This window comes from Pinus tabuliformis, chromosome 9, assembly GCF_031772625.1.
Source record: "Pinus tabuliformis cultivar Carrire ecotype Pingquan chromosome 9, CPIR1, whole genome shotgun sequence".
NCBI classification, from domain to species: Eukaryota; Viridiplantae; Streptophyta; class Pinopsida; order Pinales; family Pinaceae; genus Pinus; species Pinus tabuliformis.
This window is the reverse complement of record NC_142307.1, coordinates 626,336,878-626,408,966: the sequence shown is the minus strand read 5'-3', so window position 1 is coordinate 626,408,966 and position 72,089 is coordinate 626,336,878. Positions and strand designations below refer to the sequence as shown.

The window sequence follows — 72,089 nt, the reverse complement described above, 5'->3', positions numbered from 1 at the left end:
ACATCCATGGCCCCTGGAAAGGTTCCCTCCATGTAGCATAAGCAAGTTGATAAGGTCATCAAAGAATACAATGACATCTTCTCCTCACCCATAGGAGTATCCTTGCACTGTCAGGTCAAGCACTCAACCGATTTGACCGTAGAAGCTCCTTTACCCATTGGGACAATATACCATGTTATATTCTATAAAATGAGGAAATCAAGCGGCATATCTAAGAGTTTCTACAAAAAGGTGACATTTGAACAAGCTCCTCACATTGTGGGAGCACAATTGTACTCATACAGAAGAAGGATGGGACCTGGAGACTCTCCATTAATTATTAGGCACTAAATAAAATCACTCTCAGGAAAAGGTACCTTATCCCATGGATTGATAACCTTCTTGACCATATCAAGGGGACCAAGTACGTCAACAAGATTGATTCGAAGTTCGTCTATCAAAAATTTCAATAGAACCCATAGATGAATGGAAGACCACCTTCAAATCCAAGGAGGGCCTTTTTGAGTAGCTAGTTATGCCCTTCGGGTTGAAAATTCCCCTACAAATTTTATGAGGTTGATGGATGACATCTTGTGACCTTTCACCAACTACTTCATGGTTTTATATTTGGATAACATCCTCATCTTCAATAGGAATTGGGAATAGAACTTGCAACATATTCAGCAGGTCCTTCAAACCCTGCGACAACACAAGCTATGTACCAACCTAGATAAGTGCTATTTGGCATGGACTAGGTGTAATATTTGGTCTACATAATTGACTAGCAAGGGATGCATGTGGATCCAAATAAGAACCAAGTCATTCAGGATCACCCAGCCTCGACGACTATGATAGAGCTTCTTAGCTTCTTGGACCTTGCTAATTTATAAGGGAGATTCATGTTGGAGTTATCTCATATTGCTTGGCCCTTGAGTCAAGTTACCAAGGGCAGAGAAAAAGTGAATTTATTTTGGTCTGAGGCACAACAGAAGGAATTTTTTTAACTGAAACATTGCCTTTTCTCTACACCAGTCCTCATCTTTCCATAACTACAACAACCATTTGAGATTGAGACAGATGCCTTAGATTATGCTATTGGTGCAGTCCTTACTCAACACGGGTGTTCGGTGGCATATTACCATGAGACACTCTCTGATATTGTTCATAGGTACCCCACCTATGATAAGGAGATATACTCTATCATGTAGTCTTTCTAGCAATGGAAGCATTATATTCTAGGGAAGGAGATGATTATCCACACATATCACCGACTTCTTCAATTTATGTAGACACGGGGGAAGTTTCATAATGATTGACATCATAAATGGTCTACATACTTGAAACAATTCCATCTGAACATGAAGTATAAAAATGGAAGAACCAATCATGTGTAGACTACCTCAGTCGATCCCTGATTGTGGCACTGAGTACACTTCTAAACTCTTGCAGGCATGATACCTTTAGATGGCCACAACTATATGAAATTGACTCAGTTTTCACTGCCACCTACAATATGTTAATTGATGGAAAGAAAATTCCAGACTTCTACCTTCAATATGGACTGTTGTGCTATCTAGGACATATTTATGTTACTTCAAGCGAGCATGCCAGGCTGATTTTGGAGGTGCGTTACAACAGGGTCACAGGACACTTTGATGTCGAGAAGATAGTGGCATTACTACAGAAGTATTTTTATTGGCCAAAATTCAAACAGGATGTTGAAAAATATATTAGATCTTGCACTTCCTATGCCATCACCAAGCCAACCATTAAGAACCAAGGCCTCTGCATTCCTCTACCTACTCCTCGTTGACCTTGGGAATACATCTCCATGGACTATATATCTGGCCTACCTCCTACCAAGCATGTTAATGACTATTTATTTTTGGTCATCAATATATTTTCTAAGATGGCTATATTGATGACCTTCAACTAAGGACATCACAATAGAAGACATTGCCAAACTATTCTTCAAATGAGTGTGGGTTCATTTTGGGATTCCATACCCCATTATATCATATTGGGATAGAATGATCCTAATCAAATTCTAGTCGAGCCTCTTGTCTTTATTGGACACTAAGCTCACCAAGTCCAATGCATTCCATCTACAAAATGATGGCCAGATAAAGGTTGTCAACATGATGATAGTGCACATACTACGCATGTACAAATCCAAGAAGCCATGGACATGGGATGAGAGTCTTCCCTATGTGCAACATAGATATTAAAAATCTGTCCATAGATTTACTAGCCACAACCCGTTTCAAGTGGGCATGGATTTCAACCATTGTGTCCCCTCGATGTCACAATGCCTCTTGCAACTACACAAGAAAATTATGCACATGTTTAGTTCAAAGTTGATAAAGCCAGCAGACTTATTGAACAAATCCAACACATCTGCCAATAGGTCCATGATATCCTAGTTAAATCCAATGGAAAGTATAAAAAATGTCATGATCAACATCGAGTGCCACATAAGTTTCAAGTTGGTGACAAAGTTTGGTTACATTTGCTGAAGGAATTCCTTATTGGAGCTAATTAGGAGCTTTGACCACTCTGATATGTTCCTTACACCATCACCAAGGATATGGGTGATAATCCTTTCGAGCTCAACATTCCCCCATTACTTGGCATGTACCCAATGTTCATTGTGGACTGCCTTCAGCCATACTTTCCACCATTGTTGGACAGATCATAAATTGTTGAGCATTTGATACCAATAGAGCTCAAATCAAATTGCATTGAATAGGCCATGATTAATTGAATCATGGACACACCAATTAAGCATAATCACTAATAGAGGATCAAATGGTATCAGGTTGTCAAAGCCAGCCTACTCCTACACCAAGGCAAGTGGCTCACTAGGGACCAAGTTCAATAGAAGTTTCCCCATCTCATGGAGGTACTAAACACAATGGGGACCATTGCTTATTAAGTGGGGAGGACTAATCCATGTGGATATTTGTGGCCACCCACCTATTCCACTTTGACCCCCAACACTATTTCCTTTGGGATTCCTTAATTCTAGCACAAATTTCTATTTTTGGCAGTTCTTCGTGTCTAAATTTCCAGATTCCTTTTTAGGTCATAAAATATGTTTTATGGGAAAAAGGAGAGAGAAAAAAAGTAAAAAAAATATATTTAACATGTTATTTTTTTCCTCTTCATGGATATCTTTGAAACGAGTTATTATGATAGCCAAACAAAGATTGTATGCCAAAGTTACGATGTCGGGAAGTTGGCGGTCCAACTTATCCCCAATGAAGCCCAAAACAGTTGGTGCTTCATCTCTTAGGGTTAGGGTTTCACACTTCTTCTTTATGACAAAAAGGCCTCTAAGCCTCACTGTAACACAGTTCAGAAAGCATTTCATCGTCACATCTCTTCTTATAGATAAGCTACCATTTGCACTAGCTAGTTAGTTCCATTCTATATGTAAACAATTTTTAGTACTTGTTATTAATCAATTGAAGTTTGTTTCTTTCACTATATATCTATGTTGTGTTTAAATTTGTATTTAATTTATTGCATTCATAAACATGGATCATCTTGCATTTCTATCTCTTGACAGAGGGAAGGTTGGGCTTCAAATTTCGGAGATTCTAAGGTCATGTCCTCACATTCATCTCATTCTTCTACCCCCTTTTTGGTAAGGAAATATGCCAGTGAATTGGCCTTGTGCTAGACATGGGAGAATATTATTGCTTCTTGATACTTAAGAATGTGAACCAAGTGTTTCATGTTGCGATCCAGTCTCTAGCTTGTGGAGTATTTTGAGGGTGATGATCCATTGAGGAGCTTTTTGGTAGCTTAAATTATAAGCTGGGAATCGTCCTCGACTATGATCGGGTGGAGATAAGTATTTATTACAATGAGGATACCTTGAATTAAGGCTTCAATTTCAGAAGAATTGTTTCTTTCTTGTTTGATGTATCCCATGTATATTATGATGGTTTCTTCTTTGTGATTTTTGGTGACTCCACCTATTCCCGCTTCCATTTGATTTCCTTTGGAGGCTCCATTAAAATTTATCTTATAATGCATCTCCAATGGGGGAGTCCAGGTGTCTTGAATTGGATAGTTCCCTTGGGGCTGGGGGGAATTAAGTTGCCACTAAGCTAGGATATAATTTTCATTAGGTGGGACCCTGAAAATCCTTATCCTCCCATCTGGAGAGGAATATAGTTTCCTATCGATGTTTTTGAAGGAGAAACTGGATTTTATTTGGGGTTTTGTATTTTTCATTGAAAATTATTTGATTTATTTCCTTCCAAATTTCCCAATAAAGGAAGCTTGGAGCCATAGTCTAGAGTTGATTAAGGATTGAATTTTGGAAGGGATTTTTTCCCAAGTTTTGATTGTTTGGAAAAATTTTCCTTCAACCCCTTATGTATGTTAGAAGCCTTGAGCTAGCTTGTTTTAGAGAATATTAGACATATCACGGGAATCTAGCAGATGATTAATGGATTCTTGTTGATTTTTATGCATGAAACACCAGGAGGGTCCATAAAATCCCCTTTTCTGCAAGTTCTCCCATGTGAGAATGCAACTCTTGGAAATAATCCAAGTGAAGGTTGATGAGCCTCATCATTGGATACTTATATGGGCCTTAATTCACATCCTAGCTTAGTCAAACCAACTTTTCTCACAACTTATTACATGTTTTTGATTATATTTTTCTTATGATATGAGTTAGAGTTGGATATTATGCCTAGTGGACTAATATGCATTGAATGTAGGATTGAAGGAGAAAATCAAGGAATTATGGCAGATACTAAGGTTAAAACTTGAATGGGACAAGGGAGAGGGATTGTAGGTGGTAAATCCTCCTCATTTACTTCTTCCCCATTCGAATATTCTTCCATCCATCACACTAGCTCATACTGCAAGTAGCCAAGCCATGAGGATTAGAAGGGAGTCGAGCAAGTGGTAGACAAAGAGCTAGTTTATCTCGAGTTTGGGAGCCAAGCCTCCCTAATTTTAAGGAAGTCATTGGGGACTTCAGTTGTATAAGTAGAGAGGCCTAGATCCTCATTAGGATTTGAACTTTTGTTGTAAAACTCTAAGTTATTTTCGAGCTCCAGACTTGTGGAAGTTTTATTGATGTAATTTTCTGCTTTGGTAATAAGAATGAGTTTTGTTTTAGCCAGAACTGAGTTAAATCAGAGGGCTGAAGCTCTTGGGTTAGGGCCCAACCCTAGAAGCCATGGATCCTCTTTCTTGTATCTGTATGTTTATATTAGTCTCATAGCCTCATTGTTAATTTTCCTTTAGATGTGTTTTCATTGCAAGTAGTGTAGATTGGATTGATTGTTTATTAGTTTGCTTCCATTTGTGCCTTACTTCAGTAGCAGGTTAGCAGGGATAAAATGAGTACCACAAGGCTATTAGTAGGTGCCTTGGCCTCATTTCCTCCCTTTGGGATCATGAGTTGAGGAGGGGACCCTTATGCAGCCCCAAAGACACAAAATTCTATTTCTTATATGAGCTTTAGAGTAAACTATATTTAAGTTAGCATTTGATCAATTTTTCAAAGTAGGATTTCATTTCCATATATTCTATCTTCATTCTTGCAATATATCTCATCCATGCTTTCATTCCTTTCAACAACTTTCCTCATACATAATGTAGGCAGTTAGTTCATTAATTATGCTTTTCTATCTTACGCCAATGCTTCTTGTTTACATAGATTTTTCGAAATTATACATGTTTTATGTAGAGCAGGTGATTTAGGAGAGACAAAGACTTCATAGATAGAAACCACCTTCCACTTCATCCACCATAGTCATTCCTTGGTTTCACCATTGCCTTCACTAGTTTTCATCATTTTACATAGAAATTCTTCCAAGCTCATTGAGCGAATCCAACCATCTTCTATCCTTGTTGTTGACCTTTCCTCACTTCATTCCACCCATATACCTTGTGGGCTCCAGTATTGTAGCAATAATGCTACAACTCCTAGAACTCCCTTCTTTAATTTTATCAACCCGGTAGTTTGTAACAAACTTGGAAGCGACAATGTTGTATGCACAAGTACTAGCTCTTGCCGCAGCTGTCACTTGGTCAGCTGGCACAAGTCCGCTAGGGGATTAAGCCAACCTCTATGAGCTCTTAGAAGAATCTTTTTAATTGATGGATGAAAGCTAACTAAAAGGAAGCTAATCTACTTCCGGAAAGAAACTGAAAGCCAAAAAGAAACGCAAACCCTAGCAAACCCTAATTCTACCAGCTAGTCCTACTGACGCAAAGGAGAGCATGCAAACTACTGACAGATATTCCATTACTTCTATGAAGGTAAAATACATGTGTCTAGACTACCTCTATATGAAGAAAAAATCTTTTTGTATTTTTGAATAAGTTGTTAGAATTATCATGCATGTGCTTTTAACTATTTTTTTTTTACTGTGCAGAGGTGGATTGGCGAGAGGAAATGCTTGGAGGAGGTCGGGAAGGTTTAGAGAGGGTCTAAGGGGTCCCTAGCACCCTTCCAAAGAGTTCCACAGAGTTTGGCTATCAAGAAACCTCATTCGTGAGCTTCTACAGGAAGTCTGCAGGGGTTCTACAGGATGTTCTGGGATTTCTATAGGATGTTCTGTAATTTTTCTACAGGATGTTTGGAAATGGAATTTGGAGCATGGATGGAGGGAAAAAGGTGGAGGAATGAGTATGGAGGTGAAATAGGGGTGCAGGGGAGTTCAAGACTTGGGGAATGGAGCTGAGGAGTGGCAAGGATGGTGGGGTTTGTTCAAGGAAGACTGAAGCAATGTTGCACAAAAATTAGGGTTTTGGGAGCAAATGGAAAACGTGAGGCAAGGATTCTAAGTAGAGGGTGGAGTGGATGGTGCTGATGGAGAATAAGCAAATGAAGAAGTGGTACAAGTGCTCTGCAAGTCGTTTTTCCAATCTGAACCAAGAAAGACTTGTAAATTCAAAGACCTAGTTACGTTGACCTAATTTGCTAGCTGTCAGTGAACAGAAGTGTGACCTGCAATGAAACCATGTATTTTAACTCATGCAACTAAGTAAACGAAAGTCTAAACTTGTAACCAACTTCTACACATGAAGATCAAACACTAGTGATTGCATGGCAAAGCAAAATCAGTGTTTTTGTGGGCAGCAAAGTCATCCTAGTCACAGCTCCTGATCCCACTGAGGGAGAGGTGAAACCACAGATTTTTGTTGGCCCTTTTCTTGAAGCTTTTTCTGTTAACAACCTATCAACTAAATCTGAGCATGAAAAGCTATTTTACTCATCAAAAACAACCTAAATAATAAAACGAGGTTTAAATCTAAATAACAGATTTTATTCTAAGAATGCAGCAAAGACACATGAAAGTAAACAAAGGAGGTACTGGGCACTTGAGATGGGCCCAACCCCAAGAGCTACAGCCTCCTAAGAGAGATTTAGAGCTGGTGAAAAGCTGGATTCATCTTTATTGAGCAAAGAATGTTACATTCCAAAAACTGTCCACAAGGAGAACTTGAAAATGTGCTGAAAGCAAAGCTAATCTACTGCCTACAAAGTGACTAACTACTGGCTACAAAATGACTATAAAGTGACTACAAAATGACTAACCATTGGCTAACCAAAATGACTAACTACTAGCTAACCAAAATGAGGCCCTAAGCCTTCTTATTTATACAAATTGAGGACCCCAACAGTCCTCCTAAACTTTAGGGACTCGGCTGCCCAAAACTTGTAGTTAACAGCAGTCCTACTTGACTTGCTTGGCTGCCCTTGTGTTAATTGATTTGGTGGCCCTTGAACTCCGAGCTGATGGTGGAGAATTCGAGGTAAGGGCCCATAAATGAAGGGGACACCTTCCTACAAATCCTCTCCCTTGTTCTCCCACGAATTTGGCTGCCAAGTGCTCATTTAAACCTTTGATTTTGTCTCCAAATTGACCGAAAAGGCTACACAAAGCACACATTAGACTTTTTGGCATAATGACTAACCCAATTCACTCTATTAGCATAAATATAATCAAAAACATGCAATAAACTAATGAGAATGGTGGATTAAGTCGAATTAGGAGGTTGAATGAGCCCAAATAATTATCCATTTTTGGGGCTCATCAATAGCACTTTCCCTAAGCCTTCCATCACCTCCAACACCTCCCATTTTTCTCTCGACTGTATCCTGTAGGTTTACAGGGAATCTTGTAGGTTTCTAGTACATCGTATAGGTTTTCTTGTAATGGCCTGTTTTGAGGCTGAATGGAGGGAAAACCTCTAGGAAGCCACCAAAGATCACCCAAGGGTCTCCCACACCATCCAACCATCTCCTAACCCTTCCAACCATCCTCCAACATCCTTAATTCACCTGCCACATCACCAAAAGAAATTAGTTTGCATACTTGATTTTCCATAAAAAGACAAAAGGGAAAAAACATATTTATTTTAGTCCCATTACTTGCACATTAGTGATGTTGATGCTTTTTACTTCCATGCTTAGATAGTAGAATTTGGTTCATGTTAATTTAGCATTATTGAAATCATAGTTTCTTGGCAGTTAATTAGGAAATGGTGTGATTTAGCATTGCATTTTGGTCTTTTTCATTATTGCAGTAGAGTAGCTCCCCCTTAGAGTAGATTTCCCTTTCTTCCATCAAGAAACCAAGCTTCTTTTGACTCCATAGAAGTCTGGCTTGAAAACCCCAGTGGTCTCTTGCTAGCTAATAGTCACAAAAGGTAGAACCATCACTTTTACTTTTGTATACAACACTATCACCTCCAAGTTTGTACGAACCGAGGGTTGATAAAGTAAAGCTGGTAGCCGAGGAGTTGGATAATTCTTGCTACAATATTGGTTCTCATCACTTTTTGGCACCATTTTCGGGGAGGTGTATGAGTAATATGTGATTATTGCTTTCTTTATTTTATTTCTTGTCTCTAATATACTACCATTAGTTTATTTCTACAAAATTAATTTAGTTGCTTCCTTTTTCATTCTACATTTTCTGCTCTCCTTTCCATTTTGCAAGCATGATTTCAATTCAGCAAGTAGTTTTTTTCATTCAGTCAGTAGTTTTCATTTAATCAACAATTTCAATTCTGCAAAGTACTTTCCAAGTTTGAAGAAAACAAAAAAACAAACCAAAAACATTTCCTTTCATGCCTCGTAGGAATATGGATAACTTAGGGAATTTTTTTGCTAAATACCCCCACTGCATCAAACAACCAACCTTCCCTCTTCGTCGGTGCCTGTCAACTATAGGAACCCTTAGGTGAGAAACCTGACATATTTGATGAACCTACAGGGGAAGAAGAAGAAGAAGAACCCATTCCTACTGAACCAATGGCTGAAAACAGAAATGACAGAGGGAATAGAGAGAGAGTTGAGGGTGCCTTACCCAACAGGGAAACCAATGGGGACACTAAGATGAAAAATATAAGACCCTTTGCCCTACCTCATTTCCATGGCTTGACCACAGAAGATCCCGACACTTTCCTATTTGAGTTTTTTGTTATATGTCGAATCTATGACTATACAAATGATGAGCAGAAGTTAAAACTATTTCCATCTACCCTCAAGGATGAAACATTGTGCTGGTTCATGGGTTTACCTGGGAATAACATCACAACTTGGGTTCAAATGCAGCAAGCCTTTAAAGACAAGTATCGAGAGTATTGTAGGTCAAAGGATACTAAAGAGGAAATTTTTAGGATGACCATAGGCAATGATGAATTCCTAGAGGATTATGAAGAAAGAATCCAGCTTAGTTACAAAAGGGCCAGGTTCACACTTGACCCTGAGTCACTAAAGTTGGTCCTATTTAGGGGAGAAAAGGAATATCTTCTAGATACCCTACACTTGTTAGCAGGAGGAGATATACACCAATTACCCTATGAGGATATCAATATTGTCTTTAGAAACCATTCTAGGGTGGCTACGAAAAAGGGTAGGGGTTGTCAACCTATGGTCAATACATCCTCTTCCAACTCATCCATCAAGGGTGAAATTGGAAACATGTTGGAAGATTTCAAGAGTGAGATGCTGCAAACCCTTTCCTTACAAATGGACACTATACACATTAAGAGAAAGAGAGAGGAAGCAGAGAGAGCCTTGGCCATTTTCTATCCTAGATGCACCAAGAAGAACCCTAGGAATGAATGTCCATTGAATTCTATTGAAATTTGCTCAGTCTATGAAGAAAACCATTCCACAAACAAGTTCCCTTCTTTGCATGGACTCAAAGCTTTATATCATGGAGCTTAAGGGGTCATTAAGAAGCTCTACTACATAATCCAAAGGACACCTCATGGGTCTAGACCATACCAGCAGGGCATGCAAGGGTCATCCCATGCATATTACAACCCCAACCATACCACATCCATACTTTATTGGGGACCCCTTTCTCATCCTACCTGGTCTACACCTCCTCCTTGGTCCTTTACATCTTAGTATCACTCCTAGCCAGCCATCCAATCATTTCAACCATATGCTCCACCACAACCTCTGTGGAATGCACCACCCCAGGGGTGGAGGCCCAAATACAACAATGTTCTAGCTTTATTGCCTCTACCACCTGCCCAACCATAGTTGTTACATTTGTCTCCACCCAAGAAACCCCAGATGTCTGCCTAGCCAAATCCGAACTCGAGCAATAGACAGGCTCAACAAGTATACAGTGGAGAGACATCATATCCAGCTTATGCTGTGGAAATCCAATAGATTTTTTGAGATCTAGGAGAGTTCTTCTAGATAAACAACCTTCACCTCCACCTAAGGAGGTTGAGGAAGAAAGAGAGGAAAGAATTCTTAAAGTAAATCCACCCTTTCTTGAGAGATTAACCCAACCACTCCAGCCTATCCTAGAAGAGACTAAACTTTTGGGAGAATTGAAAAATCTATGTGTAAAGATTCCACTTCTCCAAGCAATAAAAGATGTGCCTATTTAAAATAATTTGATTAAGGAGAAGTGCTTCAAGCATCTAGGGAGGCAAAGAAGAGATTCCCCTACCATTAATTTCATTTGACAGTTGTTCGACTTAATGCTGGGGCAGGTAATCTATCCAAAGTATTTGGACCCTGGAAGCCCTGTAGTATATGTGCACATCAATGGCACCATTGTCTTACACACTTTGACTGATCTCGGGGATGCCATTAATGTGATGACCAAGGAAATCATTCTCAAGCTTAATATCCAAGGTTCATTGAGGAACATCACAACAGTTCTGCAACTGGAAGACCGCTCCACAGTGACCCCTGAAGGGATTGTGGAGGTTGTGATGGCCTCCACTGACTCTTGGGAGTACCCTACAGATTTCCTAGTTCTCCAGCCTAAGGCTAAGCTTACTGGTTACTCTCTCATCCTTGGGAGACCCTCGTTGGCCATTGTAGATGCTTACATAATCTGCAAAGCTGGGAACATGACCATCAAGAATGGGAATATTTCCAGGCACTTAGTCCTATACCCTCCTACTCAGCCATCTCTAGAGCATGATTTACTTTTATGGCTAGAGGAGGAGGAAGATGATGAAGTTTATTCCACCCAAATTTATACTATGGAAGCAACCATGGGAGGAGGACAACACGATGAGGATGATTTGATTGAAAGCCTACTCATAAGTCGAACTCCCAGTACATTGTCCTTAGAAGATGTAGTAAAGGAAACCCAGAAAAATCATCCAATTGACCTATGCTTGGCCGATTCCAACCCTCTTCATGTCAAAAACATAGAATTTGGCCGTGAAAGAACCTTGAAAATCAATCCATCTCTTTTTCCTCTCCAAGAAGAGAAGTTATGCAACATTGATGAGCAACATTATTGCAGCAAGAATGTTACAACTCCTGGGCTACTAGCTTTACTTTATCAACCCGAGGTTCGTACAAACTTGGAGGTGATAGTGCTGTATACACAAGTAAAAGTGATGGTTCTGCTTGTTGTCACTCAGAAGTCAACAACAAAGATAGGAGATGGTTGGATTCGCTCAATATGCTTGGAAGAATTTCTATGAAAAGTGATGAAAACTAGTGAAGGTGATGGTGAAAACAAGGGATGGCTACGATGGATGGAGTGGAAGGTGGTTGCTGGCTATGAAGTCTTTGTCTCCTCCTGAAGCACCTACTCTGCATAAAACATATATCTTTCAAAAAGCTATGTAAACAAGAAACATTCTCATAAACTAGAAAAGCAAAATTAATGATCTAACTGCCTACATTATACATGAGGAAAGTTGTTGAAAGGAATGAAAGCATGGATCAGATCTACTGCAAAAATGAATATGAAAAATATGAAAATGGAGTCTTACTTTGCAAAATGGCCCAAATACTAATTTAAAGACAACAAACTCCAAAGCTTATAAAAGAAATAGAAATCTGTGTTTTGGGGCTGCATAAGGATCCCTTCCTCAAGTCATGATCCTAGAGGGAGGAAGTGAGGATAAGACACCTGCTGACAACCTTGTGGTGCTCGTTTTATCCCTGCTAACCTGCTACTGAAGTAAGGCATAAATGGAAGCAAACTAATAAACAACCAATCCAATATACACTACTTGAAATGAAATGCATCTAAAAGCAAATTAACAATGAAGCTATGAAATTACACTAAACATACATATACAAGAAAGAGGAGTCTTGGCTACTAGGGTTGGGCCCTAACCCAAGATCTTCAGCCCTTTGAGTTAACTTAGTGCTGGCTCAAAACAAAACTCATTCTTATTACCAAAATAGAAAATTACATCAATAAAATTTTCACAAGTCTGGAGCTCGAAAATAGCTTAGAGTTTTACAACCTAATGAGGCTCTAGGCCTCTCTACTTATACAACTACATTCCCCAATGAATTCCTTAAAATCAGGGAGGCTCGGCTCTTGAACTTGAGATAAACTAGTTCTTTGTCTCTCACTTGCTTGACTGCCTTCTAATCCTCATGGATTGGTTGCTTGCACTCCGAGATGGTCTAATGGATGGAGGAATATTCAAATGGGGGATAAGTAAATGAGGTGGATTTACCTATCCCTTGTCCCATTCGAGTTTTAACCTTAGTATTTGCAAAAATTCCTTGATTTTCTCCTTCAATCCTGCATTCAATACATATTATTCCACTAGGCAGAATATCCAACTCTAACTCATCTCATAAAAAAAATATAATAAAAAACATGTAATAAGTTGTGAGAAAAGTTGGTTTGACTAAGCTAGGAGGTGAATTAAGGCCCATATAATTACCCAACAATGAGGCTCATCATCACCCCCATACTAAAAGTGTTGCTCATCCTTTGAGCAACTCAATCAATATCCTTATCCTTCATAGCTCTAGTGGTCTCCCTAACATCCCATGTCTTTGTTGTGGTTTCCTCTTCTTGTTCATAGAATCTTGTTTTCCTTTCTACCTCCTCCCACTGCCTCTTTTCTACTTCTTCCTTCCTTCCTTCTAGCATTCCTAAGAGTAGTGGTGGACTGAGTTTTAGGCCAATCCAATTGACTTTCAACCTTTGCATAGATTGCTTGTACATGGGTGTCCTATTTAGTGCTTCTCTCAATCTTTGAGGAGAGTGGTACTCTCTTATCTTTAACCTGTATGGCAATGTGTTCCATCTCCTTATGCAAGCATGTATGCTATCATCCCCTAACAGCTTGAACATGTCATCAAAATGCGAAACTGCTTGCTCTTGGGCAACAATATATCTAAGTGCAAGTTGAGGATCATTTGCAATCAAATTATGGGTACTGATGAGGGCCATGGGATTTGATTGTTCAGCTCTAATCATAAGAGGTTCAGTTTGCTCTCTTGCCAATATCTTCTTCATCTTTGCAACCCTTGATTCCTCATTGTTCATCCATGATGCCAAAGCCATCAAATGTAAATCTCTTAGCTTGGCATTAGGGTCCCATACATCCATGTCTGTTAAGGCCATGTTGTGCAAATAAAACTCAGACATCTTGGCCCTATCTTCTAGTGTGATATGATCACAAAGATCAATGAACTGCCTGTAGTCCTAAAATGGCATGGTGCCTCTCTGTGATAGGGTCTTGATTTGGAACTGCAGCCACTATTTCTTGAGGTATAGGGCATAATTTTTAGTTGGTATCCTACACTGGATTGCTTCCAAAGAGAGACTGGCCAGACATGCTAATTGATTCTCTCTTTCTTGCAGTTGTCCTCTCAACCATGCATTTTTTGTCTCTAGTTGATTTTTCATTATGGCCTCTCTATCTCTCAAGCTATTTAGCTCTTTTCCCATCTCATTGATCTTCTCCTCCATGTGACCAATGTCTTCCACCCCCTTGGATTTGGTGATCTGCATCCATTGGTCAGTTCTTGCTCTCTCCTTCTCAATCTCAAAGAAAAGTGGAATAGAAAATGTTATGATCCTGCCTCCTTCAATAAACCTATAGTAGGAGTCAAGGTTAGATTGGGGGTTAGGTTCTTTTGAGTCTAGGTCCTCTTCTTTAGTTTCTTGCTGTTTTCCTACCCCCCTTCCAATTTTTGTGTCTCCTATAGGTTCAGTCGAGTATCCTGTAGGACTGCTTCTGCTTCATGTAGATTCTGTGGTGTATCTTGTAGGATGTCTTTTCCCTTGGAGGAGGTTGATCTAGTCATAGGCCTTCTCAAATAGGTGACAGGAGACTTAGGGGAAGGAATTTTCTCCTTTTATTTAGGTGAGTCTTCAATAAAAATGGGAATTTTGGTTGGTGTTTGGGGTTTCCCCTACCTTATTCTTGTGATTTTCCTTGTCCTTAAATATAAGGGGGTTTGCTTCTATCCTTTTCCTTTTCGCTTGATGGGGGTGCTAAGAGCAGTGAGGGAAGCTGTTGCCTCTCTCTCAGTGGGTTATGGAGACACCCTATGTGACTCCTCCTTGTTTTCTTCCCCCTATTTTCCATTTCTTTCTTCACCTATGTCTTTCCTTTCCTCTTCCTCTTGTATATCCTCATCATCTTTATCATTTTCCTCATTAACATCCTCCTCTATTTCTTCATCTTTCTCCTCTTCTTCTTCATTTTCCTCATTTTCTTCTGTTTCATCTTGGTCTTCATCCATCTCATCTCCATCTCCTTCCATTTCTTATTCTTCCTACTCTAATTTTTCCTCTGCTTCAGTCTCTTCCTCTTCCTCTTCACTGGCAGTAAGATTAACATCATATGTGAGAGATTTGATGTATTCCTTTGCCTACATGTCTCTGAAAACTGACCATTGTATAGGAATTCTGAGGTTTTTGAGGGCATCTTCTATAAGGATTCTAATTAACCCATGGTGAGCTAACTGTTGGGAATTTCCCTCTTGCACTTTGATGCTTGAGTCTATTAGTGATTGCAGCAGGAAGTATGGTATGTTGATCCTGTGGTGAGGGGGTGTTTTTGTGCCAAAGCTCAATTCTTCAAGAAGCCTAAAATGATAGCCATAGACTACACTATACCTACACTCACATGAAATGTATTTGATCAATTGGTATCTTACCTCGTTCCAGGGATATGGCGGACTTGCTCTCCTTACTCTATTTTTGTCCTCAGTGGGTTGCTCACCTTCTAAAAAGAATTTCCTTTTGGCAACCTATCTATCTCCTTTGTCTTCCTTCCTCCATGGTACTCCTAAGGGAAGTGTGGTAACTCTATCAAAGAGTTTAGGGGTAAGTTCTATGGAGAGGCCTCTTAACACAACAATGGCATGGACTCTGGTGAGTGGAATGAGAGAGAGAGCAAAATATCAAGCTACCACATCATCATACCCCCTGAATTTTTTGAAACACCCCATCCAATTATGCCTTGTGAAGATTTCTACTACCTAAGGTGTTGTTGGATTATCACAGTGTTTGTGGTCTCCCTCTTATTAAACCGTCCTGTCATTTTGGTTGGTGAGGTTTTGAGGAGATGAGATGTTTGATAAAATTTTCAAATGCAAAAGTAAAAAATTGAGATGATTGTGTCGATAATTCTCTTGCACAACTGCCAAATTCACTAAACTAGAGGATTTTTTGATCAATTTACTTGGAAATAGGAATTTAATTACAGAGCCTACCTCTTCATAATGTTTTTTGTGGTCAACCCCCAAGATTTCCCCTCTAAAAATCCTCTCGGCCTATCCTTTATACTATCTCTTATCCTATAGGAATTCCTATGCAATCCTGTAGGAATTCCTATGCAATAAAATGATAGAGTTTTTCTTTCGGTAGGTTGCCTGGGTATGACAGCGACCTGTGAGAGTGAGCCTCGAGGAATTGAATGCATGAATTCATGGGGGCAATGATTATTTCCTCTTATGGTCATTTAGGGTGAGGTGGTGTGCTGGCAGCAGAGGTACATTTCCATTTTTGGACCGTTGGTCCCCACTACCACCTCATCACTCCCCACTTCTCGTAATCAATTCCCACCTTATGCGTCAGTAGCTTTAACTACTTTTGTCCTTCTCCTTCTCTATTTTTGAGTTGATTATTGCCACGTGTGAGAGGACACCCTGTGTTGTCTTTGTTGACTAAGCGAAGGTGGCGAAGTTAATTGGCCACCTTTTCACTTATAAACCAACTTACTCGTAACCTTTACATTTTTTGACTACATGATGCATATGAGAGAGCGAGCGAGATACTTACCTATTGTGCCAATACCTTGCTGCAGTTTTTGAAGACTAGAGGTGCTTACTGTGTGTATTGGTTGCATGTTATTCTTCTTCCCTTTCTTGTTGTTTTCTGATGATCCCTTTGTTTGTGCAGGTTCTTGTTGTTGAAGATGGTGGTGGTGGTGCTGCTTTGGATCTCCTTTTGCCCTTGGATCATCATGATGGAGGCTTGCTGCTATTATGATTTGTATTCCGTGGGATAGGGTGCTACAGGATTTCCTACAATTGCTTTTCCCTCAGAACTCTTAATCATACACTTTTCTTAGGTTGTGGGGATGGTGACATGGATGGAGAGAGAGACTAGGAGTGTGGAGAATGAGGAATAATCAGGTGATGCTCTCTATTTCTCCCTATTTCACTTCTTTTCAAAGATTGTCAATTTTTTTTTGAAAGTGATTTTGTTTTTAAGGGTGAATGCAAGGGTGATGGAATGATGATGAGTAAGGTATGGTGATGGAATGATGATGAAGGGGGTATTATTTCATTGACATGGCAGATCATTTTTTCCTTTAGGGTTGCTTCCTGTAGGATTTCTGGGTCACTATGATTCCTACAGGATCATCCTGTACGTTTTTAGGGGATCCTATAGAAAACACAATCCCCTTGTAAACTGAAGGAAAGGAGTGGAAAAAATGAGAGAAATGGTAGAGTGATGAATGAAAATTAGTGGAAAAATAAAATGTGAGTGAAATAGGTATTTTGGTGATCCTCCTTTGCTCTCTAATCGTCCTTCTTGCTGACCTGCAAAGATAGAAATTTTCATGATTTTTCTCTTTTCATTTTTTGTTTTCCTTTTTTCTTTAAAACAACTAGGCTTCCTCTGAGAGGTTTTCATCCTAGCTATTTGCCTTGGGCACCTCAAGAGAGGTTTTCACCTAGGGATCTTTTTATTCTCATTTTTATTCTCTCCCTCTCTCTCTTTATTTTTATTGACACTATTGGATAGCCCTAAGAGGTTTTCAACCCGATAGTGGGACTTAGGCACCTCATGGAGGTTTTTACTTGAGTCCTTATTTTTTCTCTTTTTTTTCTCAGTGATTTGATGAGGCAAGAGTTGAAACTTGCTCCACTATTTTCACTATTTTATTTATATCATCAATGAACTCTTATCTTGACAAAGGTCTCTTGTAGATTTTGAATCAGTGTCCATTAACAAGTAAAGGAATGTCCTTCTCATCTATGGTTCTGATCTACATTGAACCATTATCATGGCATATTTCTACAACATAAGGTCCTAGCCATCTTGTTCTTAACTTGCCCTTGAAGTCTTTATACCTAGAATCATATAACAAAGCCCAATCACCTTCTTGAAATTGATTTTCCTTGTTGTTCTTACCATGCCAGATCTTCCTCTAAAGTTGAATCACCTCTGTATGTAGGAGGGCCTACATTCTAAACTCATCCAAACCATTCACTTGGAACAACTCTCTTTTTGTGCACTGCTAAGATCTAGATCTAATTGGGCTACCATCCTTAATGTGTTATACTCAAATTCAATGGATATCAAGGTCTTTTTCTCATAGACCAGCTCATAGGGTGTGAATCTAGTGGTGGTTTTCCAGGTGGTATTATAGGCCTAGGTGGCCTCAAGTAGTCCATTTGCCTAATCCTCCCTACTGCTGCTTACCACTTTGGTCAAGATGCCCTCCAACGCTCTGTTGGTCACCTCCACTTTTCCATTAGCTTGTGGATGATAGGGAGTGGAGGTTCTATGCTTGATCTTGTGTTGGCTGAGAAAGTCTTCAATAATGTTGGAGGTAAATTGGTTGCCTTGGTCTATGACCAACTCTCTAGGGTACCCAAATTTGTAGAATACATTCTCCCTTAGGAACCCAGCTACCTTCTCCTCTATTGCTGCCTTAACTTCCTTGGTTTCATCCCACTTAGTCAAATAGTTAGTGCACACAATGATGTACTATTTTTTCTTGGAAGGAAGGTCAATAGGCCTAATGAAGTCCATGCCCCACTTGTCAAATGGCTTGAAAGTCACTTAAGGCTGCAGAGGAATTTCATATCTTGGAGTAGGCCTTCCCCTCCTCTGGCACCGATCACACTGACTAGTATATATTTTCACATCCCGATGAAGAGTGGGCCAATAAGAACCTGCTTGTAACACTTTGAATGCTGTCCTCTTTGCTACAAAGTGATCTCCACAAGGCCCATCATGACATGTCAGAAGGGTGTCAAATATTTCCTCCTCCCTAACACACCACCTCAAGATTTGATTTGGGCCAAGTTTGAAGAGATTTCCCCCAATCCAAGTGAACGGGGTGCTCTTCCTCACTATATTTTTCTTTTCTTTGGAGGACAAGTTTGGTGGGAACTGTGCCGATACCAAATAGTTTGCTATATCAACAAACCATGGAGAGAGAACTGAAATAGAAAATAAATGCTCATTTGGTAATTGGTCATCAACTATTCCTTCTTCACCTGCAAGCAAATTTAATCATGACAAAAAGTTTGCAACAACATTTTCCTTATCGAGCTTATCAACAATAGTTAGATCAAACTGTTGTAGTAAAAGTAACCATCTTATAATCCGCGCATTCACATCTGGTTTATTCATTAAATATTTGATTGCAACATGGTCAGTATGCACAAATGTTTGGTAGCCTGTAATATAATGCCTAAATTTGTTCAATGAATTCACAACAACTAGGAGTTCCTTTCCGGTCATTGTGTAATTTAGTTTAGTCTTTTATAGATTCTTACTAATAAAGTAAATAACATCAAGCAATTTTTCATCTATCTTACCTAGGGCTGCTCCTAGGGCTTTGTGTGAGGCATCAACATGAATATGAAAGGGGAGGGCTGAGTTTTGGGCCTTGGAGAATCGGTGCAATGGTTAACTTGTCCTTTAGGTTGTCTAAGGCCTCTTGACATCTTTTTGACTATATAAACATAGAGTCCTTGGCCAACAAACCAAATAAAGGAGAGGCCAACTTGCTGAAGTCCTTTATGAACCTTTGGTAGTATCTAGCTAACCCTAGGAAACTTATGGCATCTCCCTACTTTTGAGGAGGTGGGACCCTTTGGATGATAGCTATTTTGTTTGGGTGCACCTGCAGTCCTTACTGAGATATTGAATGACCTAGCACAGTCCCTGCAGTCATCAAGAATTCATATTTTTTAGGACTAACAGGTAGGTTCATTTCAATGCATATGTGCAGTAATTTGCCTAGGTTGGACAGAGCCTCTTGAAAATCACAGCCATAAGGTGTAAAATCATCCATATAAATTTCCACCACATCATGTACTAACTCGGCAAAAATACTCAGGATTGCACTCTTGAAAGTGGCAGGAACATTGCATAGGCTAAAAGGAAGGACCCTATAGGAAAACATCCACAAGGACAAGTGAAGGTGGTTTTATCTTGGTCTTCCAAGCTGATCTGGATTTGGTTGTACCCACTGAATCCATCTAGGAAAGAGAAAAACTTTTTCCTTGCCAGGCTATCTAGCACTTGGTCAATGAAGGGTAGTGGGAAATGGTCCTTCTTTATGGATTTGTTCAACTCCCTTTAATCGACACAAATTCTCCACCTACCATTTTTCTTTGGCACTAACACCAAAGGAGAGAGCCACTCACTGTCGAAGATAGGGTAAATGAATCCTGCATCTAGCAGTTTTCGCATTTCTTCTTTGACTATATCTTTAACAACTAGATTTATCCTCCTTTGGGGTTGTCGGACTGGCTTGCAACCCTCTTTGATGTATATGTGGTGAGTACACACTGAGGGGTGTTCATTTCTTTGAAACTCCAAGCGAAGGCTTCTAGATTTTCCTTTAGCATATTGCATAAGTTCTCTTCTTGGAGAGCCAAAAGAGATGGATTGATTTTCAAGGTTCTCTCAGGGCTGAATTCTATGGTTTTGACATAGAGAGGTTTGGAATCGGCCAAGCATAGGTCAATTGGATGATTTTTTGGGGTTTCATTTACTACATCTTCTAAGGACAATGTACTGGGAGTTGGACTTATGAGTAGGTTTTCAATCAAATCATCTTCATCTTGTTGTCCTCCTCCCATGGTTGTTTCTAAAGTATAAAGTTGGGTAGAATAAACTTCATCTTCTTCCACCTCCTACAACCATAAAGGTAAATCATGCTCTAGAGAAATTTGAGAAGGAGGGTATAGGACTAACTGCTTGGACGTATGCCCATTCTTAATGGTCATATTCCTAGCGCTGCAACTAATGAAAGCATTAACAATGGCCAACCATGGTCTCCCAAGGATGAGAGGGTAACCAGTAAGCTTATCCTTAGGCTCGAGAACTAGAAAATCTGCAAGCTACTCCCAAGAGACAATGGAGACCATCAAATCCTCCATAATCCCCTTAGGGGTTACTGTGGAGTGGTCTCCAAGTTGCATAACTATTGTGGTCTTGCTCAATGAACCTTGGAGGTTGAGCTTGAACATGGTGTCCTTGGTCATCACATTAATGGCAGCCCCAATATCGATAAAAGTGTGTGGGACAATGGTGCCATTGATGTGCACATCTATTATAGGGCTTCCAGGGTCCAAATACCTTAGACAGATTACCTGCCCCAAAATTAAGTCAGACAATTGTCCAATAACATTAATGGTACTAGCATACCTTCTTCGTATCCCTAGATTCTTGAAGCACTTCTCCTTAATCAACTTATTGTAAATAGGAACATCTTTTATTGCTTGGAGAAGTGAAATATTTACACATAGATTTTTCAATTCTCCCACAAGTTCAGTCTCTTTTGGGGTAGGTTGGAGTGGTTGGGTTAATCTCTTAGGAAAGGGTGGATTCAATTTAAGAATGCTTTCCTCTCTTTCTTCCTCAACCTCCCTAGGTGGAGGTGGAGGTTGGTTATCCAAGAGAACTCTCCCAGATCTCAGGTTAATCTCCTGGATTTCCACAACATAAGTTGGATATGGTGTCTCTCCACTGTATACTTATTGAGCCTGTCTATTGTTTGGGTTCGGATTTGGCTAGGTAGACATTTGGGGTTGCTTGGGTGGAGCAGAGTGTAGCAGATGTGGTTCGGCAGGTGGTGGAGGCAATAAATATGGGTCATTGTTGTATTGGTGCCTCCACCCATGGGGTGGTGCATTCCACTGAGGTTGTGGCAGAGCATATGGTTGAAATGACTGGCTGGTTGGCTGGGAGTGATACTAAGATGCAAAGGACCAAGGAGGGGGTGTAGACCAGGAATGATGAGCAGGGGTTCCCCAAGAAGGTATGGTTGTGGTTTGGCTGGGGTTGTAGTATGCATGGGATGACCCTTGCATGCCCTTTTGGTATGGTCTAGGTCCATGAGGTCCCCTTTGGTTTATGTAGCAGAGCTGTTGAGTCACCCCTTCAACTCCTTGATATACATATTTGAGTCCAAGCAAATAAGGGTACTTGTTTATAGAGTGGTTTTCTTCATAAACTAAGTAAATTTCAATATAATTCAATGGACATTCATTCTTAGGATGCCTCCTGGTGCATCTAGGATGAAAAATGGCCAAGGCTCTCTCTACTTCCTCCTTCTTTCTCTTAATGTGCATAACGTCCATTTGCAAAGCAATGGTTTGCGGACTATCACTTTTGAAATCTTTCAGTATGTTTCCAATTTCACCCTTCATGGATGAGGTGGAAGAGGATGTATTGACCATAGGTTGACTACCCCTACCCTTTTTCGTAGCTGCCCTAGAATGGTTTCTAAAGACAGCCTTAATATCCTCATAGGGTAATTGGTAGATATCTCCTACTGCTAAGAAGTGTAGAGTATCCAAAAGATCTTCCCTTACTCCCCTAAGCAGGACCAGCTTTAGTGACTCAGGGTCAAGTGCGCAGCTGGCCCTTTTGTAACTGAGCTGGAATCTTTCTTCATAATCCTCTAGGGATTCATCATTTCCTATGGTCATCTTGGAAATTTCCTCTTTAGTATCCTTTGACTGATAGTGGTCTCGATATTTGTTGTTAAAGGCTTGTTGCATCTGAGCCCAATTTATGATGCTATCCCTAGGTAAACCAATGAACCTGTGCAATGCTACATCCTTGAGGGTAGATGGAAATAGTTTTATCTTCTGCTCATCATCTGTATAGTTATAGGTTTGGCATATAACAACAAACTCAAATAGGAAAGTGTCAGGGTATTCTATGGTCAAGCCCATGGAAATAAGGTACAGAAAAGGAGCTTATATTTTTCATCTTAGTGTTCCCATTGGTTTCCCTGATGGGGAAGGCACCCTCAACTCTCTCTCTATTCCCTCAGTCATTTCTATTTTCAGTTGTTGGTTCAGTAGGAATGGGTTCTTCTTCTTCTTCTTCCCTTGTAGGTCTTTCAAATATGTCAGGTTGCTCACCTAACGGTTCCTCTAGTTCACAGCCATCGAAGAAGAGGGAATGTTGGATGTTTGATGTAGTGGGGGCATTTGTCAAAAGTTTCCCTAAGTTATCCCTATTCCTACGAGGCATGAAAGGAAATGTTTTTGGTTTGTTTGTTTTTTTTTTTCAAACTTGGAAAGTACTTTGCAAAATTGAAATTGCTGATTGAATAAAAACGACTAACTGAATGAAAAAACTACTTGCTAAATTGAAATCTTGCTTGCAAAATGGAAAGGAAAGTAGAAAATGCAGAATGAAAAAAAGGAAACAACTAAATTACTTTTGCAGAAATAAACTAATGGCAGAATATTGGAGACAAGAAATAGAAGAAAAGAAAGTAGTAATCACATTTTACTTAGACACCTCCCTAACAATGACGCCAAAAAGTGATGAGCACTAGTATTGCAGCAAGAATGCTGCAACTCCTAGGCTACCAACTTTACTTTATCAACTCGGGGTTCGTACAAACTTGGAGGTGAGAGTGTTGTATGCACAAGTAAAAGTGATGGTTCTGCTTGTTGTCACTGTTCAGCTGGTGAGGGACCACTGGGGTTTTCAAGCTAGACTTCTATGGAGTTAGAAGAAGCTTGATTTCTTGATGGAAGAAAGGTAAATCTACTCTAAGACAGAGATACTGTACTGCAATAATGGAGAAGACCGAAATTTAATGCTAAATCACACCATTTCCTAAGTAACTGCTAAGAAAATATGCTTTGCAAAAATTCTAAATTAACATGAACCAAATTCTACTATCTAAGTATAGAAGTAAGAAGCCTCAAACATCACTAATGTGCAAGTAAAGAGACTGAAATAAATCTGTTTTTGTATTTTTGTCTTTTCATGCAAGATCAGGTATGCAAACTAATTTCTTCTGGTTATGTGGCAGGTGAATTAAGGATGTTTGAGGATGGCTGGAAGGGTTAGGATATGGTTGGATGGTGTGGAAGACCCTTGGGAGGATTTTTGTTACTTCCTAGATGTTTTCCCTCAATTCGGCCTCAAAATAGGCCATTTCAGGAAAACCTACAGGATGTGCTAGAAACCCATAGGATTACCTATAAACCTATATGATACAACCGAGAGAAAAATGTGAGGTGTTGGAGGTGATGGAAGGCTTAGGGAAGGTGGTTGATGGGTGGAATGGAGTGGGAGAAGGTCTAGGATCACTCATAAGTCAACAACAAAGATAGGATATGGTTGGATTCTCTCAATGTGCTTGGAAGAATTTCTATGAAAAATGATGAAAACTAGTGAAGGTGATGGTGAAACCAAGGGATGGCTATGATGGATGGAGTTGAAGGTGGTTGCTGCCTATGAAGTATTTGTCTCCTCCTGAAGCACCTGCTCTACATAAAACATGTATATTTTCCAAAAATCTTTGTAAACAAGAAACATTCTCATAAACTAGAAAAGCAGAATTAATGAACTAATTGCCTACATTATGCATGGGGAAAGTTGTTGAAAGGAATGAGAGCATGAATGAGATATACTACAAAAATGAATATGAAAAAGATGACAATGGAGTCCTACCTTGCAAAACTAACCAAATACTAATTTAAAGACAACAAACTCCCAAGCTTATAAAAGAAATAGAAATCTATGTTTTGGGGGTTGCATAAGGGTCCCTTCGCCAAGTCATGATCCTAGAGGGATGAAGTGAGGTCGAGACACCTGCTAACAACCTTGTGGTTCTCCTTTTGTCCCTGCTAACTTGCTACTGAAGTAAGGCACAAATGGAAGAAAACTAATAAACAACCAATCCAATCTACACTCCTTGCAGTGGAAATGCATCTAAAAGAAAATTAACAATGAAGCTATGAAACTACACTAAACATACATATACAAGAAAGAGGAGCTTTGCCTACTAAGGTTGGGCCCTAACCCAAGAGCTTCAACCCTTTGAGTTAACTCACTGCTGGATCAAAACAAAACTCATTGTTATTACCAAAACATAAAATTACATCATTAAAACTTTCACAAGTCTGGAGCTCGAAAATAGCTTAGATTTTTACAACAAAAATTCCAATCCTAATGAGCCTCTAGGCATCTCTACTTATACAACTAAAGTCCCCAATGACTTCTTTAAAATCAGGGAATCTCGGCTCCTGAACTCGAGATAAACTAGCTCTTTGTCTCTCACTTGCTCAACTACCTTCTAATCCTCATGGCTTGGTTTCTTGCACTCCGAGCTGGTGTGATGGATGGAGGAATATTCAAATGGGGGATAAGTAAATGAGGAGGATTTACCTCCTACAATCCCTCTCCCTTGTCCCATTCGAGTTTTAACCTTAGCATTTGCAAAAAATCCTTGATTTTCTCCTTCAATCATGTATTCAATCCATATTAGTCCACTTGGCATAATATCCAACTCTAACTCATCTCATAAACAAAATATAATTAAAAACATGTAATAAGTTGTGAGAAAAGTTGGTTTGACTAAGCTAGGAGGTGAATTAAGGACCATATAATTACCCAATGATGAGGCTCACCAAATATGTTAAAGGAGTATCTAGATTCCTTCACTTGGAGTTACAATGAAATGAAGGGAGTGCACCCCTCAGTGTGTACTCACCACATATACATCAAAGAAGGTTGCAAGCTAGTCTGGCAGCCCCAAAGGAGGATGAATCTAGCTCTTAAAGATATATTGAAAGAAGAAATACAAAAACTACTAGATGCAGGATTCATTTACCCTATCTTCGACAGTGAGTGGGTATTTCCTTTGGTGTTAGTTCTAAAGAAAAATGGTAAGTGGAGGAATTGTGTCAATTACAGTGAGTTGAACAAGGCCACAAAGAAGGACCATTTTCCTCTTCCTTTCATTTCCCAAGTGCTAGATGGCTTGGCAGGGAAAAAAAATTTCTCATTCCTAGATGGATTCAGAGGGTACAACCAAATCCAGATTATCTTGAAAGACCAGGATAAAACCACCTTCACTTGTCCTTAGGGTACCTTTTCCTATAAAGTCCTTCCTTTTGGCCTATGAAATGCTCCTGCCACTTTCCAGAGAGAAATCCTGAGTATTGTTGCCGAGTTATTCCATGATGCGGTAGAAATTTATATGGATGATTTTACACCTTATGGCTGTGATTTTCAAGAGGCTCTGTCCAACCTAGGAAGAGTACTGCACAAATGCATTGAAATGAACTCGTCTCTTAGTCCTAAAAGATATGAATTTTTTATGACTGCAGGGACTATGCTAGGTCATTCAATATCTCAGCAAGGACTGCAGGTGGACCCAAACAAAATAGCTATCATCCAAAGGGTTCCACCTCGTCAAAAGTAGAGAGATGTTAGAAGTTTCCTAGGGTTAGCTGGATATGACCGAAGGTTCATAAAGGACTTCAGCAAATTGACCTCTGCTTTATTTGGTTTCTTGGCCAAGGACTCTGAGTTTATATGGTCAAAAATCTATCAAGAGGCCTTAAACACCCTAAAGAACAAGTTAACCACTGCACCGATTCTTTGAGGCCCAAATTGGGCCCTTCCTTTTCATATTCATGTTGATGCCTCACACAAAGCCATAGGAGTGGCCCTAGGTCAGATAGATGAAAAAATTCCTTATGCTATCTAATTTATCAGTAAGAATCTATTAAAGGCTGAACTAAATTACACAGTGACCAAAAATGAACTCCTGGTTGTTGTGCATTCATTGAACAAATTCAGGCATTATATTATAGGCTATCAAAAATTTGTACATACTGACCATGTTGTAATCAAATATTTAATGCATAAAACAAATGTGAATGCTCAGATTATAATATGGTTACTTTTATTACAACAGTTTGATCTAACCATTGTTGATAAGCTTGGTAAGGAAAATGTTGTCACAGAATTTTTGTCTAGATTAAATTTTCCTGCAGGTGAGGAGGGAATGGTTGATGACCAGATACCATATGAGCACTTATTCACCATTTCAATTTTCTATCCATGGTTTGCTGATATAGAAAACTATTTGGTATTTGCATAGTTCCCACAGAACTTTTCGTCCAAAGAAAAAAGCAAGATAGTAAGGAAGAGTGCCCCCTTCACTTGAATTGGGGAAAATATCTTCAAACTTGGCCTAGATCAAATCTTGAGAAGGTGTGTCAGGGAGGAGGAAGTCTTTGACATCCTTCTGACCTATCATGATGGGCCTTGTGGAGGTCACTTTGCAGCATAAACGAAAACATTCAAAGTGTTGCAAGCAGGCTATTATTGGCCCACTCTTCATTAAGATGTGAAAGATATACTAGTCAGTGTGATCGGTGCCAAAGGATGGGAAGGCCTACTCCAAGAGATGAAATGTCTTTGCAACCTCAAATGACTCTTAAGCCATTTGACAAGTGGGGCATGGACTTCATTAGACCTATTGACCGTCCTTCTAAGCAAAAACTATACATCATTGTGCGCATTGACTATCTGACTAAGTGGGCTAAAACCAAGGCAATTAAGGCAACAACATAAGAGAAGGTAGTTGAGCTCCTAACAGAGAATGTATTTTACAAATTTGGGTATCCTAGAGAGCTAGTCATAGACCAAGGTAGCGAGTTTACCTCCAACATGATTGAATAATTGCTCAGCCAGCACAAAATTAAGCATAGAACCTCCACTCCCTATCATCCACAAGATAATGGGAAAGTGGAGGTGACTAATAAAGAACTGGAGGGAATTTTGACCAAAGTGGTAAGAAGCAACAGGAAGGATTGGGTATATAGACTATTTGAGGCCACCTAGGTCTATAATACCACCTGGAAGACCACCACTAGATTCACACCCTATGAGCTGGTCTATGGGAAAAAGGCCATGTTGTCCATTGGATTTGAGTATAACACAATGAGGATGGCATCCCAACTAGATCTAGATCTCAGCAGTGTACAAAAAGAGGGATTGCTCTAGTTTAATGGTTTAGATTAGTTCATAATGCAGGCCCTCCTACAAACAGAGGTAATTCAACTTAAGAGAAAGATATGGCATGATAAGAACATAAAGGAAAAGCAATTTCAAGAAGGTGATTGGGCTTTGTTATATGATTCTAGGTATAAAGACTTCAAGGGGAAGTTAATGACAAGATGGCTAGGACCTTATGTTGTAGAAAGATGCCATGACAATGGTTCAGTACATATCAGAACCATAGATGAAGAGGCCATTCCATTAATTGTTAATGGACACCAATTGAAAATTTATAAGAGACCATTGTCAAAACGAGAGTTCATTGATGGTATCAGTAAAACAGTGATGGTAATGGAGCAAGTTTCAGCTCCTACCTCATCAAATCATTGAGAGAAAAAGAAAAGAGAAAAATAAGGACTCGGGTGAAAACCTCCATGAGGCGATGGAGTCCCACTATCAGGTTGAAAACATCTTGGGGTAGCCCAATGGTGTCAATAAACAAAAAGAAAGAGAGAATAAAAATATCCCTAGGTGAAAACCTCTCTTGAGGAACCCAGGGAAAATAGCTATGATGAAAACCTCTCAGAGGTAGCCTAGTTGTTTTCAAAAAAAAAAAAGTGAGGAAAAGAGAAAAATCATGAAAATTTCTATTTTGTAGGTCAGCAAGAAGGATGATCAGAGAGCAAAGGAGGATCACAAAGAGACCAATTTCACTCATATTTTTACTTTTCCACTCACTGTCATTCATCACTCCACCATTTCTTTCATTTTTTCCACTCCTTTGCTTCAATTTACAAGGGGACTGTGTTTTCTACAGGATCCCCTGTAGGAATTACAGTGACCCAAAAATCCTACAGGAAGTGAGCCTAAGGGAAAAAATGACCTGCTATGTCAATAAAATAGCGCTCCTACATCACCATTCCATGACCATACCTATGTCCACCTTCATCACCCTTGCATTCACCCAAAAAGAATCATTTTTTTTTTTATGGAACAGAGAGCAGTAGGGAGAATCACTTGAGTATTTCTAATTCTCCACACTCCTAGTCTCCCTCTCCATCCATGTCACCATCCTCAAAAACCAAACAAAGTATATGATTAAGAGTTCTGAGGGAGAAGGAGCTACAGGACTGATGAGCCTCATAAATGGGTAATTATATGGGCTCATTTTACCTTCTAGCCTAGTCAAATCAACCATTCTCTTCGCTTATTGTATGGTTTTCTGATTATATTTATGCTTATGGAGTGAGTTGAGATAGTTACGATGCCATGTGGTCTAACATGTGTTTAATGCAGATTATTGATAAATTTTGAGGTCAAAGTCAAGGTTCCAGTGGACAAATGGTAGCAATAACTCGAAGTGGAAAGATGAGAGGACTTATAGGAGGGAATCCCCTTCATTTATTACTCCTCACTTTGAATTCCCCTTCATTTAGCTTGGAGTACAAGCAGCCAAATCATGCACTAGAAGGCAGCCGAGCAAGTGGAGGATGACTGATGATTATCTCGAGTTTTGGGAGCCAAGCCTCCCTGATTTTAAGGAAGATGTTGGTAGCTTCATTTGTATAAGTAGAGAGGCCTAGGGCATCAATAGGGTCTGATTTTTATTGGATGTTTTGCTTATGTAAACTCTGCTCAACTTCGAGCTTATTGTTTTGTGACAGATTCATGTAATCTTCTTATTGTTTTGGAAATAAAAATGGAATCCTTTTTGAGCTAGCACTGAGTTACCTCAGAGGGCTGAAGCTCTTGGGTTAAGGCCCAATCCAAGCAGCAAAGCTCCTCTTTACTTGTATTTGCATGTTTATTTCAGTTTGAAGATTAGGTTGCTGTTAGATGTATTTCTTCTATGGTTAGGAATAGGTTGCTTTTGATGACTCAATAGTTTGCTTCCATTTGTGCTTTCTGTAGTAGATTAAGCAATGATAAAGAGAAGATTCAAAATGCTAGAAATAGTGCCTTGGCCTCTCTTCCTCCCTTTGGGACCATGATTTGAGGCAAAGACCCTCTTGCTGCCCCAAAAACACAGATTTTCCTCATTCATAAGACTTCTAGTGTTTGCAGCTTTTTAGTAGATTAATAGTTTGGTTATGATTTTCTTTAGATCTTCTTCGTCATGATCACTTATTTATTTGCAATAGTATTCTTTCATGCTTTCCTTTCTTGCAACATTTCTCAGCATTTCCTTTCATAGATCATAGTTTAGACTAGTTTGATGCAAAACTCTATTTTTCTAGACGCACTCATTTCATTGCTTGTGTGATCTGATTGGTTGACTGTCAGTTCCTTTGCAATAGATCTCTTCTTGTAGTAGGCTAGCTTATCAGCCATCCCATCCTCCACCTGATCCATGCCCTATAGATCGCCCAAGTCTCACCTCAATTCTGCCTTAGTTTCCTGCCTTTTCCATAGAACTTCTTCCTCTCTCCTTCAGCAAACCTAGTCATCTTCCTCTCTCTCGGTGATTCATTCTAGACCATAGGTGCCCTAACACCTCATTCCAACCTTCATCCACCTTTTTCACCCACTCTCACACCCTAAAAATAGTGAAAACTACTCTCGACCTCCTCTTGTAGGCCTCCTGTAGTGGCCCTATTTTCCTCTTCTAGATTTCCTGTGTCCTCCTGTAAATTTTCTTGTAGGCTTTATTTTGAAGGCCAATTGTGGGAAAGGCCTCCAGAAGGCCACATGAGACCTTCTAGGACCCATCCACACCATCCTGCATCCTCTCAAGTCCCAAAACCACCCTCCAATGCCACCTATTCGCTACTACATTCAGACACAATAAATTACATGCATGTCAAATTCACATAAAAATACATAAAAATCCAAAAGGATGTTTTTTTGCTTATTTACTTCCAGAAATAGCTCAGTTAGATGTTGTGTACTTCCTTGAGTAGGTAATGGCATTCCTTTCATGGTTCATAGTGCTTTCTACAAAAGTAGGATTAGTTAGTTAAGTAGGGTTTACCAGGTTTGCTTTACATTTCAGTCTTTCTCCTTTCTGTAGTTAGAGTAGCATCTGTAGAGTAATCTTTCTCTCCTTTCATCACATATAGAGCTTCTTCTGGAATCCATAGAATTCGGCTTGAGCTCCTAGTGATCTTGTGCCGACTAACCAAGTGACAACCTGCATTGAGAACTAGTACTTGTGCATACAACACCGATGCTTCCAAGTTTGTTATGAACTACTGGGTTGATAAGAGTAAAGTAGGCAACCCAGGAGTTGTAGCATTATTGTTGCAATACTGGTGCTCACCAAGGAAATCTTGTAGGAAATCATGTAGTAGCCTATCCCATAGAATACAAATCATGAGAACAACAAGCTTCAAGAATGATGATCCAAGAGTAGAAGGAACTCCAAAGTAGCAACACCACCATCATCTTCAACACCAGGTACCTACACCACAAAAGAATCATCAGAGAACAACAAAAAAAGGGAAGAAGAACAGTGTGCAGCCAATACACACAGCAAGCACCTTTGGTCTTCAAACACTACAGCAAGGTATTAGCACCACAGGTAATTATCCTTATCACTCTCTCATGTGCATAATGTAGTCAAAAGATGTAAAGGTTATGATTAAGTTGGTTTATAAGTGAAAGGTGGCAAATTACCTTGGCCACCTTCAATCAGTCAACAAAGACAAAATAGTTTATCCTCTAACACGTGGCAACAATCAACTCAAAAACAGAAATGAGAGGGAGAAAAGCAATTAAGACTATAGAAGCATGAAGTGGGAGTTGATTACGAGGAGTGGGGAATGATGATGTGGTAGTGGGGAGCAATGGTCCAAAAATGGAAACCGTACCTCGGCTACGAGCACACCACCTCACCGTAAATGACCATAAGAGGAAATAATCGTTGTCCCCATGCATTCATGAATTCATTTCCTTGAGGTTCGCTCTCACAAGTCACTCTCATACCTAGGAAACCTACAGAAAGGAAGACTCCATCATTTTTTTGCATAGGAATTCCTATAGGATTGCACACATGATTCCTACAGGATACACAGAGACAGTTTACAAGATAGTTGGAGAGGATTTTCAGAGGGGAAAACATGGGGGTTGGCCACATAAAAAACTATGAAGAGGTAGGCTCTATAATTACATCCCTCTTTCCAAGTAATTTGAACAAAAAAAATCCTCTACTTTGAGTGAATTTGGTAGCTGTGCAAGAGAATTGTCCACATAGTCATTTCAATTTTTTACTTCTGCATTTGAAAATTGTATCAACCATCTCATCTCCTCAAATTTCACCAACCAAGATGACATGAGGTTTTAATAGAAGGGAGTCCATTAACATTGTGAGAATCCAACAACACCCTCAGGTACTAGAAATTTTCATAATGCATAATTGGATGGGGTATTTCGAAAAATTAAGGGGGTATGATGATGTGGTGGCCCAAAATTTTCTCTCTCTCCCTCATTCCACTTACCAGAGTCCATGCCACTGTTATGGTAAGAGGCCTCTCCATAGATCTCACCCTTGAGCTCATGAACAGAGTTACCACACTTCCCCTAGGAGTACCATGGAGGAAGGAAGAAAAAGGAGATAATCAAATTTCCAAAAAGAAATTCTTTTTAGAAGGTTAGGAGCCCATTGAGGAAAAAAATGGATTAAGGAGAGCAAGTCTTCCATATCCCTGGAATGAGGTGAGCTAACAACTTATCAAATACATATCATGTGAGGGTAGGTATAGTGTGGTCTATGGCTATCATTTTAGGCTTCTTGAAGAGTTGAGATTTGGAGCAGAAACACCCCCTCACCACAGGCTCAACATACCATACTTCCTGCTGAAATCACTAATAGACATAAGCATCAAGGTGCAAGAGGGAAATTCCCAACAGTTATCTCACCATGGGTTAATTAGAAAGCTTGTAGAAGATTCCCTCCAAAACCTCATAATTCCTATAGAATGGTTAGCTTTCAGAGACATGCAGGTAGAGGAGGACATCAAATCTCTCACATATGATGTTAGTCCTACTGTCAGTGGAAAGGATGATGAAGAGACTGAAGGAGAGGAAGAAGAAGTAGAGCAGGAAGAAGAAGATGAAGAAGGAGATGAAGATGAGATGGATGAGGAAGAAGATGAAATAGAAGAAAATGAGGAAGAAGAAGAAGAAGAGGATAAAGAGAAGGAGGATGATGAAGAAACAGAGGAGGATGTTAAGGAGGAAACTGATAAAGAAGACGAGGATATACAAGAGGAAGAAGAAACGAAATACATAGGTGAAGAAAGAAATGGGAAAGAGGGGGTAGAAGACAAGGAGGAGTCACCTAGGGTGTCTCCAGAGCCAACTGAGAGAGAGGGAACAACTACCCTCATTACTCTTAGCACCCCCATCAAGCAAAAAGGAAAAAGACAGAGGCAGACCCACTTATATTTCAAGACAAGGAAAAGCACAAGAATAAGGTAGGGGAAACCCCAAACACCAACGAAAATTTCCATTGTGATTGACGACTCACCTAAACAACAGGAGAAAATGCATTCTCATAAGTCTCCTATCACCTATGTGAGAAGGCCTATGACCAGATCCACCTCTTCCAAGGGAGAAGAAATCCTACAGGATACACAACAGGATCTACAGGAAGCAGAAGTAGTCCTACAGGATACTTTACTGAACCTACAGGAGACACAAAAATTGGAAAAAAGAGGGAGGCCAACAACAAGAAACTAAATAAGAGGACCCAGAGTCAAAAGAACCTAGCCCCCAACCTAACAATGACTCCTACTATAGGTTTATTGAAGGAGGCAGGGTCATTCCTCAAAAATTTTCTATTCCAGTGTTCTTCGAGCTTGAGAAGGAGAGAGCTAGAACTCATCGATGGATGTAAATTTCCAAATCCAAGGCGGTGGAAGACATTGGGCACATGAAGGAGAGGCTCAAGGAGATGGGTAGAGAGATAAGTAGCTTGAGAGATAGAGAAGGCATAATGAAGAATCAACTAGAAACATAAAATGCATGGTTAAGAGGACATCTGCAAGAAAGAGAGAATCAATTGGCCTATATGACTAGTATCTCTTTTGAAGAAATCCAGTGTAGGATGCCAATTAAATCCTATGCCATATACCTCAAAGAACAATGGCTGCAGTTCTAGATCAAGACCCTAGCACAGAGAGGCACCATGCCATTTCAGGACTACAGGCAATTCATTGATCTTTGTGATCAGAGCACACTAGAAGATAGGGCCAAGATTTCTGAGTTTTATTTTCACAACATGGCCTTAACATACATGAATGTATGGGACCCTAATGCCAAGATAGGAGATTTAGAGTTGATGGCTTTGGCATCATGGATGAACCATGATGAATCAAGGGTTGCAAAGATAAAAAAGATATTAGTAAGAGAACAAACTAAACCTCTTATGATAAAAGTTGAACAGTCAGATCCCATGGCCCTCATCAGTACCCATAATTTGATTGAAAATGATCGTCAACTTGCACCCAGGTATCCTGCTACCCAAGAGAAAGCAATTTCACATTTTGAGGTCATGTTAAGACTGTTAAGGGATGATAGCATACATGATTGCCTGAGGAGATGGAATACGTTGCCATACAACTTAAAGATAAGAGAGTACCACTCTCCTCAAAGATTGAGAGAAGCACTAAACAGGACACCCATGTACAAGAAATCTATGCAAAGGCTGAAAGTCAAATGGATTGGCATGAAATTCAGTCCACCACTACTCTTAGGAATGCTAGAAGGAAGGAAGGAAGAAGAAGAAAAGAGGCAGTGGGAGGAGGTAGAAAATAAAGTAGGCTTCTATGAACAAGAAGAGGAAACCACATTAGAGGCATGGAATGTCAGGGAGGCCACTAGAGCTATGATGGATATGGATATTGATTAAGTTGCTCAAAGGATGAGCAACAATTTCAGTAGGGGGTGATGATGAGCCTCATCATTGGGTAATTATATGGGCGTTAATTCACTGGCTAGCTTAGTCAAACTAACTTTTCTCACAACTTATTACCTGTTTTTTATTATATTTTTCTTATGATATGAGTTAGAGTTGGATATTATGTCTAGTGGACTAATATGCATTGAATGCGGGATTGAAGGAGAAAATCAAGGAATTTTGAAAAATACTAAGGTTAAAACTTGAATGGGATAAGGAAGAGGGATTGTAGGAGGTAAATCCTCCTCATTTACTTCTTCCCCATTCGAATATCCCTCCATCCATCACACCAACTCGGAGTGCAAGCAGCCAAGCCATGAGGATTAGAAGGTAGACGAGCAAGTGAGAGACAAAGAGCTAGTTTATCTCGAGTTTGGGAGCCAAATTTCCCTAATTTTAAGGAATTCATTGGGTAATTAAATGTATAAGTAGAAAGGCCTAGAGCCTCATTAGGATTTGAATTTTTGTTGTAAAACTCTAAGTTAGTTTTGAGCTCAAGACTTGTGGAAGTTTTATTGATGTAATTTTCTCCTTTGGTAATAAGAATGAGTTTGTTTTGAGCCAGCATTGAGTTAACTCAGAGGGCTGAAGCTCTTGGGTTAGGTCCCAACCCTAGTAGCCGAGGCCGCTCTTCCTTGTATCTGTATGTTTAGATTAGTCTCATAGCTTCATTGGTAATTTTCCTTTAGATGTGTTTTCATTGCAAGTAGTGTAGATTGGATTGGTTGTTTATTAGTTTGCTTCCATTTGTGCCTCACTTCAGTTGTAGGTTATCATAGATAAAAGGAGTACCACAACACTGTGAGTAGGTGTCTTGGCATCATTTCCTCCCTTTGGGATCGTGAGTTGAGGAGGGGACCCTTATCAAGCCCCAAAGACACAGATTTATATTTCTTGTATGAGCTTTAGAGTTTACTGTATTTAAGTTAGTATTTGATCAGTTTTGCAAAGTAGGATTTCATTTCTATCTTTTCTATCTTCATTCTTGTATTATATCTCATCCATTCTTTCATTCCTTTCAACAACTTTCCTCATGCATAATCTAGGCAGTTAGTTCATTAATTATGCTTTTCTAGCTTACGCCAATGCTTCTTGTTTACATAGATTTTTGGAAATTATACATGTTTTATGCAGAGAAGGGGCTTCATGAGAGACAAAGACTTTATATCTAGCAACCACCTTCCACTTCATCCACCATAGGCATTCCTTGGTTTCACCATTGCCTTCACTAGTTTTCATCATTTTACATAGAAATTCTTCCAAGCACATTGAGTGAATCCAACCATCTTCTATCCTTGCCATTGACTTTTGAGTGATCCCATATCTTTACTCACTTCATTCCACCCATCTACCACCTTCCCTAAGCCTTCCATCACCTCCAACACCTCCCATTTTTCTCTGAGATGTATCTTGTAGGTTTACAAGGAATCTTGTAGGTTTCTAGTACATCTTGTAGGTTTTCCTGTAATGGCCTATTTTGAGGCCGAATTGAGGGAAAACTCTAGGAGGCCACTAAAGGTCACCCAAGGGTCTCCCACACCATCCAACCATCTCCTAACCCTTCCAGCCATCCTCCAACATCCTTAATTCACCTTTCACATCACCAACAGAAATTAGTTTGCATACTTGATTTTGCATGAAAAGGCAAAAAGACAAAAACAAATTTATTTCAGTCCCTTTACTTGCACATTAGTAATGTTGATGCTTTTTACTTCAATGCATAGATAATAGCATTTGTTTCATGTTAATTTAGCATTATTGCAAAACATAGTTTCTTGGTAGTTAATTAGGAAATGGTGTGACTTAGCATTGAATTTCGGTCTTTTTCATTATTGTAGTAGAGTACCTCTCCCTTAGAGTATATTTCCCTTTCTTCCATCAAGAAACCAAGATTATTTTGACTCCGTAGAATTTTGGCTTGAAAACTCCAGTGGTCTCTCGCTAGCTGAACAGTGACAAAAGGTAGAACCATCAATTTTACTTGTGTATACAGCACTGTCACCTCCAAGTTTGTACGAACTCTGGCTTGATAAAGTAAAGCTGGTAGCTGAGGAGTTACAACATTCTTGCTGCAATACTAGTGCTCATCAAAGGTGGATACTTTTGGCTAGAGATTCAGAGTCCAAAGTTGTTTCCAAAATAGATCTGGGGTGGTCAGAGGGGCTATTACTAAAAGGTAAAAATATTTTTTTATTGTAAAGCATCCACCACTTTTGTATCCCTAGTACAATATGTCATGACCATTTTTGTTCCTTATAATACATTTGTTGAGTTCTTGCTTCAGGGCTATCTTGTTGACCTCCAAGTATTCCTCCTTGTAGAGCATTGATGGAATCCATTTACAGATGTCTAAGTTTTCATGTTTTGTCCAATATTGATACACATGAATTTGTCTAGATATCTGAGTAAGGTATTGACTTTGAGAAAATTGGAAGGTGTTGCTAAGGCTACACAATTTCTACCAAGATTCATCCCATATTCTTGTTGATTTCCCATATCTAATTTCCTAGAAGCTGTGCATCTGAACCAATGATTTGTTGAGGCTTGCTAGGTTCTGGAGGAGGGATCCTTGAACCTGTGATGATAGGAAAATTAGATCTTTCCCGTTGGTTTCCTTAGAAGATTTTTTATGCCATAGGTGTATCCAAGGCTCTGACGTATGATTGACCCATTTCCACCCAATTTTCGCTCCCAACACATTGTTGACATTTTCTAGATCATCTATAGCTAGTCCTCCATTTTATTTTGAGAGAAACACGGTGCTCCATTTGGCGAGAGGCGATTTTTGCTTGAGATGAGAACCTCCCCACAAGAAAGTTCTTTGGAGATTCCTTATATTTTTTAGGACACACTTAGGGGCTGTTAGAGAAGAGAATATATAAGAGAGCATTGATTGGAGGACATAGTTTAGGAGAATAATATGACTGACTATATTCAAAGAGAAAAATGTACAATTGTCAAGTTTGCTTCAGATTTTTTCAAAGATATCTCTCTAAGAAGAATGCTTGATGGCAGAGGTAGTTAAGGGAACTCCAAATTATTTGGAGGGAAGGGGGCATAAGAGAAGCCAAGAATTCTGGTAATGTTTCTTTGGGTAATGGGGGTACTGAAGAAGAATAGTTTGGACTTTTTCAAGTTCATGGAGGCTCTAGAAGCTTTGGAGAAAAGGTCTAAGATTTCTTTTACCTTTTTGGCTTCCATGACTGATGGGTGGATCAAGAAAAGGATGTTAGCCACAAATTGATGGTGCATGATGGCTATGTCATCATGAAGAGAAAGGCCTTGTAAAGTTCCCTGCTAAAGCAATACCTTGACAAATCTACCCAATATTTTTGCCATGAGGATTAAAAGAAAAGGAGAGAGGGGATCACCTTGCATGATTCCTCAAGAGGGTCTAAAAGTGTTAGAAGGGGTGTCATTTAAAAGAATAGAGAATAACGTCATAGATACAATAGAAATTAACAATTGATTCCAGTGGGCCCTGAAACCAAAGGCTAATAGGATGATTTCCATGTATTCCCAATTTAATTTGTCAAGGGATTTGGAGAGGTCCATCTTGAGTAGTATGCTAGGTCTCTTTAGGGTTCTAAGGGAGAGGATTTCTTCATGAGATACGATGATTCCATCTAGGATCTGGCTTCCTTCCATACATCTAGTTTTCTTCCCGGGATATGAGGATGGGGAGAATGTATTTAAGACAATTAGAAATCACTTGGAAATAAGTTTTCAAATGACATTGGAAACTGAAATAGGTCATAACTTACCTAGGGAAGCCACATTTTCCTCTTTTGGAACCAAAGAAAAAAAAGTGGAAGAAAAATATGGGAGGATGCATCTATTTTCTCTTGAGTCTTCTATGATTCGAAGGATCTCAATGTGGAGAAATTACTAACAGTGCTTGAATAAGGAGACCATGAAGCAATTAGGTCTAGGGGATTTACCATAAGTCATTTGATGGATTTCTTCATTGGCCTCATTGATACTAATGGGTTTGATAAGAGACCTCATTGATACTAATGGTTTTGATAAGAGATGAGTTGTGATTTAGTGATCAGCTTGGGAATGTGAGTTGTGATCTTATTGATGGCTTCGCTATGAGAGATTGAGGGTTGGAAAGTAGATCCGAGTAGTATCTTACTAGATTGGCTTCCATATCCTCTTGTTTCTCAATAATTTTCCCATTCTCAGTGTGAATCGATGTGATCTAATTGTGTGAGCAGTGTTGTATAGTAAAGTGGTGTTGGAAGATCCTACTGAATCTTCTGACAAAGAATGTGATGTTTATAGGAGTTGTTTAGATCCCTTATGTTCCAAGAATTACCTTCATGACAAGATGTTTCTTTGGTTAGCGTAGATCTCCAAGATCTACTTGTATTGTCCTGAATTGACCAACTTCCTTCCCAAGGTTTCTATGCATTGGAGGGATGATTTTATGCCTCTTTTCTTGAATTCTTTTCCACTTGTTTTCCCTTCTTTCTTGATGATGGCCTGAACACCTAATATTGTGAGACTTTTGATTTTTGTAGAACTATATCCAGGAGATTTATTTTCTTGGGGGATGGTGTCTAGTTCATTATGTCGACATCCAACCTTAATGATCATTAGATCTAACCCTTCTATGTTAGAGAACTCATCCTCCTCTGTCATGCGGATGTCCTCTAGTTGCTCTAGATATGTTTGTGTTGTAGGCTGACTTAGGGTGGATTCAACTTTTCCATGCCTATGCCCTTCCATAGCTTGCTTTTCCAATGCATTTAGGGAGTTTTCTAAGATGCTTTCCTACTCTAGATTATTGGATTATTCTGATAGATCACCTAGCACTTCGAAGTTGCTGCTAGTTGCATGTCTTTTAGTAGTGGCTATGGTTGTCAACTTCTTGTTGTGGTGCTTCCTGGAGGATATTTTTGTGAATCCATATCCATCCATTTTTTCTAAACCTTTTGGATCCTTCTTGTCCATGCTTGTGACATTTTTGCAACAAAATGGGATGTGCTCATAGTCCAAAGTTTGATACTAGTCCCTATCTTTCGATTTCAAAGCAATGGCTTCAGGGAGTGAACCTAATATGTTTATGTAGACACAGATCCTTACATATGATATATAGAAGTCATGCTTGGTTTCTTCTGAGAGGCATACGAAATGTCCAAGCTTGTTTCCAATTTCTTGCGGGGTTTCCAGATCCCAATATTCATATGGCAAGGAGTACATGTAGATTCATACATGGGTCCATAAGAAGTCTTCCTTATATGGGTTAAAGTGTTTCATCCATTGTCACATATACAATCCAAAAAAGTTGAAGAAGTATGGTCCTCTATCCATGACCCCCTTCTAGTCTTCCAAACGAGAAAATATTACCATGAAGAAACCCTTGGAGCCTAATTTCACTTCACAGTTAGCATTGGGTTTCTAGCATTGCGCTATCTAGTTTAGAAGGTATTTTTTGTCAATTAAATTCTAATAAACTTGCATATTAGGACATGGTCCTTCATGAATTGGATGTTTCCATTCAATATGGTAGGGAGGATGTGAATGCTTGGAATTTTAGCAGTTTTGGCTATGCATGTACTAGTATCCTTTTGAGATGAGGAAGCCTAGTGATTCTTATTCATTCTTGTTCATATTGTCAACATTATTGTTCATTAACACAGTTATTCCAAAAACTTATTATTCAACCTTCTTGTTTTTGCACGGGTCTTAAATTGCAGATGGGGTTTGAGTTACAAATTGGTTGGATGGGCGTCGAGCCCCTCCTTGTGGGGACGCCATTCCATGGGGCATGCGTAGGTGAGAATGTCAGAGGATTCTAAGAATAATGGAGAGAGTTCTAATAGGGTGCACAAAATTACAACCATGGGTATGTGTAGGGTTATAAAGTTAAGGGCGGAGAGCCAGGAAAAGCCATTATAGTTCACTTTATTGATATAACTTTATTATTATTATTATTTGATATAATTTTTCATTTTACAAACATTGCAACATCTCCCCCATACTGGGTTGTAGAGTGCCTCTTAACAAACTATTATTATTAAGAAGTAACATATATCCCTCTTAACTTTGAATCTATAAGGAGACGAGGGAAATCAAATCTCTGGAGGTGCAAACATTTTTTTCAATTTTTTCACTCAAAAAGAGGTTCGTATCTTAAAAGATTTTATTGCTCTCAAGACATGACAAACCCAAATTTCTTTTTCCTAACAATAATGGGTACATTCCACTAGGCACAATCAATAACTTCGTAGAAACAACTTCCACTATTCCACCTAGTAGAACCAATATTTCATAAATTCCACAAGGGCCAACATGTCTCCACAGACTTGAACCCATGCTACTTAGGACACAAATCGTGAAACATATCACTTGAGCTAAGTTCCTTTGACATCTGGTAAACCCAAAGTTTATATATATATGTAAACTTACTCATTGTTTCTCTATTTGGTACAATACCATGGACCAATACCATGGATTATCAATACCACATGTCGATATGATATATGTTGATATAATATATTTTTAATTAATTAATTTGAGATAAATTCATTAAAAGAGGATAATTAACTTGGAGATAAATATTAACCCTTGATATGTGAATACTACTATGAATATTTTCGCATATTTTATGGAGGTTAAATCTCTATCATCCATTTAATAATTACTAATTACTAATAATTAAATTAAATATTTGGAAAACCTATTGTGAAATAAAAATACCTATTATCATAATTATCTTGTACGTTTATATACACAAAATTGTTTTAAGAATATAGAAAATATATAATAAAATATAATACATAAATAACATGTATTATTATTATTATTATTATTAATGTTTTGGTGGTGAATTTTGGTTTCTCTATTTACTAATAAAAATATATTTAAAATTTAAAATTTTCTATTTACAAATATATTTATCACACACACACACACATAATTGTTTTTAAAAGTTTAAAAATATATTATAAAATATAATAATTCTTTTTTCTTTTCTTTTTTTGCGTGAATTGGGTGGTGTTTCTTTTCATTAATAAGAACAAGCTTACACATGGTCGACATTTAATAATTTAGGTAGTCTCAACCTACCCATTGGGAAACTAGGTTTGTTGACCACCTATTAACTAAGTAATCAGTCCAAAATTTAAGATTTTTCAAAAGTATCAAAATGACCAGAGAATAAACATGTACATCCATCCATCTATCATTACTAGGCCTACAAACAAAACAGTAAGTTGAGTAATCATCTGAGGAGTCAACCAGGGTAGGGTCCTTGGTGCTAGAACCCAAGGGAATTGTTGGACGAATACAAGGAATATGTTTCTCTATTTGAGCCATTATGTTTTACAATCAAATCATCTGGAGCCTTAAGAGTTGTTGCTCCTACCTTATCTCGGTGATATTAGTAGTGATGCCTTGAACATCAGGCGAATTCTCAGCCAAAATCCTTGCTAACAAAGTCTTAATCTTCCATTAAATATGTAGTGTATGTCTAAACAATATCCTTTTCGCTCTGGTGTGTCATGGGTCCTCCACCAGGTCCCCAAATTATCTCAACAAGTTTGCATCATATTATGGTCTTTTTTCTCTTCCTGCATTGATCTCTAATGGTTCCAATACATTTTTTGCCTCAAAAAAAGTGGTTGCATAATATCTTAATTCACCCTCACGATCCTGGTCATGGCCTCTGCCACATCCTCTTCCATGGCCCTGTCTGCCACCTTTATGCCCCATATCGTGGTATGCAAGAGCACCCAATCGATCCATGTTTTCATAATTTGGAAGTTCATCCACTGTATGATTTCCCTAGACCTCACCCTTTACGTCTCTACCCAAGTATAGTAGACCTTGTTTCCATCGCTGGTAAATAACACTTCAGTGTTAGGTCCCTATAATACTAGAGTAGCCCCCTTATTGTTATTGTTAGTGTATCCCACTTATTTTTATTGTTGTGCCCTTACATTATTATTGTTATGTAGGCTCTAATTATATTGTGACCCCTTAGACTCCTATAGATACAAAGATGCCTTGTCATTTGTATCATGAAATAATTGTTCATTTATGTAATGTAAAGGAGGTTCTCCCCATGAAGAGGATACTTTTTAAGTTGTTGATCTATCTTTTTTTGAGCTGGTTACATAACATTTGGTATCAAAGCCTTGGATTCTAGGTTTTTGCCACTTCAAACAGGTCCATCATGGTATTTTCATTATATATTTTTTTCTATGAAGCTTCAAAATATGAAATTGTGACCATGTGGAGCTGACATCTTGGTGAACTTTTTTCTAGAATTTCCAATCTTGGTTTGCTATATTTTATGAGATATGGTCCGAAGAAGTTAAGGTTTTTGTAGGCTCCAAAATTCAGTCTCAAAAAGGTGACCTAGGGAAAATCGTCATAACTTTCATTTCTGACATCAGATTTGAATTCTATAAGAAGTGCCTAAAATTACATGGACTTTAGTTTTTCTTGTAGGAATTTGAGGGTTGAATGTTGAAACTGTTGGCATTATGATTCAGGTGTTGTCCTTGATGGCAAACCCTTTCAGGTGATAAATCAAGAAGGACGCAGGAAATATGTTCAGCAAGTGCGTCCCCGCAGGTATACCATACAGAACCCGCGTCCAGGGACGCCGGCCAGCCGTTCAGGAGGTGCGTCCGCCCAGTGCACACATTTCAAGGCAGAGAAAAGCACGTGGGGGTTTCTTGCGTGGTATCTAGCCGACGTTTTTGTGTTTCTATGGTGTCGGCTCGTGGTATTGTTCAATGTTTTGGGGAGAAGCTTGCCTATATAAAGCAAAGGAGTTCATTTGGATTAAGCATCATCTTGGTTGAATATCTTTTGGTGAGATCTAGTCCAGATCTATGAAGGCGAATCTTCTAATGGACTGTGATCTCTATGGCGCATGATCAGATCTGTGGATCTGAGTGTTTGGGTTGGTTCTGAAGTCCTCATATCTTTTATATCTGAAGGGACGCAGGTTCAGTGAAGGGAAAGTGCGCCGGGACGCAGTACAGTAAAGGCTCAGGTGCGTCTCGGAGGCAAAGGACGCGGCGTGACTGTGTTATTGGGTGCGTCTCTGAAGCAAAAGACGCGGCATGATAGTGTTTCTGGGTGCGCCGGTTGCAGCAAAGCATAGAGGAACAGTGCGTCGGCACGCAGAACAGTGGAAGGTAGACTGCGTCCAGTCGCAGGTCACAGAAAGAAAATATGCGTCCCTGTCTTAAGATGATCTGTTGACTGTATATTTCTGTTCATAAGGTGTTTTGGGTTATTTCTGTAATTACTGATCTGATATCTGTAGTGGACTGTATCTGTTGTATACTTGTTGATCATTTGATTCTTCATGAAAAGAAGTAGGGGGTTGTAGCTCCCTTCCAGGAGAGACTGGAAAACGAGAGAGAGTTGTAGCTCTCTGCAGGTTGCAGCCTGCGTGCTGGTAAAGGACTGCACCAGTACAAAATCATTGTAAAAAGAATTTCTTGAAAGAAGATAGAGACATATTGCAGCAGGTGGTTTTCTCCCGCATTGGGTTTCCACCTTACATCTTGTGTTCTTTGGTGTGACTGTCTATTTTCTTTATTCATGCTCATTATTTTATGGTACTGATATGCAAGAATAATTCAAAAGATCAAATAAGGAAGATTTGGTAAATTGCTTGATAATACTGATTCACCCCCCCTCTCAGTATTATTTCCAACAATTGGTATCAGAGCAGGTCCTTCAGAAAAGCTTGATCGCTTGAAGGTAGATCGTTCATCATGAGCAACTACGAGAGAGAAGCATCAATCAGGCCACCAGTTTTTGATGGGACAAACTTCAATTATTGGAAGGTAAGAGTTACTGCATATCTTCAATCTCTTGGTACTGAAGTTTGGGACATTGTAGAAACAGGTTATGCTTTTCCTTCAGCTACTCCTACAGATCCAGCTGAGAAAAAGAAGTATGAAACAAATGCAAAAGCAGTCAGTACTCTATTAGGAAGTATATCCCAAACAAAATTCATGAAGGTAATGCACTTCAAATCAGCAAAAGAAATATGGGACAAAATGATCACAAGCTATGAAGGAGATGAACAGGTAAAACAAGCCAAACTTCAAACTCTTAGAATTCAATATGAGACTCTCAAGATGTATAATGATGAAAGTGTGGCTAATTATTTTCTTCGGGTAGATGAGATTGTAAATTGTATGAAAAATTTGGGTGAAGAAGTAAAGGAGTCTCTAGTAGTTCAAAAGATTCTAAGATCATTATCCCCCAAGTTTGAATCCAAAGTATCTGCAATAGAAGAAAAAGAAAATCTCCGTGTTCTTACTATGTCTCAGCTACATGGAATTCTAACTGCTTATGAAATGAGAAAGGGAGGACCATCAGACAGAAGGGAGGCTGCTTTTAAAGCATCAGGCAAAGAAGATTACTATGAAGCAAGCCATGATCCAGAAGAAGAGGAAGAAGAATCAAATTTTGTCAGAAATCTTCAAAGAGGTTCTGGAAGGTTCAGAGGTAAGCTACCTTTCAAATGCTTTGCTTGTGGAAGAGTAGGTCATTATGCTGCAAAATGCTCTTATAAGGATAAAGGAAAGGAACCAGTTAGATGGAACAAGAAACAAAGCGCAAATAAGAAAAGCTACTACACCCATGAAGATAGTGATGGCTTATCAAACAGTGATGAAGATGAACAAGGTAATAAATATAGGTTGTTAATGGCATTTGAAGATGATGATTATGAGGATGCTGTAGATGTGGATAACCTTTATGATGAAATTACTAGACTCAAGAGATGCATAGAAGAAAAGAACATGATTATTGATACTCTACAATTCCAAATTGATGAAAAGGAAAAACATCTTGAAAAATTAGAAGGTGAAATTGTTGGTCTTAGAAAAGAAATTGAGAAAACAAAAACTATTAATCTCAAGTTTGTCAAAGGATCTGAAACTTTGGATGAGATTATCAGTGTGCAGCGGTCTCCACTAAATAAGACAGGTTTGGGCTATAATGGAGAAACTTCTCAAGCATCCACTTCAAAAAGTTATCTTGATGCAGCAAGAAGAAATGAGCAAGAGCACAAGGAAGATCATCAGGTAAAGCAGGGACAAATGTCAAGCAGAAACTATCAGGGGCAATCCAGCTTAAGGGTGAACAAAAGCCACAACCAGCCACAGGTAAAATCTTCTCAATTTGGTTCAAGAATAGATGAAAATAGAAATTACAATCAGTTGGCTGGTAGATCCAATAATCGCAGAAGATTCTTCAATGGACAATGCTTTTCTTGCCATAACTTTGGTCACAAAGCAGCTCAATGTGTTGCGTATAAAACAATCATGACTAGGGAAGCTCAAAAACAAAGAAGTATGACAGGGATTACAAAAAGGACCTATAACAACTTTTCAGCTCTTGAAAATGAAGTTGAATGTTCTATTTGCAATAATTTTGGACATAAAGACTTTGAATGCAGAAGCAGGTTTCCGGAAAGAAAGGTACAAGAGCATAAAAAGGAACAAGCCTCAGGCGCCAAAACATGGAGAATAAAGGAACCTCAAACAGAAAGATGTGGGATAGCATTTTATGCAGAAGGACAAGAAAATCTATGGTACATTGACAGTGGATGTTCGAAGCATATGACAGGTGATAAAGAAAAACTTGAGTCTTATTCTAATTTAGAAAAGGGAAAGAAAGTCTCTTTTGGAAATGATACTCCTGCAACTATAAAAGGAAAAGGTATTGCTCCTTTAAAAGAAGATGTTAAGGCTGGAAATGTTTTGTTTGTTGATGGATTGAAGCATAATCTACTAAGTGTCAGCCAGATGTGTGATCAAAGAACCGAGGTTATATTCAGATCAAATGGATGCCTTGTTCGTGATCTTGATACAGGTAAAACAGTTCTCAAAGGAAAGAGAACTCCAAATAATCTATACATATTTGATGAAGGACAACAACAATGCTATCTAAGCAAGAATGAAGAGCACTGGTTATGGCATCGAAGGTTGGGACATCTAAGCTTCTCACAAATAAGGAAAGCTTGCAAATATCAGGCAGTTCGCGATCTTCCAGATATCAAAATTCCTGACAACACCATATGCAGATCATGTCAGTTTGGAAAACAAACCAGAACTAACTTTCCAGAGAAAGAAGGATCAGCCAGCATGCCTCTTGAGCTAGTACATACAGATGTATGTGGACCATTCAGAAAAAGAACACCTAGAGGAGAGGAATACTTGATATTATTTATTGACGATTTCTCCAGGTTTGTTTGGTTAGGTCTTATGAAGCACAAAGATGAAGCATTCGAAAAATTCAAAACCTTCAAAGCCTTGGCTGAAAATGAATCAGGTCACAAAATTAAGTGCCTCAGATCTGACAGAGGTGGGGAATTTACTTCAAATGAATTTTTCGATTTCTGTGATGAACATGGGATAAGGAGAGAATTCTCTACAGCTAGAACGCCTCAGCAAAATGGAGTTGTTGAAAGAATGAACAGAACAATCCAACAAATGGCTCGTGCTATGCTTGATGAATCAGGAACCCCCGCAACCTTCTGGGGTGATGCTGCACATACTGCGGTTATTATTGTCAACAAGACAAATGTCCGGGTGAACAGCACTCAAACCCCTCATGAGCTCTGGAGTGGTAAAACTCCTTCGGTAAAGCACTTCAAAATATTTGGGAGCAAATGCTATATCAAGAATACTGAGGAGCAGCTTGGCAAACTTGATCCTAGAGCAGATGAAGGCATTCTTCTTGGCTATTCTCCACATAGCAAAGCATACAAATGCTACAATAAAAGACTTGGCAGAATTGTTGACAGCATTGATGTAGTGGTTGATGAAAAGGGATATATTCCTAGGCAAATACATCGTGAAGACATCGAAGAAGATGAGAGCTACCCTCAAAGACAGAATGATGAAGAAGAAGAACCTCAAGAAGAATCTCAAGAAGAACCTCACGAAGAAGCAGAAGAACGGACAAGAATAGAAGAAAAGACTCCATCCAGATATGTTCAGAAGAACCATCCAGAATCTCAGATCATGGGACAAAAAGAAGCAGGTATACAAACTAGAAGAACAGTTGCAGAAGCTTCAAGCTATTTGGCATTACTTTCCTCCACCGAACCACAAAATGTGAAAGAGGCATGCAAAGATGAATGTTGGGTGAAAGCAATGGATGAAGAACTTGAGCAAATCGAAAAGAACAACACTTGGGAGCTGGTTCCTAGACCAAAAGATAAGAATGTTATTGGAACAAAATGGGTCTTCAAAAATAAATTGAATGAAAATGGAGAAGTAATTAGAAACAAAGCCAGACTCGTCTGTAAAGGGTATGCGCAGCAAGAAGGAATAGACTTTGAAGAAACTTTTGCTCCTGTTGCAAGACTTGAGGCCATCCGAATGTTCCTTGCTCTCTCAAGTTTTCAGAACTTCAAAGTATTTCAAATGGATGTGAAATCAGCCTTTTTGAATGGAGACTTGGAAGAAGAAGTGTACATTGAACAGCCAGATGGGTTCATTCTTGGAAATGATCCAAATCTTGTATGCCGATTGAAAAAGGCTCTCTATGGTCTCAAACAAGCTCCAAGGGCTTGGTACTACCGGTTGGACAAATATCTTCATCAACAAGGTTTCTTAAAAGGTTCAGCAGATAGCAATCTGTATATAAAAGTTGAAAATGACAAATTGCTAATACTTGTTGTGTATGTAGATGACATTATTTTTGGCAGCAATGAAGAAGCTATGAGTCAAAGCTTTGCCTCAGTCATGCAGAAAGAATTTGAAATGTCCTTGCTAGGAGAACTGACATATTTCCTTGGTTTGCAAATCCAACAGAAGGAAGGAGGAATCTTTTTATCTCAAACCAAGTATCTCAAGCAGATTTTGAAGAAATATGGCATGGAAGATGCAAAACCAGTATGTACACCCATGGTCACAGGATGTAGTCTCAGTGCAAATGATGAATCTGCAGTAGTACATCAACCAACCTACAGATCTATGATTGGAAGTTTACTATATTTGACAGGTACCCGACCAGACATCATGCATGCAGTTGGAATAGTTGGAAGATTTCAGGCAAATCCAAAGGAGACTCATCTTCAAGCAGTGAAGAGAATTTTCAAATATCTTCAAGGGACTCAAAATTATGGCTTATGGTATCCTAGAGATACAGATCTTACTCTTCATGCCTATACAGATGCAGATTGGGCCGGAAGCGTGGATGACAGGAAAAGCACAAGTGGTGGTGCGTTCTTTATGGGTCCCAGACTGGTCTCTTGGTTCAGCAAGAAACAGAGTTCAATTGCCTTGTCTACAGCTGAAGCAGAATATGTTGCTGCTGCATCTTGTTGCACCCAACTCCTTTGGATGATGCAGAATTTGCAGGATTATCAAATCACTTGTACTCCTCCAATCCCTATCTTATGTGACAACACAAGTGCAATCAGCATCTCAAAGAATCCGGTTATGCATTCAAAAACCAAGCACATACCAATCAAGTACCATTTTCTCCGGGAACAAGTACTTGAACAGAAGGTCAAGTTGGAGTATGTTCCTTCTAAGGAACAAGTTGCTGATATTTTCACCAAACCATTGCCCAGGGACACTTTTGAATACCTCAGGAAAAAGCTGGGGGTTGTTGATACATCATCTTACTGTTGATCATCTTCCTATTGGTGGTATAGGCTCAGGGGGAGCACATAATGCATTGTTGGCATTATGGAAAAGGAGATCTTGGAAATAGCTGCAATATGTCTCTATCTCCTTCATGATGGATTTCTGGTTACAGATCTGGAGATGCATATGAAGCTGAAGATTATGTGGTTGCCATCAAGTCCAAAGGGGGAGATTGTTGGCATTATGATTCAGGTGTTGTCCTTGATGGCAAACCCTTTCAGGTGATAAATCAAGAAGGACGCAGGAAATATGTTCAGCAAGTGCGTCCCCGCAGGTATACCATACAGAACCCGCGTCCAGGGACGCCGGCCAGCCGTTCAGGAGGTGCGTCCGCCCAGTGCACACATTTCAAGGCAGAGAAAAGCACGTGGGGGTTTCTTGCGTGGTATCTAGCCGACGTTTTTGTGTTTCTATGGTGTCGGCTCGTGGTATTGTTCCATGTTTTGGGGAGAAGCTTGCCTATATAAAGCAAAGGAGTTCATTTGGATTAAGCATCATCTTGGTTGAATATCTTTTGGTGAGATCTAGTCCAGATCTATGAAGGCGAATCTTCTAATGGACTGTGATCTCTATGGCGCATGATCAGATCTATGGATCTAAGTGTTTGGGTTGGTTCTGAAGTCCTCATATCTTTTATATCTGAAGGGACGCAGGTTCAGTGAAGGGAAAGTGCGCCGGGACGCAGTACAGTAAAGGCTCAGGTGCGTCTCGGAGGCAAAGGACGCGGCGTGACTGTGTTATTGGGTGCGTCTCTGAAGCAAAAGACGCGGCGTGATAGTGTTTCTGGGTGCGCCGGTCGCAGCAAAGCATAGAGGAACAGTGCGTCGGCACGCAGAACAGTGGAAGGTAGACTGCGTCCAGTCGCAGGTCACAGAAAGAAAATATGCGTCCCTGTCTTAAGATGATCTGTTGACTGTATATTTCTGTTCATAAGGTGTTCTGGGTTATTTCTGTAATTACTGATCTGATATCTGTAGTGGACTGTATCTGTTGTATACTTGTTGATCATTTGATTCTTCATGAAAAGAAGTAGGGGGTTGTAGCTCCCTTCCAGGAGAGACTGGAAAACGAGAGAGAGTTGTAGCTCTCTGCAGGTTGCAGCCTGCGTGCTGGTAAAGGACTGCACCAGTACAAAATCATTGTAAAAAGAATTTCTTGAAAGAAGATAGAGACATATTGCAGCAGGTGGTTTTCTCCCGCATTGGGTTTCCACCTTACATCTTGTGTTCTTTGGTGTGACTGTCTATTTTCTTTATTCATGCTCATTATTTTATGGTACTGATATGCAAGAATAATTCAAAAGATCAAATAAGGAAGATTTGGTAAATTGCTTGATAATACTGATTCACCCCCCTCTTAGTATTATTTCCAACAGAAACAGTGACATGTGGCATCACATACAACTTTGCTCCACTGAACTAGTCCGTAATCAAGTCATCATGGGAGATTTGGCATAACTCTATATTAAAGAATCCAATTTTGGTTTGCATTGTGGCATTGGAAACAATATTCATAGGGCTGCCATAGGGCCAAATGTCAAAGTTTGGAAATCCGAAATTACATAGATACAACAATTACAATATCAAACTCCTTAAAAGAAAGAAACAATGTGTTTATTTTTTAAATTTTGCATAACTTTTGTTTGAAAAATTAGTTTGAGGTGATTCAAAGGGAATATTGAAGCATAGATATTAGTATTTGGTTCTAAATATCTGCAAAATAATAATAATTCTACACCCATTAATCCCTCATAAATATCTACTATGACACAGGAAGAGGAAAAACCGCAGCATGATATATCAAAATTATGGGATCAAGTGCAACAAATTTCACTCTCACAAAGAGAAACCAATGAGGACATGGATGGATCAAAATGTGACATGGATTTTTAAAATATAGAAACAAAAGGTGACATGAATGGTTTAAAAGTATACATGGAAGCAATGATGAACGTCAAGATGGAAGGATTGACAAAGTTTATGCAAGAAAGGCTTCCGGGTGGAGACAATTAGGTAATCCATGAAAATTATGATAAGGACAAAAGGAATATGAATTATGATTTTAGAGACTCCAATGTGGGGTTTAAGAACCACCACATTCCAAAGATAGATATGAGGAAACTTTATGGTAATGATCCGGTAAAATGGATACTACAGATGGAGATATATTTTGATCTACATGATGTGCAACCCCCACAAAAGGTAAATATTACATCTCTATATTTAGAACCAAATCAATTTGTATGGTATAAATGGATTTTTTCTCGTAAACCACTTTTCAATTGGTATATTTTTACGGGGGAAATGATAGCAAATTATGAATATACAAAGAGAAACATAGTCTTTATCCAATTGATAAATCTCAAACAAAAGGGTTTAATGGCAGAGCACATTGAAAACTTTCAAAAATTGAATATTAGGGTAACAGATATTCCAGAGGAGCATACAATTGATGTCTTCATAGGGAATTTAAAAGATAACATCCAACATGAGGTTCACCTTTTGGAACCTGATTCATTGGAGAAGGCATTCAAGGTGGCAAGAAAAATTGAAAGCAAAATTGTGGCAACAAGCAAGTCTACTACTCAAAACTATAAAGATGGAAGTTTTGTTGCTCATAGTCTTTCATAGCCTACAAGGTTGACACGAATGGGGGGGGTGGGTAGGGGGGCAAGAGAAAAAGGGCTTTGTTACAGTTGTGATAGAAAATACACTAAAGGTCATAAGTGTGTTGAGAATAAATTATTCTACATAGATTGTGAAGAGGAGGAAGAAAAGGAACAAGAAACATCAAAAGATGAGGATATGCAACATGAACCAACCCTAGAGAAAGAAGAACTGAATCTGACTATATCTTGTAATGCATTGGCAGGAATTATCATTCTTCAAACTCTAAATATAGAAGGATATATCAAGAATAAAGAGGTAATAGTGTTGTTTGATTTGGGTAGTACCCATAATTTTGTTCATTGTAAGATAGCCAAGGAATTGAATTACTTCCTGTATCCAACACAAGAGTGTCAAGTGATGGTTACAAATGGAGGAACGATAAATTTCTCTCGAAAATTACATAATATCAATCTAACCATGGGGAATATGTATTCAATAGTCCAATTCTTTCCATTCCAATGGGTGGTATTGATGTTGTACTAGGAGTCCAATGGTTACAATCTTTGGGGATGATAGCTTTCAATTTTCAAGAAATTTTCTTAAATGTTTTTTGGGAAGGAAAGGGAGTTGAATTAAGGGGTATTGCAGGGAAACTAGGAAATATAATAAGCTCTAATGGCATGAAAAAGCTTCTAAAGAAACAATAACAAAGAAGAATTGTACAATTATTCTCACTAGAGGTTTAAACATCGAAATCATCTATTTCTCCAAATCTCCAAAAAGTTTTGGACAATCATTTCAAGGTGTTTGAGACTCCCAAAGGCATCCCACCTATTCATGATCATGATCATACCATTCATTTAATTACAAGAAGTGTTCCTCCAAACATCAAGCCTTATAGATATCCTTATGCCCAAAAGAGTGAAATTGAACTTATGGTTGCAAAAATGCTAGAGGTTGGTATAATTCAACCTAGTTAAATTTCTTTCTCTGCTCCAGTAATATTGGTGCACAAGAAGGATGGATCATGGCGTATGTGTCTAGATTATAGGGACATAAACAAGCTCACTGTTAAAGATAAATTTCCCATTCCTATCATTGATGAATTGCTGGATGAATTACATGGAGAAATTTACTTCACTAAACTAGATCTTCCTTGAGAATATCATCAAATTAGAATGAAGACTAAAAACATTCCGAAAAAAACATTCAAAACTCATGAGGGTCATTATGAAATTTTGCACATGCCTTTTGGCCTTACTAATGCACCTTCCACATTTCAAGGTTTGATGAATTCCATTTTCAAACACCTCCTTAAAAAATTTGTGTTAGTATCTTTTGATGATACACTAATGTACAACAAATCTTGGAAGGATCATGTTCGACATATTGACAAGGTGCTCAAACTATTGGAGGAGAATAAATTATATGCAAAAGCCTCCAAATGTTTCTTTGTAGTACAGGAGGTGGAATATTTGGGTCATATTATATCTTATGATGGTGTTAATGTATACCTCATGGCGGCTTCATTCAATGAACTTATAACATAGTGCGTGCGTTCGTGGCATTCTAAACAATACCCTTAATCTGACTACATATTGGAAAATACCTCTAAATATCACATTATTTAAGCCCCTACCAATACAAACCCAATACACCTTCCCAATTTAAAAAACCCCTACTTTCACTAGATATTCTAGGTTTTTGTTTTTTCATTAGCATTTTTTATATCCCTTTATATTTTTTCATTAACTTTGAGCTCCATTTTTTATACCATCCAATATAAAATCCTTTACCCCATATTATATGCTCAATATATTGTGTCATTTTTTCCTCAATGTATATCCCCCAATATGAACCCACGTGGTATGGTATTGTCCCCCAGTGAAGCCCCTATGGTATACCCTAACAAAATTAAATTCATTAAGGAATGGAAAATCCCCACAACCATAAAGCATCTTCAAGGATTTCTCGGGTTCACATGGTATTACCACAAGTTTGTTAAGAATTATGGGAGAATAGTGACACCTCTAACATCATTACTGAAGAAAGATGCATTCTCTTGGACTCTAGAAGCTTGAACATCTTAAAGGCGCAATCTACCAAGCACCGGTCTTAGCTACATCAGACTTCACAATTTTTTTTTTATTGTGGAATGCGATGTCTCAGGAAATGGAGTTGGTGTTGCTTTAATGCAAGAAGGAAGACCCATTGATTTTGAAATTTGTCCAATCAAATGAAAGAATTTACATAAACCTATTTATGAGAAGGAAATGTTGGCAATACTACACGCACTAAAGCAATGGTGACCTTATCTAATGGGAAGAAACTTTAAGGTAAAAGAAGATCATGATAGTCTTAAATACTTTTTGGAACAAATATTAACTTCAGAAGAGAAACAAAAATGGGTGACAAAGATGTTGGGTTATGAATTTGAAATCATATACAAAAAGGGAAGCAAAATATTGTTGCAGAAGCACTTTCAAGAAAGGATGAGGATCTGGAGCATTTTTTTGTGTCATTTCTATTATCCAACTTGAGTGGATAGCCAAAGCATGGGATGAATGGAATAATGATGAAGAGTTGAGGTCACTTATTCAAAAGTTGCAGTAAGATCCGAGTACATCTAATACATTTAGATGGAAAAATGATTCATTATGGTACAAATATTTCTTATATCTTTGTAAGAATTCCCAGCTCAAACAATTTTTTTTTTTTGGAATTGCAAACCTCTCCCTTAGGAGTGAAATTAGGGTTTTTAAAAACTTACCATGGGGTCAAGAAGGAATTTTTTTGGGATGGCCTTAGATCTGATATTTAGAAGTTTGTGGCAGAATGTTTGGTTTGCCAACAAAATAAAGTTGAGACAATTAATACCTCGGGTCCGTTACAACCTTTAACCATTCCAAGTCAGCGTTGGGAGGAGGTCTCAATGTATTTTATCATAGGTTTACCAAAGTCTAAAGGAAAGAATATCATCATGGTGATAGTTGGTAGAATTGCCAAGAATGCACACTTTTGTGCATTATTTCATCCTTTTAAAGGAAATACATTTGCTACTACATTTATGGAAATAATTCAACAGCTTCATAGAAACCCAAAGATTATAATAAGTGATAGAGATCCCATTTTTATTGGAAATTTTTGGACAAACCTATTTTCTTGATTTGGTACTCAATTAGCTCATAACTCATCTTATCATCCTCAATTTGATGGGAAAGCTAAGATGTTGAACAAATGTTTCTAAGTATATCTCCGTTGTGTTGTATCAGATAAACAAACACAATGGGTCGATTGGTTACCTCTAGATGAATGGTGGTATAACACTTCCTTCCATATTGCAGCAAAAACGACCCCATTTATGGAACTTTATGGATATCATCCACCATCCATCACATCATATTTAAGAGAAAATTATAAGGTAAAGCAATGGAAGATCGCATTGAGCATCAACAACAAGTTTTCCAACTCTTAAAGGATAACCTCATTATGGTGCAAAATCGAATGAAACAACAAGCATATCAACATCGTAGTCAATGAATTTTTGATGTAGGTGTCTGGGTATTTTTACGGCTACAACCATACAAACAAATGTCTCTCAAGCAAGCTAAGAAGGAAAATAAATTGTCACCCAAGTACTACGATCCTTACAAGGTGTTACAAAAAATTGGTACTCTGGCATAAAAATTGGAGCTTCTTGCATCTTCCAGAGTACACCTAGTTTTCCATGTTTCATGCTTAAAGAAGGTTATCGGTGACAAGCTTCCAGTTCAAATAGAATTGCGAGAACTTGAAGAAGAAGGAAAAATCATACTTGATTCGGAAGTAGTCATGGAGACAAGAGTTTGACAACTATGGAATCAATCAATTTTAGAGTATCTCATTAAGTGGAAGAAATTACCCGTTGAAAATTCCACATTGGAGGATGAGAATTTTATACAGAAGCATCTAGAACTACTCAAGCATTGAGGAAAACACTTTTTTGAAGGAGAAGGGCATGTTAGGTCCCTATAATACTAGTGTAGCCCCCTTATTGTTATTGTTGTGCTAATGTAGCCCCCTTATTGTTATTATGAGGCCCCATAGAAGCCCACTATTGCTACTGTTGTGCCCTTACATTATTATTGTTATATAGGCTCTAATTATATTGTGACCCCTTAGTCTCCTATATATACAAAGGAGGTTTTGTCATTTGTATCATGCAATAATTGTTCATTTATGTATTGTAAAGGAGATTTCTCCCCTCGAAGAGGATACTTTTTAAGTCATTGATCTATCTTTTTGTGAGTTGGTTGCATAACATTCAGTTGCACTTCAAGATTAATTTTCATGGATGGAGAGCACATTTCAATGCTAGATGATAGAAACACATATCATTTAAATTATGCATTGAGAATTGTAAGTGGTTCGATCTAGGGACTAGACCCCAGTTGCGCCCCTTTAACTTACTTGGCATCAATGTGTGAGACTGGTAATTGAATATGGCTACAATTGGGTAGAAAAGCCACACCTTCTGTCTTCGAAATATGGGAAACTCCCTATCCCTAGAATGGTCCACCATTACATGCTTGATAAACATACGAACATGATATACCCAATTTCCATCGAATCCCAATTGAGGATTTTTCCCTCACTATGCACAGTTTTATCAGACTAGCCGAAACTCATGGACTCTAAAAGGTTTAGAAAAATTCATGAACCACATGGATGGCTAAGGGAATGAGGGTTATTTTTTCTTTTACGACCTAAGGGTTCCCTCAAACCATCACAGACATAATTCTCATTGCCATCACCATACATGACAAAATTAAACAATACATTCCAAAGGAATTGGCTCCCATGACAAGGAGAATTTTCGTAATAGGTTCCCAACCATTTACCATACCCATCACTATTGTGGGCAGTGCCATTAAAGCTCTCAAAGCCAACGAGAATGATAAATTGAGGACTAAAGCACTCACATTCAAAAGACCAAGCTATAATCCAAATGAAAAACAACCAAAAAGAGACTTGATAGACACTGCAACTACAAGTCATCAACCAAGAAGTTTCATGCAGTAAAACCTCTTCATATTTTGCAATATGGTCGACGAAAACATACCGAGTTCCTTGCAAACAGTTGGAGGGTCTAGTACAAAACATTGCTTCGGTGGTGATGTGCATGCAATAGCATGTGCAGTGGTTGTGCCACCCTCCATACCGTTCCATCATCAACTTTGCTAATTAAGACTTGGAAGATATCCATAGGGTCTCGTTTCCCTCCATTTGCCTCATTTGGAATATAATAAAATATAATACAAAAATAGTATACATTAGTATCTTTTCTTTTCTATAATAATTTTTAGATTTTTGTCTACCAAAATAACTTTTTTACCATAAAGTGACTTAAGAGAACACCTTATCACTATATATTCTACACCCATACTCATCAATAACATATATTAATTCTTTTAAAATTTAGATAATATTTTTTTTTTTAATAAAAACCTTTGTAAAATATAATATATGAATAAAATATATCAATTCTTTTAAAAAATTTATGTTGTTTAAAATACATTCTAAGGGGCATAAATAAATTTAACAAGTAAAGTAAATTTCACCATTTATATCAAATTTCATTTTTAATAAAAATGAAAGAGATATATAAATGTAAGAAAAACACTAAAACGCAGATAATCCGACGTGTGATCTCTATATTTATTTCAAACATCAAAATTACATCGATGGGATTTATGCACATTATCATGGTGGGGCGAATATGCAACCGCAAACGCAAACTATTATTGAAATTCTTAGAAAGCTCCCTAGAAATCAATTTTCATTAGATCATGAAACGATCCAGCAGATTCTTTCCCTTTAATTCATGGTTCCAGAAAGTTGCCAAATACTCTTCAAACTTATATCCTCGATACAAAGCTGGCTGTTGTTCATTCACCATGCTTGTTGCAGGAGCAATAAAAGTATCGTCTGAAGGCGAATAGAAAGTGGGAATTGATATGCGTGCACTCTGCATATTCGTTATTACTCCATGCTCCACGCTCCTAAATCTCCCATCGCTCACAACCTAACGCATTCAAATCACACACTAATCAAATTCTTGCATACAGAGAAAAACTAACTATATACATATGCTCATTGTTTCTAACCTGCAGTTGATCTCCCAAATTGACCACAAACGCGTTAGCCACAGGTTCTACGGCAACCCACTTTGCATTTCTGAATACTTGCAGGCCAATGACATTGCTTTGCATTAACACAGTGAGGGCACTTCCATCTGAATGATTTGGTAGACCCAGAGTGAGATCTGGGTTTGGGCATGAAGGATAGTAATTTATATTCATCACTTGGCTATGTTTTCCAAGAATTTTATTCAAGTAATTGGAATCTAGCCCCAGAGCTTCTGAAATTGCAGCCAGCAGCCTTAATATCAATGCTCTCAACTAACCAGCGTACTTGCCCGCAATATCTCTGTAACAAAAAATCCAAGCTAAACAAGTTAAACTTTTGCATGTTGGGTTAAGATGAATCATTTCTAGTGCTCTATGTCTTACATAAAGTTTTGGTGATAACCTGTAGGCTGCAGGTTTTTCAGGCCAAGAGTCAATGACTTCTTCCAGAGGATGACAAGGCTGCGTGAGATAGTCCACCCAGTTCAAAACCTTGTCTTTGCTGAGATTCAAGCTGGTAAAAACCCGGACTAGCTGCTTTACGTCCTCTGAGTAGAGGCATGCTCTGTCTTCCACTGGCATTTCGTAAAACTCTTTTGCTACCTCCATCATGTTTTTCATGACGTTCTCTGGAACGCCATGGTTCATTATCTGATATCAACAAAAAAAAATATAATACTGAATAGTCTACAAGTATGATATGATAAAAAAATCAACCATATAGTATAAAACAGTGACAGGAGGGAGAATCGTTGGGTAGGGATTGAGATGTGTGTACCTGGAAGAAACCATCCTCTTCACATGCACGTCGGATTTGATGGACTACTGTCATTCTGCTAGGGCCGTCCAGATCTTCTAGGTCTATCACAGGAATGCTCTCAGAATAAGAGACCTCAGCCATCTGTGGGCGCTCATGGGGAGGCACGATATATCTGTCCGGCACCTTGAGGTTGTTTATTCCATTGGACATGAGCTTTTCAATAGCATTACTGAGGTGTTGTGTCGGCACATCCATTGTAGGAGACATCTTCCTCCAATGCTGCTGATGTGCAAATGTGTGATATGGGTATTTATAGAGTTGAGATGCATTGGCCAATGATTAAATTTGATCGGTTGAGGATTGAGATTATCAAATTCTCATTAATATTATGAGATTTAAATTTAATAGTGGTCGTTTCACATCAATAACAGATTGACTTTGAGAACTGGAACGAATCCAAAATCCAAGTGACTCATGAAATGGTCGTTAAATATTAAATGCGTGACTCTATAACGTTGCTCATCAGCATTTTAAATTGCAGTGGGGAACGCATCACGAACGTTTTCAATTTAAAAATAAAAATAAATTTGGTGGGTGATTTCCACGGTAATAATAACTAAATCTAATATAAAGAAATGTGTGACTCTATAACGTTGCTCATCAGCATTCTAAATTGCAGTGGGGAACGCATCACGCAAGGATAACGTGGTTTTCAATTTTATATAAATTTTGAAGTCAAAGGTATATATATATATATTAGTTCATTACAAGTTAAATTTGGTGGGTCATTTTCACAGTAATAATAACTAAATTTAATATCAAAAGACAAGTTAACTTGAATTTAAATAAAAATTAACTAATTTATAATTGTGAATGCCAATATATTTACTATTTTTATGGTAAAAGAACTCATGAGCGACCATAAATTTTATCTGGAGCTTTTTTTTCCTTTGATTTATGAAAGTATTTGTGGTTGTTTCTTCAACTATTTATGAAAGTATTTATGGTTGTTTCTTGAACAAGGGAAAACCATAGTTGTACCTTTTATTTTTTTATTCAAGGGATGGATCTTGGCATTTACATGATGAGATGTCTCTGTATGTGGTTGAGTTGAGGCTGAAAGATTAGTTTATGTTGTAGAATTTTTTTGTTGCTGGGTATTTTCTAATTTGTGAGCTGAATAATTCTTAGTTCTTTTTGAAGCTTTTGGATCTTGCCATCATGGTGACTTATTCCTGGAATCCGGAGGAGGAGAGAGCCTTTGAGAAGATGGAAAAACATTATGGAGATGATTGGGTTGTTGACAATTCCTATAGTGGAATGATGCATTTTGGTTCTAACTACAAAAACATGAAGTCATTTAGCAATGTCCTACAACCCTTTGCTAAGATCAATTTCAACAAAGTCAGGTAAAGGTAAAGGTTATAATACAAGTATTTTTGTGTCTAGGTTAATGAAACCACAGAGTGAGTTGCCCACATCACCTAAGATGTCTAGATGTAGAAAATGAAGGGGCAAATTCGGGAGTCTTACCCAAATTGGAGTCACTGTAGTTGTGAGTAAACCAAGTTTCCAGAAAAAAAGCCAAAAAAAATACACCAAAAAAACCATTTCAAACAAAAAATTGATCTGTATTTAGGGATTAGGCCTCATGCACTATTTCTCTATTGCAGCCATAACCCATTAAATCTAAAGATAATGGCACACTTCAAATAATCCATGTAAGCATCCTCAGATTGAAGATGATCCACTTTAACAGTTGGATATTTTCCCCTTGAACCACAATGAATGCTTAGTGAGATCTATTTGGGAATCTAGAGTGTGGGCCTTGGCTTGAGGGTATCCTCGAAAGATTTTGACTTAAACACATGATACACCCTAGTTTTTAGCTCCACTATTTAATCTTGAAACTAAAAATATTGAAACATTCTTGACTATGCCATAATCTCAACTAATTCCTTTCATGAAGTGAGAATTTATTTTCAATCATAAATTTTGGTAACAAGCATAGAGATATGATCAATAGCTTTCACCTAAATGAAAGTGCCCCTTGAAATTTGTTTCTCAAAAATTGGATGCAAGAAAAACTCCAAGCAAAAAATTCTTCTTCTATTTTGTAAAATTGTCATTTTAGAGTTTTTAATTTTTAATATAATTGTTATTTTAGAGTTTTTAATTTTTAATATATATTTATAATGAAATTGTAATTAATTAAATATTTAATTATTTAATCATGATGTAATTAAAAATTTAAATATATAAAACAAGAGCACTGATCGTTACTTATCAACTAATTAAATATCAATGATGCATAACGTAATCCAAGTTTGCGCATTAAAAATAATATACGGAACATAATATATTAAATTAATTTATATAAATGAATTTTTAAAATAAATATAAAAATATTTATTTATTTATTATTAATTTTGTAAAAAAAACAAATATTATAATATATTAAATTTTTTAATTAAATACAATTATTAATTTTATGTTTTTAATGGAATTTAATTCAATTATATCATTTTAAATTAATAAAAAATGTTGATTTTATTTTCAACAATAAACTATAAAAATAATATAAACTAAAGGTAAGTTAGAATACATTTCTTTACTTTAATATTTTTTTATTAAATTTATTTAAAGAAAAAATAAATATTATAAGATATTTTTAAATGTCCTCATATCGGGTAAGAATTATGTAGGAGTCATAGGATAATGCAAGTAGCCAAAGCCAATGTTGGCCACAAGGTGAAGGTGATCATCGTAAGAGGTTTGAAGTCTAATCAAACTTAGTAAATTTGTGTGCTACTTGGTCTGCAATAGAGCCCATATGGTTCTTGCTAGCAATAAACACCCTAGTAATCAATATTTGTGATAGCGCCATCATGGGCTATGACACCATGGACATGGTGGAGTACTACCACTATTGTTTGTATCATAACGATAACAAGACAATTAGGGCTATATTCATCACTACCGAGATTTTCTCATTCATGAGGCGTGGCTTGTCTAGTAATTTTTTTTACTAGATGTGGATGAATGTGAAGTTTCTGAGTAGCACTAGGGTTCGTGAAGGTAACCTCTTCCATTTCTTTGGTTTCCTTCATTGGCTATTTCATTTTAGATGAGGGTTTATATAGTTTGGCGTAATAGTTGATATGTCGAGGAACACCTCTGTCACTACTACACTGAATAAACTTTGGTTATATATAGTGGTTGGCCTATGGAAGCACATAAACCCAACTGTTCTGTAGAAATCTATTTAGTTGGGAAATTTTTGCTTCTCCTGGAAGGGCTTACTAGAGTAGTATTCTCTCTAGTGAAATGAAGTGAGAGTCTTTGGTTTTCAGAAACGAATTTCATTGTCAACTTACTATTTTGTGTTTCATCCCAGTGCTAGTTTACTACTTAGAGTGTCCTAAGTTCTTCCCCGTTGGTCCTAATTTCTTCCTTGTCTATCTTATCTATGCTCGATTTTCATTCAGTAAAATGGCAGGGACAGCCAAATACAAGTATGCAAGACAGATTAACCCTGTATGCTCCCAACAATATATGGAGGTATTCATTCTAATTTAGTCTATCATGTGAATTATTTGACACCCTATTTCTCAGATGATCAAGGAGCGTCGTGGTCGAACTAGCTCTATTGTCATTTGAGGTGGTGTGGGGGGGAGGAGGGGGGATGGTCCATAGCGCATTGCACCAAGCCTAGCTTCTCGTGCATAGATTGTAGTGGAGAAATCTACAGTAGGTACCACTCTTGTATCAAGCTAGTTTTCTAGATAGAACTGGCTGTAGTTGAGGAGGAGGCAAGGCTAAAGAACATGAATATGTTAGATATGGAGATGCTAGAAACAATTGGGGATTCCATGCTAGTAGCTCATTGCACCCATGCCCAATAGAATTGATACCTCCATGCAATTGACATTTATTTCAAAATGAAGATGGTTATGGGAAAGGATATCCAGGAAAAGGGTGCAAGCCAATAAAAGAATCAGGTCCAGCTTGAGGACATTCAAAGGAAATTGAACAAACTTGACCAAAAACTCAACATCTTGGTTGAGCACCTAGCTAACATTGTGTTTACAAAGATCAAGGTGGAAGATGGACACCTAGAGGCCATGCAGATTGATTCCACCACCAATTAACTTTGTTCATGCATGCCTTGATGTATCCACTTGTTACTTATGTTGTCTCTGGTTATGTCTATCATTGTTTATTTATGTTTATTACAATATAGTAGAAGTAGACTCTTAGGGAATCCTACCCGATTTTGTAATGTAACAATGTTTTGGACATGTAACGTGGTATCCGCCTGTCAAAACAACTTGTGGCAGGATGATAACAATAACATGATAAATCAGGTACATATTTTTCTCCTCCGCCCAATTTCAAATCCCATGGAGGGGACATATTTGGCCCATTGTGATAAGGCTCAAGGAGTAGGCTCCCCAAACCTCGTGGAGTTTCCGTTCTTGCTAAGTCATAAATTTGTGGCATATTTAGTTTATGAACTATTGGATATACTCTTTCTTTTATACTGGTAGCCACTAGATTTGATCTTGAGCCTAGCCGAGATTACTCCAATTAATTACTAATTCATTATGGTAAAAATAATAATACAAAGCTTCTCAACTAAAAATAACATTTCTAAATAAAATTATTGTTTTTATATATTTTATACTTTTAATCAAATTTAATTCAAATATGTTATTTATATTGATGAGAAATTTTAATGTTATTTTTAAAGATAATATGAATTAAAATAAAGTTGAATATATATTCAACAATCCTCTGCACGTTGAAGTCAAAGATAGGCTTGGGAAGGGGGACAAACAATTATGTTGAACTTCTCACTCTAAAGATTCTGTTGTGTTGGGCATTGGAATTGGGTTGCAGATCTCTCAGAATCTTTGGAGATTCCCTCAATGTAGCCAATTGGTTCAATATTGTCCAAATATTTCACAATATATTGGAATTGGGTAGCAGATCTCTCTGAATCTTAGGAGATTCCCTTAATGTATCCAATTGGTTCAATGTTGTCCAAAGATGTCACAATATAACTTTGTTGCCTATTTATGAAGAAATTGTTCAGTTCAAATCATCATTTGACATTATTACATGTTATCATATATACATGGAGCAAATTGTAGAAGTAGATGTGCTATCTAAAGCGAGTGCTGGATAGGATCAACGAATATGGATGCTCAACGACTCAGTAGAGGCGCCAAACCTCTTCCATTAGCACTAGTATTTCCTAGAAATATGAAAAATCTTCTTGTTTTGCTCCTCTTTATTTTTTGATAGATCATAGTGGATAGTTTTTTGTTGATGGCGGAACCTGCAATCCCATGAACTATAGTTGTAGACATACTACTATTTTGCTAGAACTGTTTGATATGTCGATTTTTGTTTTTGGATGATCATTTTTTATATTGTGGGCTAAAGTGTTCTTATAAAGCCCAATTTTTGTATTCTCATGCTATATGACAAACTTATGTTGAATTCCTCAAGCATGTACTTATGTAACTTTTTATAAATCTTAATAAAAGGTTATGATTTTTCTACATAATAAATAAATAATATATATATATATATATATATATATATATATATATATATATAACAAAAAACCTTCACGCATTTTCTATATATGAGTTGTTAAAAAGGTAATTTAAATCTATACGATATATGATATCGAACTTGTAGATATTTCCTATTTAAGTGTAGTGGAAAAATACTTTCAAATTATAGGAAATCTCTTATAATTATTTTTTTATATATATGATTATTTATTAGCTTTATATTTTAATTATATATTTTATTTTACACAATAAAATATTTTATTTATTTTTATTAAGGGATTAAAATTTGTTTTTAAAACATTTTATAAATCTTTTTGTGTTAGGGATAATATTCAAATTCTGTGAAAATTTTCTTTTAAAGATTTGAGTGTGGAGTTAGAGACATTACCCCTTTTAAATTGTAGCTTGCTTACTAAAGATATCATGAGAAGGTTGATATTAGTGATTTTCATTTCCAATCTCCCAAATCTCACTTTTTCTAGATCATGAGGTTTATTGTGAAGAAATGCATTGGTTATGGCTAGGGTTATGTGACTTTATCCTTAAATCAATTCTTAAATCCCATACAACTTCCTAAAGAAACTTGCTATGATACTAATGTGATCTATGAACTACTATGGATATGCCACCGAAGTAATTGGTTAGAACAAATTTGATAAAATATTGAAACCATGTAGGTTAATTCTTCCCTTAGATTTTAGATTCTTTAATAGTTGTTTCCCCCCTTACATAAATGGAGTAGCCAAAATGTGAGAAATAGAGAACAAAAAGAATATACACACACATCCATAGCAGACACAATTTTTTCTTTGGGAAAACTGTAGAAATTCCCACTGTAGATCAACAGATTATGCAATAGACTAAAGCAAAATACAAGATCTACTTCTACAACAACTTTGCGAAAACTTAATCGAATATAGCAAGATCAATGAGAACACATATAACTAAGAATGAGAAATCAATCACACATAACACAGAAGAAATAACCCGGGGAAAGCCTCAGCCTAAAACCCCAACTCTGTATTATCATACAAGTGGAAATATGTTCAAGTTACAAAAATAATCATCTCTCAAGCTATCCTTCTCTCTCTGCAATTAAACAATACAACTCACAAACTGAATAGACACAGTATATGTCCTCCTCAAGCCCTCCAAGCCTCCCATTTCCTTACGCAATTTTTCTTGGGGTCCAATGATGCCACATGTGTGAATTGGCCTCATCACACTCACAAAACCTGAAGAAGTAACGGCACAATCCTCAAGGAAAGAATTCCTTTTGCATGCAAAATATATTCACAATGGAATATTCTAGCAACTGATAGTACACTATCCCTCCATCTGCTCTCAACTGGGTCTCTGTCTGAACTGGCATGCATGAGTTATTTATGAGAGAATATTCAATTATCTGAAGTGCAGCAGTTTCATGAATGCATGCATTAACTAACTGAACTCACAATTAATTCAACAAACTGTTTGAATTAATCTAACTGGACTTGACTCAGTTAACTGAGCCAACTAATTACAACTCAAATTACAACTCATCCTTATCTCTTTAACTAATGGATAAATTCCTCAATTAATGGAGAAACTGTTGCATGTCCCCACATAGACTTCATGTTTGATTTTCTACAACTAATTAACTCATGGTGAATTAATTAATTATTTTACAAACAGCTCCTAAGATCAAATTCAAATTTTTACTTCTCTATTTTAGTTCAGGGACTAACTAAAATAGGAAGGTATGCCGAAATGATATTTATAGTAGTAATAAATTTAGCACTTCTATATTTAGCATTTCTTGTTGCTATTTTCAACACTCCCTCTCAACAAGAAAGGGATTATCAGTAACCCCAATCCTATCTTTGTGGAACTCGAACTTGCATTTAGACAATACCTTCGTCAAAATATCTGCATCCTGTTCCTCGGTCAAAACATACAGCAACAACATGATCCTCTTGACCACACAATCTCGAAGATGGTGATACCGGATATCAATGTGCTTGGACCTGTCATGAAAAACTGGATTCTCAGAGAGTTTGATACAACTCTGATTATCGTGGTAAATCACAGTTGGATCCATCCTCTGACCAAGCAATATTTTAATCTACAAGATGTGGAACCCTCACAAAAGGTACATATTGAATCTTTATATTTAGAACCCAATCAGTTTGTATGGTATAGATGGATTTTATCTCGTAAACCAGTTGTCACCTGGTAAATTTTTATGGAGGAAATGATAGCACATTGTGAATATACAAAGAGAAACACCTTCTTTAGCTAATTGATAAATCTCAAACAAAAGGGTTAAATGGTGGAGCACATTGAAGAATTCCAAAAATTGAATATTAGGGTAACCGATATTCTAGAGGAGAATAGGATTTATGTCTTCATAGGGAATTTAAAAGATATCATCCAACACAAGGTTTTTCTTTGGGAACCTTATTCATTGGAGAAGACAATCAAGGTGGAAAGAAAACTTGAAAGAAAAATTATGGCAACAAGGAAGTATACCAGTCACAACTATACAAATGGAAGTTTTGTTGCTCCTAGTCTTCCACAACCTACAAGGTTGAGACCACAACAATTGGATGAAAAAATAACAAAAGGGATTTGTTACAGTTGTGATAAAAAGTACACTAAAGTTCATAAGTGTGCCAAGAAGAAATTATTCTACATAGATTGTGAAGAGGAGGAAGAAAAGAACAAGAAACATCAAAAGAGGAGGATATACACTAGGAACCAACCACAGAGAAAGAAGAAATGAATCCGAACATATCTTGTAATGTATTGGCAGGAATTACCACTCCTCAAACTCTCAAGATTGAAGGATATATCAAGAAGAAAAAGGTAATAGTGTTGATTGATTCAGGTAGTACCCATAATTTTATTCATTGTAAGATAGCCAAGGAATTGAATTGCTTCCTATATCCAGCATCAGAGTGTCAAGTGATGGTTGCAAATGGAGGAGCTATAAATTGATCTGGAAAGTGCCATAATATCAAGCTAACCATGGGGGAATATGTATTGAATATTCCAATGCTTTCCATTCCAAAGGATGGTGTTGATTTTGTACTAGGAGTCTAATGGTTATAATCTTTGGGGATGATAACTTTCAATTTTCAAGAACTTTTCTTGAATTTTTTTTGGGAAGGAAAGGAAGTTCAATAAAGGGGTATCATAGGGAAACCAAGAAAGATAATCAGCTCTAATGGCATGACAAAGCTTCTAAAGAAATAAAAACAGGGTGTAATTGCACAATTGTGCTCACTAAAGGTTCAAACATCAAAATAATCTATTTCTTTAGATCTCCAAAAGTCTTGGACAATAATTCCAAGGTGTTTGAGACTCCTAAATTCCTCCCACCTATTTGTGATCATGATCATTCTATTCATTTGATTCTAGGAAGTGTTTCTCCAAACATCAAGCCTTACAAATATCCTTATGCCCAAAAGAGAGAAATTGAACGTATGGTTGCAGAAATGCTAGAGGCTAGTATAATTCAACCTAATCAAAGTTCTTTCTTTGCTCCAGTTGTATCGGTGCACAAGAAGGGTGGATTATGGGGTATGTTCCTGGATTATAGGGAGCTCAAAAAGCTCACTATTAAAGATAAATTTCCGATTCCTATCATTGATGAATTGTTGGATGAATTACATGGAGCAATTTACTTCACCAAGTTGGATCTTCGTTAAGGATATCATCAGATTATAATGAAGACTAAAGACATTCTGAAAACAACATTAAAAATTCATGAGGGTCATTATGAATTTTTGTTCATGCCTTTTGGCCTCACTAATGCACCTTCCACATTTCAATGCTTGATGAATTCCATTTTCAAACCCTTAGAAAATTTGTGTTAGTATTTTTTGATGATATACAAATCTACAACAAGTCTTGGAAGGATCATTTTCAACATGTTGACAGGGTGCTCAAACTATTGGAGGAGAAACAATTATCTGCAAAGACCTCCAAATTTTTCTTTGGAATAAAAGAGGTGGAATATTTGGGTCATATTGTATCTCATGAGGGTGTTAAGGTAGACCCTAACAAAATTAAATCCATTAAGGAATGGAAAATCCCCATAACCATAAATCATCTTCAAGGATTTCTTGGGTTGACATGATATTATCGCATGTTTGTTAAGAATTATGGGATAATAGCGGCACCCCTAACATCATTACTAAATAAAGATGTATTTTCTTGGACTCCAGAAGCAATGAAGGCCTTTGAACATCTTAAAGAGGCAATGTGCCAAGCACCAACCTTAGCTATGACAGACTTCACAAAAACTTTTATTGTGGAATCTAATGCCTCAGGAAATGGAATTGGTGTTGTTTTAATGCAAGAATGAAGGCCCATTTCTTTTTGAAATTCATCCAATCAAACGAAAGTATTTACACAAACCTATTTATGAGAAGGAAATGTTGGAAATACTACATGCACTAAAGTGATGGCGACCTTACTTAATGGGAAGACACTTCAAGGTAAAAACAAATCATGATAGTCTTAAATACTTTTTGGAACAAATAGTATCTTCAAAAGAGTAGCAAAAATGGGTGAAAAAGGTGTTGGGTTATGACTTTGAATTTGTATACAAAAAAGTCAAGAAAAATGTTGTTGTAGATGCACTCTCAAGAAAGGATGGGGATGTGGAAGCATTTCTTTGTGTCATTTCTATCATCCAACCTGAGTGGATAATTGAAGCAAGGGATGAATGGAAGAATGATGAAGAGGTGTGGTCACTCATTCAAAAGTTGCGGCAAGATCCCAGTACGTCTGATACATTTAGCTGGAAAAATAATTCATTATGGTACAAAGATCGCTTACATCTTTGTAATAACTCCCAACTCAAACAAAAGATTATTTTGGAATTGCACACTTATCCCTTAAGAGGGCACTCAATTTACAATAGTGTCAAGAAGGAATTTTTTTAGGATGGCCTTAAATCTAATATTCAGAAGTTTGTGGGAGAATGTTTGGTTTTCCAACAAAATAAAGTTTAGACAATTAAGACCTCAAGTCTATTACAACCTTTATCCATTCCATGTCTACGTTGGGAGGAGGTCTCAATGGATTTTATCACAAGTTTACCCAAGTCTGAAGGAAATAGTTTCATCATGGTGGTATTTGATAGACCTACCAGGTATGCACACTTTTATGAATTATCTCATGGTTTTAAAGCCAGTACCGGTGCTACTGCATTTATGGAAACAATTCAATAGATTCTTGGAAACCCAAATATTATAGTAAGTGACAGAGATCCTATTTTCACTAGAAATTTTTTTACGAAATTATTTTCTTGTCTTGGTACTCAATTAACTCATAGCTCATCTTATCATCCTCAATATCATGTCCAAACTAAGATAGTGAACAAATGTTTGGAAGGATATTTTCGTTTCTTTGTATATGATAAACAAACACAATGGGTCAATTAATTACCTCTAGCTGAAAGGTGGTTTAACACTTCCTTCCATATTGCAGCAAAAATGACCCCATTTCTGGCACTTTATGGATATCATCCACCATCCATCACATAATCTTTAAGAGAAAATTCTAAGGTTCAAGCAGTGGAAGATCACATTGGGCATCAACAACAAGTTCTTCAACTCTTAAAGGATAACCTCAGTCTGGCGTAGAATCAAATGAAACAAAAGGCTTATCAACATCGCAATGAAATAATTTTTGATGCAGGTGACTTGGTATTTTTATGGCTACAACTATACAAACAAATGTCTCTCAAGCAAGCTAAGAAGGGTAATAAATTATCACCCAAGTACTACAGTACTTACAAGGTTTTTCAAAATATTAATACTATGGCTTACAAATTGGAGTTGCATGCATATTCCCTAGTACACCTAGTTTTCCATGTTTCATACTTAAAGAAGTTTATCGGTGACAAGGTTCCAATTCAAATAGTGTTTCCAGAACTTGACGAAGAAGGGAAAATCATATTTGAGCCTGTAGCAGTCATGGAAACAAGAACCCAACATCTACAAAATCGATCAATTTCAGAGTATCTACTTACCTGTTGAAGATTCCACATGGGAGGATGAGAATTTTATACAGAAGCATCCAAAACTACTCAAGCATTCAGGAAAACATTTTTTTGAAGGAGAGGGGCATGTTAGGTACCTATAATACTAGTGTATCCCCCTTATTGTTATTTTTATGCTTATGTAGCTCCCCACATGTTGTTATTGTTGTGCCCCATAGAAGCCCATTATTGTTATTGTTGTGCCCTTACATTATTATTTTTATGTAGACTCTGATTTTATTATGATCCCTTAGACTCCTATATATACAAAGGAGGTATTGGCATTTGTATCATCCAATAATTATTCATTTATGTACTGTAAAGGAGGTTTGCCCCTCGATGAGGATAATTTTTAAGTTGTTGATCTATATATTTTTGATCTAGTTGCATAACAGAAGGATTTGCATTAATAATTTATTGCCATAGGTGAGAAATTGATTCAACACCAAGAAACGATACAGCCTATAGGAGATTTTCACCAACCCACCCCATATATTGTTCCATGTTAAGAGCCCATTGGTGGTCCTCATGTCCACCATGAATTTTTCCTCGATGAAATTTTGTAGATCCTCTGTTTCAGGTTCCAAGTGTTGTCTTCCACCTTTCATTTCACTCAAAGAAGTGATCATATTAATGTCCCCTCCAATTATCCATTTGTGGGAATCCATATCTTATTGGAGGGAATGGAGATGCTTGAGCATTTCTTGTTTCCTAGCAAATTTTTTAGGCCCATACACATTAGAGAGATAGACATGCAGGTTCATTCCTAGCAAGTGAAAAGAAATAGAAAGAACTGAAGTTTCCTGAGACATGATTTCTATGTTGATCGCAGATGGATCCCAGGAAATATCTAGGCCTCTCAATGCTCCTTCTACATCTACTACTATGGTTGTATCATTTTTCCATTATTGAGACACGATAGATTCAAAAACAAAGCTAAAGCATTTGGTTTCTTGAATAAGCAAGATTGTTGGAAGATCTTGCTAGATCTTTTGACAAAGAATACAATGTTTAGAGGGCTTGTTTACACCCCTTATGTTCCAGGAAATTACCTTCATGATGAGATGTTACTTTGGTTAGTGCAGATCTCTGAGATCTACTTGTATTATCCTAAATTGACCAACTTCCTTCCCAAGATGTTTATGCATTGGAGGGATGATTTTATGCCTATTTTCTTGAATTCTTTGCCACTTTTTTTTCCCTTCTTTCATGATGATGGCCTAAACACCTAGTTATTATGAGGCTTTTGATTTTTGTATCACTACATCCAGAAGACTGATTTTCTTGGGGGGGATGGTATCCAGTTCATTATGTTGACATGCATTCTCAATGGTCATTAGATCTAGCACTTCTTTGCTAGCGAACTCATCCTCCTCTACCATGTGGGTGTCCTTTAGTTGTTGTGGCTCTAGTTTTGTTGTAGCCTCACTTGGGGTGGATTAAACTTTTCCATGCCTATTCTCTTCCATATATTTCTTTTCAAACATGTTTAGGTGGTTTTCTAAGATGTTCTCCTGCTATGGACTATTAGGTTCTTTTGATAGATTTCCTAGAACTTCGAATCTACTGTCAATTTCTTGTCTTTTCAGAGTGGCTACGATTGTAGACTTCTTGTTGTGGTGCTTCTTGGAGG

At 37.7% G+C, this 72,089-nt stretch overlaps 1 protein-coding gene and 1 pseudogene across 1 annotated transcript; both read right to left on the bottom strand.

Annotated features, from left to right (window-relative positions):
* Positions 1–57,728: 57,728 nt before the first annotated feature.
* On the bottom strand, positions 57,729–58,248 carry LOC149150176 (protein DMR6-LIKE OXYGENASE 2 pseudogene; annotated as a pseudogene).
* LOC149150175 (fe(II)/2-oxoglutarate-dependent dioxygenase 4-like) lies at positions 58,071–58,721 on the bottom strand. The gene is made up of 2 exons (XM_089439281.1): positions 58,478–58,721; positions 58,071–58,375 (listed from the first exon to the last, which is right to left on the bottom strand). The coding sequence occupies exons 1-2, from the start codon at positions 58,693–58,695 to the stop codon at positions 58,348–58,350; spliced, it is 246 nt and encodes an 81-aa protein (XP_089295407.1). The 5' UTR covers positions 58,696–58,721; the 3' UTR covers positions 58,071–58,347.
* Positions 58,722–72,089: the final 13,368 nt, after the last annotated feature.

Excerpts from the sequence above, each read along its gene's own strand:
- LOC149150175 (XM_089439281.1), bottom strand. The coding sequence starts at position 58,695 with ATGAAAAACATGATGGAGGTAGCAAAAGAGTTTTACGAAATGCCAGTG. Across the intron at positions 58,376-58,477 it reads GAAAAACCTGCAGCCTACAG|AGATATTGCGGGCAAGTACG; the intron begins GTTATCACCAAA and ends TTTTTGTTACAG.